Below are 68,882 nucleotides of genomic sequence, written 5' to 3'. Positions count from 1 at the left end.
AGCTAAGATGACAGCCCTTGTTAGCTTACCTAAAGTGATCAAAGTTTCAAATGAACTAAATGAATATGGAAAGAGGAGATGTCTTCAGGGTAGAGGTGTGTATTAGTCATCTTGGGCTTCTATAACAAAATACTAAAGACTGAGTGGCTTAAACAACACAGATTTATTTTCTCACAGTTCTGGAGGCTGAAAGTTCAAGATCAAGGTGCCAACAGAGTTGGTATCTGGTGAGGGAGATAAAGACTTGCCCCTTAGACTTGTGGTGACAGTGGCAGCCCTGATGACCTCTAAATGGATCATTCTTTCCTTTTCTTGAAGGATAACAGATGTTCACAGCTGAATAGCTCTATTTTCTTGGCCTGGAGAATACTGGAAGTCTAACAGCCTTCCTTCATTCTGTCGCATTTTCTATGTCTCTATCTCAGCCGGCAGTGTTTCTGCTGGTATAATCTTATCTTTATTCCTAGCTTCAAGTGAGATGGCTGACACAATCTGTGGGCAGTCTCTATAAGGAGCGATTGTCCAGCCACATGCTTGGTGTCCTCCTCAGATCATGCTTTCTCATTTTTTGCAGTACAAATAGGCTGAGAATTTTCCAAATCTTCAAGTTTTGATTCCTTTTCGCTCAGCAGTTCCTTCAATTTGTCTCTCTCCTCTTATATTTTACTATGAACAATAGGCAGAAACCAGGCTGCACCTTTGCTTTCAACGTTTTGCTTAGAAATCCCCTTGGCTAAATACTCAAGGTCATCCCTCACAAATTCTACTTTCCACAAAACACTGGAACACAATTCAGCCAAGTTCCCTGTCATTTTATAACAAGGAGCATCTTCCAGTTTCCAATAACATGTTCCTCATTTCCGTCTGAGATCTCACCGGAAGCACCTTTAATGTTCATTTTTCTGCCAGCGTTCTGTTCATGGCAATGTGTATATTCTTGAAGATAATACAACCTTTCTCCATAGCTCTCCTTTTTCCTTTCTGAGCTCTCACCAGAATTACCTTTACCATCTATATTCCTACCAACTGTCCTTTCAAGGCAATCTAGGCTTTTTCTGGCATACACCTCAGAACTCTTCTTGCTTTGATCCATCACCAAGTTCCAAAGCCGCTTCCACATTTTTAGGTCTGTGTTGCATCGGCACCCCACTTCATAGTAAAGAACTATGTTAATCTGCTCAGGCTGCCGTAACAAAATATCATAGTTTAAGCAGGGAGCTTAAACAACAGAAATTTATTTTCCCACAGTTCTGGAGACTGGAAGTCCAAGATCAAGGTCCCAATAGGGTTGGATTCTGGTGAGGCCTCTCCCCTGGGCTTGCAGATGGCACTTCCTCGGTGTGTCCTCGAACAGCCTTTCCTCCAGGTGCAGGCAAGGAAGGAGAGAGATCTCTGGTGCCTCTTCTCTTCTTATAAGGACACATCACATTGGGGGTTAGGATTTCGACATATGAATTTGGGGGGGGGTCACAAACATTCAGTCCATAATAATTGTAATATATATATATGTCAGTATATGTAGTTATAACTATATATAAAACTATACATATTTAAAACTGTGTAATCATTCACACACACACACATATATATTTGTTTAATGGTGGGTGAATGGATGAAAGCAAAATAAATGCAAATGAGTAATCTCCTTGGGAAGCCCCAAATATTTTGAAAATGATTTGGAAATCACAGGTTGTATGCGCATGTTTGCCAAATTACTCAACACCGGACTGCTCTAATGTGAGAGGTAAACAACAGCAGTTTTACCTCCATGAACGTCCTGGGAAAGGCAATTGCTAGATAGTCTTGGTATGGAAATCCTTGGTATGGAAATGCAAAGCCACGGCAGCATCTCAGGGAGTGCCCCGTCTTGTGTCCCATGGAATAGGCAGGAGTTGAGATACTTGAGTCAATGCAGAGCCATCACACAGTGTGAAGAGTGAGCTTTGTGGTAGGTCATTGAGTAGTGCCAATTGACATTTTCTTGGGACCAGCTCTAAAGAATTTAAGTTTCTTGAGAATTTGGGGAGAGTGCTGTTGGAAAACGGAAATGAAAAATCTCAGCACGTTACTTAATTTCTCAGATCACGACAGTCTCCTGCTTATAACTTCATAGCCTTCCTAGAAACTTCGATGGGAAGCCATGCTCCTTGCCAAAGTCTCTAGGGCCTTGCATAATTTGGCCCTTTTTAATTCTCTAAGCCTGTCTCGTCACACTCCTTCTCATCTCTCACTAAGCTCTAGCTCACTGGCCTCCTTTCAGTTCATTGAACACAGTGAAATCTTTCCTGCCTCTTATTGTTGCTTCCGCCTGAAACACTCATCTGCAGAGCTTCAGTAGTTGGCTCCTTCCCACATTGTAGGCCCCTGTTCAAATATCAGCTCTTCAATGAGGCCTTCTGTTCTTCATCACATCACCATGCTTATTCCCTTCACAGTACTCACTGTCGTTATCCTGTTCATGATTTAGCCATGTGTTTATTATCTATCTTCTTCTACTAAGTAAGCACTTTGAGGCTAAGTTCCTTCCTTGCTTACTTGTTCATCATTATGCCAAAAACACTGAATGGCACCTAGCATATTGTAGGTAGTTAATAAAAATCAATGAATAAATGAATGAATTTGTTTGTCTTGCTTACCAGGCTATGAGGTCTATAAGGACTAGATAAAAATATGCTTTGCTCACTACTATGTCCCCACACACAGAGGATGTACCTAATGAATATGTGCTGAATAAAAGCGAAAGAAAGATAATAAGTCAGGGGCACTGTTAAAAATCTAAAAGGCTAAACCATTTTGACCGGAAAGTAGTTAACGATAGCAGTATCCTTAATTTGTGCTTTGTGAGCCTGCATCTAGCTGTGAATGGACAAAGAAAACGCTAGTGCAATGCAAGTTTCCCCAAGATCTCACCAGCCCATAGGAGCATTCAGAGTCACCTGAAGACTCCTGAGATTTCAGGATTTAGTCAGTCCCCTGATCTGCATACTGCTTGTCCTCAGCCCCTGATGCTCCCTTTGGCATTTCTGAGAGTCACAGGGATGTCGTACTTATCATCAGAAACAAATCTAGTCTCCCTGGATATCACATTTCTCCTCCAAGGGTCACCACTGCTCTCCTAGATCCTGTTCGAGGAGCATCTCATTCTTCTGCAAACCTAGTTGCTACTCCACTGAGCAAAAAGGACTTTGGTGATTCGTGACAAGTTGGAGTTCTCTCTCTCCCCTTTGTGACTTTCAATCTGAGAGGTCAAAAACAACGTGGTGCGTGTGTGTACCTTACTGTTTTATGGAGTATTCACTGAACGCTCCTTCAGTTTTTACTTGTAGCCCTCACTCGGCCTAGGACCTAGACATGCATGTATCCGACTGGGCTAGGAACAAAGAAAGGTACACCCAGAATCTCTTTTCTTCTTTGATGACTACAGGTTTGTTACTAGGGATCTGCTTGCTCCTCTCTGCTTCACCCCTCAGGCTGCTTTCTCTCCCAGGAGACTCTATGACCCCCCTTCAATTTGACTTCTCTCAGAGTATCTCACAAATTCACCTCAAATGCCTTGTAGCCCAAGCAGGAGACCAAGTCTGAGCTCTTTCCCAGAGGTTCTTCAGGCCCCAGGAAAATAGACTGGCTTCACAAATTCCCCAGACATGCTCAGAGAGGCAACTGCAGCCCAGGTTCAAGCTGAAACTCTGCTATCCTGATGCACAAGAAAACCTTCAAATGAACTCAGCAGTGACAAACCTTCAAATCGTATAAAGCCATGCCACACCCCTGGTAATAGAGCAACAGAGGCCAGGGGGTGGCAGCAACAGCAATTTAAAGGTCAACAAAAGGAATACAGAAGCCAATCGTCCCACAGGATATTCTGCCAAGGGCAAGAAGGAATTTGGGCTTTCAACAATTCTGCTGACATCCCTCCATGATACTCTTCAAACTAGGGATAAGGTTACTTGTTAATATATAAGTGTATTTACTTGAATAGACTGGAAGGATATAAACAACATTAAAATAGTTGCTATATTTGGATGATGGAATTGTGCTTTTTCTAAATAAAGTTTGTTTTTTATAGTTGCTTACTCTGTTTTCGCAATTAAAGGACAAGAAAAAAAAGTGAAGATTGCTGTTATATATCTGTGAGCCTAACTATTCTAAGATCGTCAGCACAGCAATGACTTCTTGTTCAAATCAGGAATTAACAGTTAATTCCCTCTAATACCCTATTCAGTTTGTGAATATGTATGTTAAAAACATCACATAGAAACAGCAGGATCTTAGTTCACAAATTCAAAAGTGCCAGAACCATCATGTTGGCTCATAATCTATAAGTCACTTGGAATCCAACTCCGTGACCCATTTTTATAGGCTAGTGGGAAATTCAGTGTCACTGGGGCTCCACCTGTCCAAGGCTGTGCCTTGTGTTTTGTATCACCAAGACTTTGGAGGGCCCCAGTCATTCATCATTTGCTCACACTGGTTACTGCTGAACTTCCCGGACATTTCCAGGGGGTCTGCTGCTTTGGTCCACATTCGGGGCCCTGGAATCATCAGGAAGGCTGACAGTATCTGTGCTGAAGGTGGAGCCCTCTGAGTGCCCCCGGGAAAAAGCCAGCTCCTGCAGGGTTCTTGCCATTTCTTGCCTCTGAGGCAAGGAAACGAAGGGATTGGCCACCTGTTTGGAATGAATAATCCCCAAAAAAGCCATCAACGTTAGTTCCTAGAGAACATTTATAACCACTAAAACATAGTTAACTGTGTAACACAGAGCCGTGATAATAAACATCATAAGCAATATTCTGAAATTCGAAAATAATTTCCCCAGATTAACTATAGGGCATGAAATCATCTATCTAGCTATCCTATTTAAAATTATATTCTATTGTGTCTCCCATCAGAGGGCCTGAATTAACTTGTTCTCCGAATACATAAAGTAGCTTGAGACCTTTCTTCAGTTGCTTAAGAAAAAAATTTAATACTTGATTTTATTCTAATATTTTTGGGCCTGAAACTTCCTTTTTACTTAATTAAATGTGCATCTTTTAGTGATGGGAACAATGTCCCAATGTTTTCATATTGTTCTCTTTTATTTCAAAGCTCCTTAAGGATTTCATTCGTCCTGAATACGCAAACGCAGCAAGATGTTCATCTGGGGATAAAGTCACCCACCCACAGCCTCTTGCACAAGCGTGTGTGGACACAGATCTGATTCGAGTTCCACTTGCATCATGGCCATCCAGGATAGCGACTGCAGCACCTGTCAGAGGCTCCCTCTTTGCTTATCTTATAGGTCACGGTTGTACAGGGAGTGTCCTGCAGCCTGACTAGTTCTGTCAGAGTGGAACTCATGGACGCCTCAGGGGAAAGAAGGGAGCAACAGGTCCCCTTCCTCTAAAAACAGTCTATGTGAGAAAAACTAAGAGGCTCCTTGCCCGTCAACTCTGTAGACGAGTGCAGGGAGGAGAAAAGACAGAAGAAAAGCAGACATTGGTAAAATGGTAATGTTTATTTTGATACTATAGGTATCTTATAGAAAATAAATAATCAGATTTTTAAAAATGGAAAGATAAATAGGAATTCAAGGGGGAAAATATAGCACTCTTACATTAGTGAGTGAAACTGATGAGGTTAAAAAGAGTAAGTTTCTCTGGAATAGTACTTTAATAAGTTTCACTATTTAACAGTTGGTAATTTAGAATTCTGAATTGTAGTCATTTGGGAAAGAAATATATCTTACTATACAATCACATCAAATAAAACCATATCACTAGGTATTGATAATGGTAATCATAGTAACCAATCCTAAGTTCCTGGAGGAAATATCAAGAGTGAAACCAAAAATGATGTTTTATACTTGTAAATAACTTCATAATTTTCAAAGTGTTTTCACTTACATGGTCTTATTTGACCTCACATCAGTTTATGAGATAGGCAAAACAATTTTTTTCATCTTTTTGCAGGTAGAAGATTGAAGCCTAGACCAGTTTAGTGACTTGCGCTGGGTTGTATGGCTGGGGAAACAGCAAAACTAGGACTAGAACTCTGGACTTTTGCTTCCCAGCCCATCCGTATTTCCAATGGAATGATCATTCATAGCTCTACAGTTTCTGTCACCAAAAATAGTCATTAATTTTCAGAGCTGAGTAAAGCTTGTCCATGGAGAGGTATAATTCACAGTACTTATCCATACTGGATTGATGCATTTCGTGTTTGCCCCTTTTCAAATGTTGTTAAAATAATATGTGAATCAACTTAATAAACAGCTCAGCTCAGAACTTGCTTTTGGGTTCTCCAAGAGCCTTACTCCTCAATCATAGCTTAGTTTGCAGATGGCTGAGTGTACCATGTGAAGAGCATCACTTCCACCTACTCCACCCTTTGACCCAGTTTCTACCAAAAGTTGGCACCACAGCTATTATATTGCATATATTGCACAAGTTTTGAGATTAGTTTAAATGTGTCTCAGCAATTTTCAATCAGGCTATTTAATTCACTTTGAAAAGGGCAGAAGTAGGAAGAGACATATGCAAGGACATTGTCAGGTTTATTCTCTTCCTCACCTATTTCCTAGATCCATCCCTTTTCATCTAGGCCCAGGAGTAAATGTGCAGATGGATTAGGCTGGAAACTCTATCTGGGTCACACAGACCTTGAGAGGGCATATAAATGTCAGCTCTGAAGGATCCCCAGAAGCCATGGAAATTCCACATCTGACACTGTTCCATGGAGAACATTCTGCTTCACTTGGAAGTTTCTGGGTATCCTGGGTCCCCTTTACTATCAGAAAAGGTCCACTTCTAGCACTTGTGAGCTCCAGGGCAGGAGTACAAATAGAGGCCTACGTACCATATGTCTAAGTATATAAATGTTACACGTCAGGCTAACAGACTATAAAATTAAATATGTTCTCTTCTCCTACTGCAACAATAGTATGTCCATTAATAATAAAGTGAGTTACAGATCTTCCTCAACTTAAAATGGGGCTATGTCCCAATAAACTCATCACAAAATGGAAATACCATAAGTGGAAAATACATTTAATACACTAACCTACTGAACATCCAGCTCAGCCTAGCCTCCCTTAAACGTGCTCAGAACACTGACATTAGCCTACAGTTGGGCAGAATCATCTAACACTAAGGCTGTTTTATAGTAAAGTGTTGAATACCTCATGTAACTTGTTGAATAATGAACTAAAAGTGAAAACCAGAATGGTTGGATGGGTACAGATGGTTTTAAGTGTGTCAGTTGTTTACCCTTGTGCTCACTTGGCTGAGTGGGAGCTGCAGATTGCTGACTGCCCAGCGTCATGAGAGTATCCTACTGCATACTGCTAACCCAGGAAAAAACTCAAAATCAAAAATTTGAAGTATGGTTTCTACCAAATGCCTATCACTTTCTCACCATCATAAAATTGAAAAATCATAAGTTGAACCATTGTAAGTCAGGAACCTTCTGTACATGTTTAAAGCTATGGCTGTTTGTTACTGGTAGTTGGCAAAATATAAAAGACATGAATTTAATTATTATTCTACATTTTAGAGATTTTTGTTGATGGGCCAGTAATGTTTAGATGAACAATAACATAAAAGTGTATAATTTAGAAATTATTTATTTATTTATTTTAAAGATTGGCACCTGAGCCAACAACTGTTGCCAATCTTCCTTTTTTTTTTTCCTGCTTTATCTCCCCAAATCCCCACCATACATAGTTGTATATCTTAGTTGCAGGTCCTTCTAGTTGTGGCATGTGGGACGCCGCCTCAACGTGGCCTGACGAGCCGTGCCATGCCTGCTCCGCGGATCTGAACCAGTGAAACTCTGGGCCGCCACAGTGAAGCATGTGAACTTAACCACTCGGCCACGGGGCCTACCCCTATAAATTATTTATAAATTGATTCATACCATGAATTTATTTTCCTTACTTTCATTAGAAAAATATCACTTACATTGCTTTAATCAAAATTTCTACATAAGTTGTGCTCTATTGAAAGTAAAGAGCTAAAGGACTAAAAATTAACTGTAACTATATTCAAAGCATTTAAAATTTGAATATGATTTCTTCAAAAATTAAATATAAAAAATAAAATTATTTTACATATATTATTTCAAAAAGTTTTCCTCTAAAATATTCAAAATGATATATTAAAATTAAAAGTCAAACTACAAATTCTAATTAATGCACATGAAAAATTTCAATCCAAATGATTTAGAGGCCAGCCCCGTGGCAGAGCGGTTAAGTTTGTGCACTACTCTTTGGCAGCCTAGGGTTTTGTGAGTTTGGATCCTGGGCGCACACCTAGCAATGCTCATTAAGCCATGCTGAGGTGGCATCCCACATAGCAGGACTAGAAGGACCTACAACTGGAACATCCAACTATGTGCTGGGGGGCTTTGGGGAGAAGAAGAAGAAGAATAAAAGAAGATTGGCAAAAGATGTCAGCTCAGGTGCCAATCTTTGAAAAAAAAAAGAGCATCAGTATCATACTTGATCATATTATATCTACATCAGCACTGTCCAACAGAAATATAGTGCAAGCCACATACATAACTTTTAATTTTTTACATTAAAAGTTTTTCTACATTAGAAAAAGTTTAAAGTAAACATAAAAATTATTAAAATTAATTTTTGTAATATTTTATTTAATCCAACATATTAAAATATTATTCCAACGTGTAATCAATATAACAACAATTGATGAAGGCTTTTGCGTTCTTTTGTTTCACACTAAGTCTTCTTCCGTGTATACTTTATGCTTACAGCACTTCTCAGATGGACTAGCTACATTTCATGTGCCCAACAGCCATGTGTGGCTAAGGCTAGCATATTGGACAGCGAGTATTCCTCAGTTGCTGTGTAAACTGTTGCAAATACCACATTGATTGGTGAGGGCCTTTGGACCCACAGATTGAAACACAAAGAGAAGCAAGAAAGTGGATGCTACACACCACCAGGAATGATGTTGAGAGGAAGAACTTGACGCACTAATTAATTTGTCTCTTCCATAAGGACTTCTACTACGCATATCCATTGAAGCAGTATCCATCTCCAGTGTCAGCAGTGGCACAACTCACAAACCTTCCTGGGTGCAAGTGCCTTTTGTTTCAAAGGACACAGAATAGGAGGTTTGGAGAACTGAGATTCTCCTCAGGGCCTGAATGGGGTTAGGAACAAGAGTGGATTTTTGGGGTTATGGATCACACTGTGCAGCACTGAGCACCGGACAATGGGTAACAGAGATCCAACGTGCTTGTTAATAAATTTTTCTGTTGAGATGTTTGTTGGGGCCCAGGGGAGGAGCTGCTCTTGCCCTGGTATGATGGAGGTACTGGACAGGGCAGCTGTAGACACGGCCAGGCTTCCCAGGAGCACATCAGAATAGGAAGCAACTGGGCTAGACTGGGAGTGCAGGATCACACTAGTTTCTCCGAGTGTTGAGAGTTACTGAAGTGTTTGGCGTGAGGAAACTCACTGGTTCTATTTTCCCCTACGTTTTGCTTCTTGAAGCATTATCTTCAATATCAATATTAAACTTGAAAAAAGCAGGAATGGAAGAGAGGGAGATACCTTTTAACAGATGCGTGACAAATAATAACTGATCCAACCTCCCTCACCAGCCCCTCAGCTCCCTGCATACACGTCCCTTACCACACACACACATATAAACAGCTCCAGGCGGAAAAGTATTATTGTATTGCTTTTATGTCTTTCTTTTAAAAAGTATGTATGATAAAACATGAACTGCAAGTAGCCATTTGTTACGGTGGCTAAAACAGAATGCTCAGATTATAGGAAGTGTGTAACCTCTCAATGTGGAGCTGCCCACCCCGGTCTTGTGTTAGTCACCACTGGAACAGAAAGATGTGATTCTAGGTTGAGGAGAAAGAGCTAATCAAGGCCTTTGCGTTCATGACTCTCACATTTCCTGCAACTCTTTCTTCAAAGGTCACTTTCTTGGTAAGGCCTTTTCTGAGCATCATGTCTTAAACTGCACCACCAAGTACCGCACCCCCACCCCACCCCCTGCATCCCCTGATGCATCTTCCTCCACAGCACTCACTAACCCCTGGAGTACTGGAGACTTTACCTCTGCAATTCTTCATATCCCTCACTAAAATCCTCCACAACAATGAGAACTATTGTCCAATTTGGTCACTGCTATAGCCCCAGAACCTAGAACAGAACCTAACATAACAGAAGCCACTGAGTAAATAGTTATTGAATGAAGGAATCAATTAATCAGTGGGGTTTATCGTTCTGACACTAGGGAGCAACTATCCTTCACTTTTCCCAACTAAAACTGAAGCCACACACCGCCTGTGAAAATAGCATAAACCTCTAAAATATTCAGGAACATGATAAAAGAAGGTAGTGGACTGGTAAATGGAAAGAATATTAGACTAGTAGTTAGAAATCACTTTTCACCTTACCTAAGCCACCTCCCAGCACTGTGATTTTGGGCAAGTCAATTAACTTCTCTAACATTTAAGCTCAGCCAGTTCTAGATTTTAAGAGACTATGCTTTTTAAAAAACAAAAAACAAAGCATATTCCATTTTGCAAGGTTGGTATGTTCCAATTGGCAGAAAGATGTTGTCTGTAGTTAATAATGGTGGAATCTCTTGCCTACAAAATTTATCTGTCTTATTTACTCACAATGTTGACTGTAAATCCTGTTTGTTTGTTTACTTTTTGTAGACTTTTGATCAAAACTCTAAATCTAGCAAAATCTGAAATAATTATTCTTATGTTAGAAAAAAATATGTATAACCATCTTTATATATCTGTTTTCAGGTTCCAGCTTTCACTATCCTGAGTTTTTAAATATTAAAATACTCAGCAATTTAAAAATTGCTTTTATCATGAGTGACCAGTTTTTTAGCTTTTTTTTTTTAAATCTTGGATGTGATAGACTACGTTTGGCTTTAACATTATTCATTTATTCATTCTCACTCTCCACATACTCTGGGAATTCAAAAGATTGCAATGCATATTATGTTCATATTTTAGATTATGGAATACAGTAATGTTTTCTAGTTTATTATGAATATTTTAATTTCCAGATTTGTTCCATATAAGTTTATTAAGAATACTTTAATTTATAGGTTTTTCCCATATAAGTAACTCAGTTAACCTACAAATGAGAAAGAGAACAAGAAAGTGAAAGTAATCTTTTGGTCTCTGTGTTTGCTCAGGTAGCTGCATTCCATGAGTCCACGGGCTTGGGGCTGCTCTCAGCTGGGAGGCTGAGATGGCTGGCTTCTCCTCCCATGTGGTCTTTCATCTTCAAGGAAGCTAACTGGGCTTCTTCACACGACCATAGCAGTGTTCCAAGAATTCAGTGAGCGGCAAGGCCAGGTCTAAGAGCACAAGTGCATGGATATGGTTAGCAGACCGTGGTCAGACTCAGAACGCACATGCTCCATTGAGTGCTGCTAACCTGATTTTTCCTGGGTGGTCAAATACCTAGCTACAAAGACGCAGATTCTTTTCATGATTATTATTATTATTATGAATGGGCAGTTAGAGATATTTGTGGCATTTCAGTAAATTGGGCTATTTGGTGCTCTAAAGCCCTAATGTACAAACACTTATCAAGCATCTGTTTGTATTATGTTTGCTGGTGTCCCATTGGCCAAAGCTGACACGTGTGCAAATCCAGAATTAATTTGGAAAGGAACCCACAACTGCATGGATACTGGGAGGAACAATTCATGGGGCATTAATGTGACAATCTACCACAAGATCATTGAAAATTGCAATATATAATTATCTTAAATAACTATTAAAATGGGAGCATATTTTGTCAATTAAAGATATCAACCTCAATGCATGGATCTTATTTTATATATTTAGTATTTGCATTTAATATATTAATTCCATTTATTATCAACATTACTTTATGTTTCATTGAATTCATAGATTTTTTAAAAAAGCATTGCTTTTTCTTTTCTTACATTACTCTGCTTCTGGATTTCATTGAATGTAATCAATTAATTTAACAATATTATCATAACAATTATATAGTGAGCCAAATGTTTTATTAGTTCTTTTAAATTTTTTCTTTAGTCACAAAAGTTAACCATGTCAAAGGAGCAAGAGAGAGTTAATATTTTAAACTATTTTTATGGACGATTTCCTAATTTTAAGATGCTATTAAAAATTAAAAAAAACAAGTTGCATAGGTCACACAAAACATATCTACAGACTGAATTGGGCCCAGAGCTATCAGTTTGGAAACTGTGGCTCAAAATAAAAGTAAATGCTAAAATTAATATTTTAGCATAACAAGCCAAATTTTGGCTCCATGCTAAGTGGTCCAGAGAGGTCTTAAAAGAGTTTAGAATGTTGTTTTCCACCATCTGCTATTTTCAAAATGAAATCCTCGATCTAATTTGGAAAAAAGATCAGCCATACAGCAGACTGTTACAAAATCATATACATATTCATTAGTGATAGGCATAAAATCAGTTTAATGTAGTTATAAGTTAAAATGTTATGCAAGAAAACTTGAATGCAAGTCTTTTAGCCAGAATAATTTTAATTCAGTGCCAATTGATAAAGTTGGCTAAATCAGGCCTATTTTATGATTCCTAGTAATCACTTTGTGGAGGCAGAAATGGGATGGATAGGACCGTGCTACTCAAAAGTGTGGTCTGCAGACCAACATCAGCCTTACCTGGGAACTTGTTAGAAATGCAAAATCTTAGGCTCCGTGCCAGACACGCTGAATTGAAGTCTGCAGTTTAACAAGATTCCCAGGGGCTTGTGTGCACATGAAAGTGTGTGAAGCGCTGGCCTAGGAAATCTTTCTTGGCTAAAAGTTGTCTTGTTCAGAGGTGCTGGGAAGGACATCATCAGCAAGCTCCTGGTGGTAGAGATGCAGGACGAGTACTTGGAGCAGGGCGCTGACCCTGGCCTTCACGAGAGCAGAGAGGTTTGAATTGGCCATGGAGACCCTTGCAGATTTGTTATGCTGCTGCTCCTCAAGCAGCTGAGAACTATTTCCATATGAACGCCAGTTTCCTGAGAGGACACACAATCTCCGCAAAATTCTTGCTGTCAATAAGTTTTGCTGAAACTTACTCCCAAAACTCTCACCAGCCTTCCATATTTTGACTCAACCTAATGGTTTCCCTGAAAGCCTCATGAAGCAGCTCTGTGTAGCAGCTTTCTGCTGCCCTTTCGGAGCCGTGGTGCCACGCAGGATTGCAGGCCTGGTATCCTTTCAGTGCCTCGCTGCAGGAGGCATGTGGTATCAGTCTGTCCCATTACTGGTCATGTTAACTTGATCATTTGGTTAAGGTACTGTCTGCCAATTTTCCATTCTCAAACTTCCTCTTCCCTTTGTAAGTAATATGATCCCTGGAATGATGTTTCAGATTGTGTGAATATCTTGTTCCTTAACAATCCTTCAACCAATCATTTTAGCATTCATTGATAATTCTAGCCAGAATCAATTACTATGGTGGTTGGAAAATCTTGGCTTTTTACTCTTATCCCTTCTTCTACATTTATTGGTGAGCATTTGTGTCAAAAGATACACAGATGTCACTCATTTACACTACTTTTATAGGAGTTGTAGGATGCCAGCTACTTCTACTCATATCTTCTCATTGTATAATTATTTAAAGCCTGTGGAATAGGAAGCACTAAGTTGGAAATACCCAAATATCGGGTAAGGTGGTGTTAGCTTCTGCTTTCCTTACTAGTCACATGCAGTTTTACAGGATTTGTGCTCCATGATATCAAGGAGGACAGATGCTGTGTCACTCACAGCCAGTCAGGGCATATTCACACATTTCAAGCAATCATCGCTTGGTTCTAGTTGTTTTCTAGTCACAATGTTTTATTTTTTGCCTTCTTATTCTTTCTGACTCTGTTATTATTCAGCTTTACTCTTTAGCCCCCACTTTTCTACTCAGAGGAAATGTCTGCTCATTTACTTCTGTACTGCTACACAATTTTGAGTAAAATCCTTAAGTATCAGTTATAGTGAATAGAGATTTTTATAAATATTCACCAGAAACTATAACCTACTTTTTCCTAGCTAGTAAATTAGTAAAGCTCAATCTTCATAGTGCTATGGGCTTATTTATTTTTGGCAAATGGTTGCCAGGAGAGTGGAAGGGGGCACTGGTGATTAGATGAGCTAAGATGCCTGGCGTGCGTGTGTGTAGAGCCGGTCGCTATTCCAGTCACCACCGGCAATCTTGTCAAGTTAACAGGCCTGAAAGAGATTGTGATACATTGCTTTAGTCTCTATTTTCTAGATATATCTATCATATCTACTTATCGATCCATCCACTCACTCAACATTTGCCATCTATATTGACTATCTAGTCATCCAGGCACTGCTCTTAGTACCACAGATACAAAGATGAATATGATAACTAACTCTTATTACTGTGTAGGGATAACTCCTCCTCTAAGGCCTTCTCTCTTCTCCTTCCCAGTTATTTCCCCCAAAATGTAAGCATAGGTTCATGTTGTCCTCCTCAGCGCTGGTGCAGATCAAGGCTCCTTTTGAGGACTCTTATGCACGTCTGCTGCTTCTGGGAAGCCGAAAATTGCTGTGCAGCATCTCTTGGGCTCTCCTTTTAAGACCATTTATTGGAAGAATTGCATGTTTCTCTCACCTGCTGTGAAATGACTGAATGGGAAACACGATATAGGGAGAAGAGAGAGAAGTATTTTTTGTGAGGGAATAGACAAAATTTCTAAAGAAAATTTATATTTTCCTTTCCCAGTATATCTCTATGACAGAGAAAATAATGTTAATGGAATATCTAATCAGAGATGAGAGACTAGAGTTCATGTTATTCTTTTAAAGAACAATGAAAACAATGAACAATTCTAAGTTATCTAAATTACATTTGCGGTGGCTTAATCTGTACAATCCTGTTAAGTTGTCTTGGTGTTGGGGGAGGTTTTTCTACATGGGAATATACTACAGAAACTAGAATAATAGAATTTTTCCCCAAGGAAAGAAATAGTTATCAATGGTTACTCCCTTTTTGTACATACAAACTAAATCTTAGAACATTATATATGGTCACTTAATTCAATTATGACTGAAGAGAGAGAGATCACAATATCTCTTAAAACATCTTTTCAATTTCCAATAAAAATAACTTACTCTCTTTTAAGCAAGTTTATTGGCAGTTAACGATATCAGAGGTAAAAATGCCTTGCTTGAAATATACTTTAATATTCATTATCTCATTTGACCCACATAACCATTATAAAAAGCAGATAGAGAATGCATTCTCTCCATTTATCAGATGAGGAGATTGAGGCATAAAGAGACTAGTGACTTGCCCATGTCTACATACCTGAGGATCAGCGCTGGACTGAGGCCTCTTGATTCCTGGTCCAGGATGCTTTGCCTTGTAACCCACTATCTTCCTAGCTGCTCTTCTTAAAATCTATGATCTGTTGCAGACAAAATGCCAAAGGAAAATCTTAGCAGTAAAACAAGCAAGCTACTAGTTAGGATCTAATAAAATATGCTGAAAATATGTTGCTTTCCTTTAGTCTTACACTTATTTATCAAGATCAAAAAAGAATAAATGCATACCACCAGAAATTTACCATGAGACCAGTTATTTCACAGTTTTGTGCTCAACAGTGATTCACGTATCATCTTTTATTTGGAAATCTTTTGTACTATTCTGGACCAAAACCTTACTAATAATACAAGAAATGTTGCTGAATCTAATTTGTCTTTGGCAATTAAAATTTGTGAGTTTGTTCATTAGTTAAATTAGCTCTACCAGATAGACCCTATTATACACAAACTTGATTTAGTTTCTCCGTAAAATGATTTTCTTAGCTGGGCATGAGGACATAACATTTTTTTCACTTTCTATTTCGATTTTATATCTTGGGAGAATTTTATCATCCTTTATATCCTATTCACTGCCAAATGCCTGCAATTTAATTCTATATACTATGCTCTGGCCAGGACAGCATTTTCCAATTTGTGAAGAAACTTTTCTCCAAAGAATACCTGTTGGCCCCCGATATGAAATTAACTGATGTCAATTATTCAAAAAAAAAAAAAAAAAGGTTACGGAAGGCAGCAATGGGGTGGGGAAATCATTCTTGATTTGATTTTCAAAAAATAATGGGGTAGCACCCTGATCCTCCTCAGTGAGATTGTTCCATACATTTTATAATAGAATTAGAGTCTTTTGTCACAGTCTGTGTTCCACCCTGGGATTACCCAACTTTCTAAATGATTAAAAAAATTTCATATGTTAAGGTTCACTCTTTGCTGTAAAGTTCTACGGGTTGTGAGAAACGCATAGTGTTATTTATCTACCATTATGGTATCACACAGAATAATTTCACCACCGTACTAGGTATATTCAACCTCCTCCCATCTCCCTGAGTCCCTGGAAACCACAGATCTTTTTACTGTCTCTATAGTTTTGCTTTTTCAGAAATATCAAATAATTGGAATCATATAGAATGCAGCCTTTCTGGACAGGGTTCTTTCACTTAGCAATGTACATTTAAGTTTCATCCATGTCTTTCATGGCTTCACAGCTTCTTTCCTTTTGTTGCTGAATAATATTCCATTGTATGGATGTACTACAATTTGTTTATCCTTTGACCTATTGAAGAGTAGCTTGGTTGCTTTCAGTTTTTGGTGATTATGAATAAAGGCGCTATAAACATGTGCAGGTTTTATGTGGGCATCAGTTTTCAAATCAGTTGGGTAAGTACCCAGGAACACAATTTCTGCATTGTATGGTAAGGCTATGTTTAGCATTCTAAGAAGCTGCTAAACGTTCTTCCAAAGTGGCTGTATAATCTTGCATTCCTGCTGTCAATGAATAAGATGTCCTGTTGCTCTATAACCTCACTAGCAATTGGCATTGTCAGTTTTCTTGGAATTTAGCCATTCTAATAGGCAGGTAGTGGTATCCCAATGTAGTTTTAATTTGCAGTTCTTTAATGACAAATGACATTGAGCATCTCACATATTTATTTGCCATCTATATACTTTCTTTGATGAGTGTCCAGATCTTCCATTTATTTTTAAATGGAGCTGTTTCTCTCATTATTGTTGAGTTTTAAGAGCTCCTTATATAGTTTGGATACAAGTCCTTATCAGATAAGACTTTTGCAAATATTTTCTCCAAGTCTGTGGCTTGTTTTTTCATCCTCTAAACAGTTTTTCATAGAAGATTTTTATTTTAATGACTTAATTTTTTTCTTTCATGGATTGTGCCTTTTGTGTTGTATCTAAAAACTCATCTCCAAAACTAAGGTCACCCAGATTTTCCCCTATGTTTTTATCTAGAAATTTTATTATTTTGCATTTTACCTTAGGTCTATGATCCAATTTATGCTAATTTTGGTGAAAGATATGTGGTCTCTGTCTCAGATTTTTAATTTGGCTTTGTGTTGTATAGGGACATACAATTTTTCCAACACCATTTGTTAAAAGACTATCTTGGGACTGGCCCAGTGGCATAGTGGTTAAGTTCGGCACACTCTGCTTCAGCAGCCTGGGTTCATGGGTTTGAATCCCAAGTGCAGATATACACCACTCATCAAGCCATGCAGTGGTGGTGACCGACATACAAAATAGAAGAAGATGGGCACAGATGTTAGCTCAGGGCCAATCTTCCTCACCCCAGAAAAGAAAGACAATCTTTTTCCCATTGAATTGCCTTCATTCCTTTGTCAGAGATCAATTGACTATATACGTGTAGGTCTATTTCTGGGCTCTATATTATTTCCATTGTTCTATGCGTCCATTCTTTCCTCAGTACCCCACTGTCTTGATTACTGTAGCTTTAGAGTAAGTCTTGAAATCAGGTAGTTTTAAGTTCTCCAATTTTGTTCTTCTTAAGTATTGTGTTAGTCATTCTAGGTCTTTTCAATTTCATAAAAAACTTTAGCATCAGTTTTACCAATATTTACAAAACAGCTTTCTGGGATTTTGGTTGATGTTTCATTGAATATGTAGATCAGGTTGGAAAGAACTGACATCTTAACAATGTTTAGTCTTCCAATCAATGAACATAGAATATTATCTCTCTCCATTTATTTACATCTTTTTAAATTTACTTCATTAGGGCTTTGTAGTTTCCATAAATAGATCTTGTATATAATTTAGATATATACCTAAGATTAATACCTAAGTATTCTATTTTCTTAGATGCCATTGTAAATGATATTGTTCTTTAAATTTTAAATTCCAATTGTTTATTACTAGTAAAGCAACTAACTTTTGTACATTATCCTTGTATCCTATGAACTTCCTATCTTTGTTTATTGGTTTAAAGAGTTTTTGTTGTTATTGTTCCTTGGGATTTCCCACATAGATAATCATGCCATCTGTGAATAAAGACAGTTTTATTTCTTCTTTTCCAATCTGCCTACATTTATTTCCTTTTCTTGTCTTATTGCACTGGCTAGGACTTCTAGTATGATATTGAATAGGAGTAGCGAGAAAAGATATTCTTGCTTGTTCACCATTTTAGGGAGAAAATCTCTAGTTTCTCACCCTTAAGTATGATGTTGGATGTAAGTTGTTTGGAGAAATTCTTCATCAGGTTGAGAAAATTCCCTTTATTCCTTGTTTGCTGAGAGTTTTTATAATGAATGAATGACGGGTTCTGTCAAATGTCTTTTTTTGTATCACAATAAAATCAATACGACTTTTCTTCTGTAGCCTGTTGATATGATGGATTACACTGATTTTTGGAACCAGCCTTGCATAACTGGAATAAATCCCAATTGATCTTGGTGTCTAATTATTTTTATAAACTATTGGACTCAATTCGGCAATATTTTGTTGAGGATTTTTACATCTATGTTTGTGAGAGATTTTGGTCTGTAGTTTTCTTTTATTGTAATATCTTTGTCTGGTTTTGGTATTGGGGTCATGGTGGCCTCATAGAATGAGTTAGAAAGTTCCCTCTGGTTCCATTTTCTGGAAGAGATTGTAGAGAATTGATATCACTTCCTCCTTACGGGTTTGGTAGAATTTACCAGGGAAATCATCTGAGACTGGGTGCTTTCTTTTTTGGAAGGTTATGAATTATTGATTCAATTTCTTTAGTAGATACAGTTCTATTCAGATTTTCTATTTCTCCTTGTATGAATTTTGGTAGCTTATGTCTTTCAAGAAATTGGTCCATTTCACCTAAGCTACCAAATTTGTGGGCACAGATTTGTTCAGAGTATTCATTCATCATCCTTTTAATGTCCCTGAGACTAGTAGTGATGACCGATCTTTCACTTCTGATGTTAAAAATTTGTGTCTTCTTTTTTTCTTAGTTAGCCTGACTAGAGGTTTGTCAACTTTATTGATATTTTCAAAGATGTGGCTTTTGGTTTTGTTGATTTTATCTGTTGTTCTCATTTGTAATTTCACTGATTTCACTCTAAGTTTTATTTCTTTTTTTCTGCTTGCTTTAGACTTACATCACTCTTCTTTCTCTAGTTTCCTAAGGTGGAAGCTTAATGATTTTAGATCTTTTTTCCTAATGCAGTCATTCAATGCTATTAAAAAAACCTCTCTAAGCACTGCTTTAGCTTCATCCTACAAATTTTAATGTTATACTTTCATCTTCATTTAGTTAAAAATATTTTTAAGGGGCCAGCCCGGTGGCGTAGTGGTTAAGTTTGTGCACTCCACTTGGACAGCCCAGGGTTTGCAGGTTGGGATCCCAGGCACGGACCTACACACCACCCATCAAGCTACACTGACGCAGCCTCCCACATTCAGAATGGAGGAAGCCTGGCACATGTTGAGGCAGCATCCCACAGACAAATTGGAGGAAGATTGGTAGGGATGTTAGGTTGGGGACAATCTTCCTCAAGCAAAAAGAGGAAGATTGGCAACAGATGTTGGCTCAGGGCCAATCTTCCTCACCCAAAAATATATATGTATATATTTTTAAATTTCTCTTGAGATTTCTTCTTTGGCCCACCTGTTATTTAGAAACATGTTGTTTAATCTCCAAATATTTGAGGTTTGTCCAGTTATCTTTCTGCTATTATTTCTAGTTTAATTGTACTTTGGTCAGAGGACATACTTTGTGTGAGTATAGTCTATCTTGGTGAATGTTCCATACATGCTTGAGAAAAAGGTGTATTTTGTTGTTGTTGGGTGGAGTATTTTATGTCACTTAGATCAGGCTGCCTGATAGTGTTGTTTAGGTCAACTATATCCCTACTGATTTTCTGCCTGCTTGACTTATCAACTACCGAAAAATAGATGCTGAAGTCACCAGCTATAATAATGGAGTTTTCAATTTCTCCTTGCAGCTATATTAGTTTTTGCCTCATGTATTTTGACATTCTCTTATTAGATGCATACACGTTAAAGATGTATTATTTTCTTTATATTTTGCTGAACTTGATAAATTTTAAATGGATTTTTGCATCAATGTTCATGAGGAATGTTAGACTATAATTTACATTTCTTGACAAGTCCTTGTTAGATTTTGCTATCAAAGTTATGCTGACATTATAAAATGAGTTAAGAGGAGTTACTGTCTCTTCTATATTCTGAAGAAATCTGTGTAAGATCAGTATTAGTTCTTCCTTAAATGTTTCATAGAGGGCAATGATAGTATCTAGGCTTGGAGCTTTTTGTTGGGACATTTTAAAATTATAAACATAATTTCTTTCATAGTTCCAGGGCTATTCAGATTTTACATTTCTTCTTGTTTCAGTTTTGATAAATTCCACTTTACAAGGAACTAGTCCTTTTATCCAATTTATCAAATCTTATAGCATAAAGTTTATAATATTACCTTATTATCCTTTTAGTGCCTGTAGGTTCTATAATAATAACTTTCATCTCTATTTTTTTTGTTTAGCCTGGCATACAGTTTATCAATTTTCTTAATCTTTTCAAAGAATCTACTGTTGGCTGTGCTGATTGCTAATTTCCTCAATTGGCTATTTTCTGTTTCCTTTTATTTCTGCTCTTTATTATTTCTTCTACTTACTTATATTCCAATTTACTTATTTCCCCCATCTCTCTAAGGTAGAAGCTTAGAATACTGATTGTAAATCTTTCTTCTTGTCTAATAAAAGTAATTAAAATTATTTATTTCTCTAAAGGCTACTTTAGCTGAATCCCACACATTTTAGTATGTTGTGTTTTAATTATTACTCAGTTTGGGATATTTTCTCATTTCTAACTTGAATTCTTTTTTAACCTATGAGTTATGTAACATCATGTTGCTTAATATACAAGTAGTTAGCAATTTAATAGGTATTTTATTGTTATTGATTTCTCATTTAATTCCCTTGTGGTCAGAAAATATAGAGTATATTATTTCAACTCTTTGAAATTTATTGAGAATTATTTGATGGCCCAGAAAATCATAGATCTTTGTGGATGTTCCGTGTGCACTAAAAAGAATGTTTATTCTGCAGTCATTGGATATAGTATCCCTTAAACCTCAACCAGGTCGAGTGGTTTACACTGTGATACAAATCTATATTTTTGCTTATTTTTTGTTCATTTATTCTACCAATTATAAGAGAAGGGTATTAAATTCTCTAACAATGCTTTTGAATTTGTCAAGTTTTTTCCTTAGTCTTTAAAAAAATGGCTTCATGTATTTTGAAGCTGTTATAAGGTGCTTACCTTTTACTGACCCTTTTCTCTCTTCTAGCTTTGGTCTGCCTACCTTTTCACCTCTTTAAGTCAGAAAAAGAAAAACCCTTCTATCATGCTTCAGGTACTCCTATTTGGAGTTTTTCTGTAATATATATCCAGATATAATGCTAAAGGATACAAATAGAATGCTTGAAAAGTACAAGATACCATGGAGGTGCATAAAATAGGGATCTAACCTAGTTATGGGATCAGGAAGAGCTTCTCCATGGAAGTGATATATTAATGGTAAGGCGGGAGTTAGTGCTAATAGGAGGTTGTGGAGGAGCATTCGAAAAAAAGGGGAAAGTCATGTGCAAAAGCCCTGAGGCAGGGAAGAGCTTGGCTCGTTGGAGAAAATGAAAGAAGTCCAGAACAGCTTCACTCGAGAGGGAAGGCAGAAGTGGCAGAGGCATGTTGGACAGGGGCATATGTGGAGGCTTTGCAGCATCCTGAGAGCAGTGGAAGCATCAAGAGGTTTTAAGTTAAGAAGTGTTATTATCTGATGGGCAATTTTAAAAGAACACTCAAACTGCTATGTGAGAATAAACAGTGGAAGGCAAGAAATGAACATCTGGAGACCAGTTCAGAGGTGACTTAGCTGACTACGGTGAAGAGGAGATGATGGGGGTTTAGGTTCCAGTGTATGCTATAGAGCTGAGGCAAGTGGAAGGAGTCAAGATATATTTTGCATGTGGAATTGATAGAAGTTGATCATGGATTGCCTGTGAGTGGTAAGGGAGAACAAAGTGTCAGTGATAACTTTTATGTGTGGAAATAGAGACTATGAAGGAAGAACAGATTAGGCGGAGGGAAACAGGTTTTCACACGCTGAGATTCAGATGCCTGAGGTACATCAAAGAAAAATATCACATAAGCTGTGAAATATATGAGCTTGAAAGAAGGACTTAAGCCAGAGATACACAATTGGGAGTTATAAACAGATGGCAATCAATGCCATGAGAACAGATCAAATAATTTAGATAGGAAGCATAATATAAGAAAAAAAGAAGACTATAATGCAATCAGAAATAATTCTAACATTCAAAGGTCAGAAAGAAGAGGAGCTGGTGAAAAAGAATGAGAAAGAGGGACGAGATATATAAGTGATGTTAGAAGAGCTGCTATTTTCCCTCAGTTGTTATTTGTCTTTTAGTTTTGTATACAGATTCTTCAGGGTCAAGGCTGTTTCTCCACGGTCTGAGGGAGGTCTTTCACTTTTGCGTGGTCATTCATTTTGCGTGAGTCCCACTGCAGAGCTGCTGGGCCCAAAACAATACAGTCATTACTAGCAAATTTCTTTAAATTCATTCACTTATAGCCATTTTCCTTAAGGCAGTCTCAAAGTATCAGGATGGCTGCTGAAGAATGGCTTCTGGAATCAGTTAATGCTCAGAATGCTGGCCTGGAACCCAAGAGTTGGGTTTTTATACTAAGTCCTAGAAATACAGCCAGTTTACTTCCTTTATCACAGTGAATTAATTTCCTCGCAGAGGCCCCTTTTGTATTCTCCTCCAGTGAAACCAGACTGATCTTTAGTCATGACAAAAGCAGGGTGAAGAGGCATTCTCCTTAACACTTTCCATTTATTATCAGATTTCTTGGTCAAGGTTGACATCACTGGTCAAGATGGAGATGTTATAGGATATAGTAAATTAAGTAACTGGAAACCCAGACAATATTCAGTTGAGAGTGACAGAACCTTCTTCGGTGTAACCAAGCCAGGAAGAACTTGCAGAGATGCCACAGTTTGGGACTGTTATCACTATGACCTTGAATGAAAGACCTGAAATGTGGTTACACGGCCTTGAAGTATGGCTATGTGAAGAGAGATTGGAGCAACGGTGTTGACCTATAAAAGAAAAAGAATAGAGACTGGGTGTACAGATGTACCTACTGGGTGACCCCCGAATAATGAATATACAATGCAAGATATTTGTGGGTGAGATTCTTGGGAAGGGAAGAGCATCTGTTCCTGGAAGTGTGGATCAGAACTGCTCAGGGTTATACAATTTGAAAGACCATGAGGCATTCTGATGCATAATTCTGGTGGAACTAACTTATCCTGAGCTTCCAATATGCCCTGTTAAAAATTACTGTAATAAATCCAGTATAAGACAAATAAACTGGGAAAATATATTTGCAACATATACAGCAAGCTGTTTATAATCTTATTACATAAGATCTCTTTTAAATCTATAAAAATACAGACAATAGAAAATGTGCACAGAATGCAAATAGTCAATTCTCAAAAGAAAGAAACTAAAACGCCAATAAACATGATGAACTGTTAAGTAACAATGAAATATCAGTATTTGCCTATCAGATTGGTAATGATTGCAAAGCATAATTAAATTCAGTAAGGAGAACAGAGTGTGGGGAAATGAGCACACTTTCATAGATTTTGGTGGAATTGTGAATTGATACAACATTTTTGGAGGATAATCAGGCATCACGTATCAACATTTTTAAAACTCCCTGACCCAGAAATTCCCCTTGTAGAAATTTATGCTAAGAAATAATTAGACAAGTTCACAAAATTGTGTATAGAGGGCTACTAATAGCCAAATTGATATTATAGCTCACACTGGAAACCACCTAAATGCTCATATATATTGTACTGGTTAAATAAATTATGGCATATCCATATGATGAAATATTAAGCACTTCTGATGTATCATTAAGTCTTTAAAAATAAGATTATGGAACAGCATTATAATAAACAACCCTTTGTGTAAAGAAAAAAGAGCTTATATAAGCAAGTAAAAATCTGGACAAATAATCTCTATTAAGAATGAGAGATGAGATTATGGGGGGGATTTTCACTTCATTGCATTGTCACTTTTTCAACTCTCATGCATTATCAGGAGAATATATGTCCATTTAATAAGATAAAAATAATTGTATACAAGGTAACAAAAAAGTAAACATCTTAAAAATTCTAAAACGAAAGATGCCTTACGGCAAACACTGTAATTCCAAACTAGTTAAGAACGTCTATTATGTCATGGGTACTACATGTTTTTCATCCTTGTGGAGTTGGGGAGGAGTGGTGAGCAGAATAGAACAAAAGACTGGAACTAACAGACAGTAATTAGTATCATTGAAATTTTCTCCATTGTCTATATTATCCATTTATCAAAATTTACTTCTGTGAGACTGAGGGTCTTTCTACAGTTCTGCTTTATCAGACTACTTCCTTCCACTCCTGATTCAAGAGGCTCCCAGGTTCACTGTTCTTTGAAAGCACAGGTTGCTGACACTATTGCAACATGGAAAGAGGGAAACGCTAAGAAGAAAAAAATGGATAGCTTGATTCATGTTGTTAACTCTGTATAAACTGTAAGACATTTAAATATATTTTGCTCTTTTATAGAAAATCTTTTTTTATTATAATCATATCCTCTCTGTTAGTTTTTGTAGATAACTGTACCTTATTTGGATTCAGTCTACACCAATGAATTCTCTGTTCTCAAAATTTTGCAGATACTATGGATACTCGTGTTTGATGTTGTCATGATGCCAGCAAGATCTTGGTTAAATGGCTGTCACCGCAAGTGAGTGGCCATGCAAGTCTCCTTCCCGTTGCACAAACACACCAGGTGGCCTTTGGTGTTGGTTAGTCACTGGTTCTTGTAAACCACTTGTGAACTGAGTGTTGGATTGTTAGTCTCCATGTTGGGTAAGAGGACTTCAGAGCAGGTAAGTTCTAGGGCTCTGGTTCCGGGCGTATGTTTGGACAGCTCAAAAGTGCAAATAAACAGATTATTTTCCAGGTGGAGCATGGAGGAAGTGTAAGCGTCACTCCTGACTTAGATTTGTCATCACTTGTCTAGGGTTTTCTTATATGAGACAGGCGCCCCCTAGTGAATAGAGGGACTTAAATTGGCCTCCACTGCAAGAGAGAGACTGGGGAAACAGCTGAAGCAGTTTCAACAATTTCACATTGTGTTAAACAAGATGTTGAGGTTTTGTGTGTGTGAATGGGGGTGAGGGTAGGGGTCTGTTCCCCATAAAAAGCATCTAGGATTTTACAATATAAAAGTAGTAATCAATTTTCTAGGTGAAGTTCAAACTAATCTGAACTTTGCTAATCATCAAAGTACATGAATAGAACATTGATTTTTATCCACTAGCCAAATGTAGAGACTTCACTAGATTTTTTTTCTGTAGCTACTAGAATCTGTCTGATACACAACTTGGGGTTGAGACTTCAGAGACCATAATTTCAATCCAAAAAACTTTAACCTGGAAAATATATTCGATAAATTACATTTTATTTGGTTAATTTCAAGAATGGAGCATTTCCTGGAGACTTTGGTTCCTTAAGTGATACAATAAATCAGTTATTTTTAATTACCTTCTTCTCTCCCTAAAGCTCCTGCCACTTATAATAGTCTTTATTATGCTCTGACAGAAGTATAAATTATAATTTTGTCATCATTATATTTACTAATTATTATTTATAGCACTGGCTTAAGTCCTCAACAAGGAACCAAAAATAATTCTTATCCTCTAGGATACTTCCAATATAAATTATAGTCAAAGAATATATGACCAGGTCTACTGAAAAATAATTAAATAAATATGATGAAGGATAGCATTCACATCATTTTAACAGTGTCAAAGGGCAGAAATAATCACACAGTTGACTCAGAGGCCTTTAAACGTGGCATCCTAAACCAACAATTGGAGAAAAGGTTAAACAGAAAGTAGCTGATACGTTTAAGTAAAAAGTAGGTGAAAAGGTTATTGGATTGTTCTCAAAGGTCTAGTCTGATGCAAAACTATCAAATTATGAATTCTAGGTAGTATATTTTTGCTACTTTTCAAAGGTTCACTTTTCAGGGGCAGATTTTCTTATTGCCTCCCGCCTTCTTGTCTAAACAATTTTTTAAATTAAAAAATTACTTTTTCCTCTCTCACCTAGATTGCCCCTTGTTTCCTGAGCAATTATCTTTTAAGATTCACCTTAACTCCTTCAGGTCCAAGCGGACTTCTTGAACTGTAAGGCCCCTTTCCGTCCTCTCTCTTCTCTGAACTCCTCAAGGCCTCATTTAACACAATTACCTTGCTTTGGTTATCCATGTATATTAAAAGGCTCTACAGAACACATGCACGCACTCATTCAATCATTTGTTAATGAGCATCCTAAACCCCAAAGTCCGTTCTCCATCACTGTAGCATGGAAGACAAACATCCCTTCACTTTTTCAGAGGGATAACTTGTGCATTTCCCTTGTCACGGTGACAAGCATGTGCTGGTGGGGGTGCAGGATCAGAACACAAGGGAAATCGAAGTGAGTGCCAGGTAAGGACCAAAGCACCTCGCCCACCTCATCCTGCTCCTCAAGATGCCCATTCTTCCTTGTCCTGTTTCCTAAGACGTATCCCGGGCGGACGCGAGGTCACCAGTAAGAAGACGACGTACTCCTCCGCAGAGGCCTGATGCTGGGGACGGAGGCGGGGAAGGAGCCTGGGAGACTCGCGGCGGGAGGCGACAAGGAGAGGGCCAGGTGTCGCTCCAGCGCCACCAGGGCAGGGAGTAGGAGGGAGGGGTGCGGGCGGCACGCGCCTGCGCGGACCTGGCTCCGGCCGCCCCCCACCCCCCACCCCCCGACCGCAGCATCCCTGCGCAAGAGTCCCCGTGCGCGGGCGGGAGGAGGGGCGCGCCGGCCCCTCCGCCCAGCGCGCACCCACGTGACGCGGGCCGAGGAGATTGGAGCTGCGGCGCCGGCAGGCAGGCTGGTGCAGTGCCCGGCGCTCACGGCAGGATCTCCTCCTCCTTCTCCTCCTGGGAGTCTTGACGGTACTTTTGCCACCGCCGCCGCCGCCGCCGCCGCGTCCCCGCTGCCGCGGCGCTCCGAGGAGGAGGAGAAGACGCCGCTGGGCGCCGCCTTTAGAGGGGTCGCCTGCTGCCGCTCACTACCTCGGCCGCTGCCTCCGAGGTCAACCCTCCCGCGGGGTCTCCGCTCTCTCCTCCCGCCGCCGCCAGCGCCCGCTTAGCGCCGCGATGGGGCTCCTGGACGCGGAGCCAGGCAGTGTCCTGAACGTGGTGTCCACGGCGCTCAACGACACCGTGGAGTTGTACCGCTGGACCTGTTCTTTCGCAGGTAAAGCCGCTGGCTTCCCCATCTTCGCCCGGCCCTGCGGGAGACACCAATCCCCGGCCTCGGAGCGCCCCGGCCCTTCAGCCCCCCACTCCCTGCGGCTGTTGGGGTGCTGCGGATCAGAGGAGGTGCCGGGGCCGCCGTGGGGCACTGGTTAATCTGATCCGAACGTTAAGGCCTCCTTCTCCCCCCGACGCTCGCAGGGTTTTCCTCTGAGCTTCCACCATCTCTCATCAGCTTCTCAGATGCAGGAGCTGATATATCAGATGGAGCCTGTGCAGCTAAGAGCTCGTCGCAGGAACCGCCCCACCCTGTACTCCTACATCTGCCCATCTCGTCTGACAGTTCTAACTTACGCGCAGGACTGGCTTTAACATTTAATAATATTCCGTGTGGAGAGATGCCTGGAGGAGGGGGAGGCCCCACTGGTACCTGTCTTTTTGCTTCTTCGCCCCCCTGGTTGCTTTGACACCACCTACTAATGTCTTTTAGTCTAGCTCATCCATCTACAGTATAATTTAGAATGAAAAGTAAAAATCCATTGTTTGGGTGCTTGCACCTTGGAGAATGCGGGTTTCTGAGGCACCTTTTCAACGGCACATACGTTTGAAGTGGTTGTCTGTGAACGGTTTGCGCAGTGCAGTGCAGTCAGCGGAAGGGGGAGGCTGAAACGCCGGGAAAGAAGTCAGTCTTTAGGCAGGAGCCTCTGCAGCAGCACCTGGAGCTTACCCCGACGCCTGCAGATGTGCAGTTTTCTTAAAGCAGCAAACTTTTCCCTTTAGCTGTTGCAGTTTACTTGACAGGACTGTCAGTTGGTTGATTTATGCAGCTCTTCTGGGGAAAGCAATTGTGATATGCCATTTTTATGTTTTACCTTTTGTTTTCTTCGTTTGCTTCAGTTGCTTTTAAAGAATTTAAAAGTTTTTGAAATAAGAAATTAGGGTAACAGGATTTTAGAAATGATCCGATGATTTAAAAGTTTCTAGTCCTTTTGCACTGTTGCACTGCATCCCAGCAGTGGAGGAAATGAACGCTCCTCCTGATGACTCTGCCTTCCATCCCTGGAACTGAAAACGTGTCCCTGTTGTTTTTGTGTTTGTGTTAGAGTAAGTGGGGTAGTGGTTACAGCATGAGTGCAGTACAACACATGGGATGTATGTTGTGGAGACAGTGTGTTGCTGGACTTAGTTCTGTGTGAGACAAAATGGTTCTTTGACATTGACGTGGCTTTAACTGCTTGAGAAAAGTGTTTTTTTTTCTAGATCTCCTTTGACATCAAGAAATAAGCTGTTTAATTAGCCATTGCAATTGAAAATGGTTAAAAGGCAGTTTTTAATGGATTGTTTTCCTTTTTAAGTCTTTTTTCTGTGTGCCGTTACACTGAGGATATGCTGTACCTACAAAAGCTGGGAAGGGTGTACCCTTCCCCTCCTCTGTGATTTAGGTTATTTGAACATTGCGTCGGGGCTTCCCACTGCACAGTTGTTCAGAGCCGAACCTCAGACCAGCTCTTTGGCAGGTAATTGCGCCTTGCATACTTTGGAGTTCAGACATTGTTGAGGTCCTCCAGTCTTCCCAGAGAGCCACACGCGGGAGTTCTCATCCCTGTCTGTCATTCCCTTCCTATCGCAGAGCTGTCCCATCTCCTGAGTGTCAGAAAGAACAACTGAGAGCAAAGGTAGACTACACCTTCTGCGATGGTTCCTAACAATGTTTGCGTAAAAGATATCCAATGGGAAATTTTGCGCGGTTGCCTCATGTGAAAGCTTGCTACGCCTGTGAGGGCATGTAGAATAATATAACACTGCGGGCCAAGCCTGAGAGGTGAGAGTAGCCGTGGCACACCAGCAACCTCTCACTCGGCAGGGGCAGGCGGAGGGAAGGTGTGCGCCCATGCTCTGGGGATCCACTTACGAAACCTGAGACTGCGCCCTTGCTCTCTGCAACGCGCTACCTATGTGTGTAGAAGGTGTTTCTTAACCGACAGAGAGGCTTAGTGGGATGCAGTCTGCTCTGCCTTGCTGCTGTGTGAGGAGGAATCTTTTTCAGATTTAGGCAGAATAGACCTGAAGCCTGTGGTGTCCCATTTCCTCTCACCGCCTCCCGCCTCCTTTCCATGCTCTCCACGTTCCTTTTCTTTGACTGATTCACACTGCTCCAACTCCAAGAGGATCCATCTCCTCTCACTATAGTTTCATGAAAATCTGGGTGAAGGAGTTTTAGAGTAGAAAAGTAGCTGATTAGATGAGGCTGAAGGAAAAGTTGGTGAGTCAGATGTTTGGAAAGATGGAGAAATAAAAATGGGTGGAGAGAAAGATGGTCTTGAGAACCAGTGGGGTGAGTATGGTGAAAGGATGCAGATTACTCAGGGAGAGCAAGGATAGAGCAAGGCGCCCTGCTGGGAGGGCCCACATTCCCAGAACTGGTGACACGCCTCCACCTTCCTGTTTCATCTTATTAAATATTCTCTCCACCAGGGTTTCTACCTCAGTGTGAATAACCTGTATCTACTTTGTTCTGTCATGAGAGGAACAGTTACAGATCGGTAGAGTGTATTTGACCATACAAGAGATTTTTGCCTTAGAGCAAACAGTTTCTGGAGAAAGATCATTTTGAGCTATTATATCAAACGGTACTATTTAATGAAATACATCCAAAGCAATGTTTAAAAAATGGGCTTTTCATGGGTACATATCTAGCAATTACAGAATATGAGCCATAGTGTATTAACACAGAAAATGTTTCTTTTACTCTATTATTAACACTTTATATATTGGAATTTGAATTTTGAAAGAGGTGTACTTTTAGAAAAGCATCAAAAATAATTTTCTACTTGCCTATATTATATTTTTAGATGCTTTGAACAAGTAAGTTAATCTTGGTTTATATTATATAGAGAGAGACTCATGTGGGGCTATACCAGTTAGTGGTATGGGAGTAGGTACCCCGAAGTTATGATGTTTGTTTTTTTCTTCTATTCTTTCACTTTGTGAGTACATTAAAATTAGTAGCACTGGCATTCTAGGCTCAAAGTGTATAGCTAATCAAGAAAAGTTGTCTGTAAGTTTTTAAGTTGACGAATCTTAATATTCCCCAATCTGTAAATACCCAAATTATCTATATTATCCATTGCACTCACTTATTATGTTAATAAGTGCTTATCAGTAGCCTTTTGTGTAACTGACATTTAGCATAGAAACATCCTGGAGAGCCAGCATGCCCACAGTAAGGCCAGATGTCTCCTGAGCCACCATAGTTCTTTTTGATCACATATTTTTTAACAGCCATTGTTGGTGGAGTATGTGTACACGTGCACACATGTGTGTGTGTCTCGGGGTGGTTGGCATTGCTCTCTGTTCACAGATATAGTACCCCACATTTTGGTGACAAATTTGTGTCTCCTTGGGAGTTGAAGTTAGAACATAAAAGGCCAGCCTAGATGGCTCCTTAAATTCGGTTTCGAGGGACCAGAAGGGAGAACGAGATGAATGGTGCAGGAGGAGGAAAGACTCCTATAGGAGATGATAAAATTTGAAAGCTAGGCTTATAAAATCATTCATTCTTTCCACATGACTCGCCATGTACAGTCTCAGACATGGGCTATGGGGAGAGACTGAGGACACTTGGTCATTGTCCCTATGCAGCTTACAAAGTCTAGGGCATCACGGCCCTGGTCCGAAGGTGGTGTGATCTGTCAGTCAGGCCTCGCTGGGGCCCAGGGAAGGTCAGAAAAGTCCATCTCTACTCTTCTCATCTCTACTTCTACTTTTACTGCAGTCTTGAGTTGTGACAAGAATATATGAGCTCTGTTTTTAGAATATTTCAGCTGTTTCACCATGTGAAGTTGATGTGGGTGCTGTCAGAGAGTACTTAAATAGGTAGATTAAGGAAAAGGGCATCAAAAACTAAAAATCCCTGGAAATGGGAATGTGTCTAACTGCCGCTGAGTCATCTGGTTTGCCAAAATTGTGAGCTTGTGGGAGGGGATGTTTAACTCAGCTGGAGCAAGCCCGGGTAAGAGCAGGTCTGTCCCAGAGATTGCTAGGCCCCAAAAAGCATGTGGCTTAAGTTGTATAGTTACATTAGTTTAATTATTTGTCATAGTTGATGTTTGGTTTTTCATCCATGTTATTGTCTAAAATAGGGGCTTTTTTATTTGGCCTAACCTGGGACGAAGTCACCATTTTTGATGTTTCTTTGAGAGAAGACATTCTGAGTTCTAGGCGACTAACCCAAGTCAAGGGGAATATTACCGGCTGTTAATGTGGAATCTCCCTTGGTCAGGGCTTTCGATGATGTTCTGCAGTTATCCTTTTCTCATAACCTCCCTGAGGCCTCTGGGAAGTCCATGCCACGTTAGGGTTTTGTTTGGTTGGTTCTTGTTGTTTTTCCCTCATCACAGTCTGGGTTCTGGTGGCAGACTCCTGGACTTGAGTGGCTGGTGCTCTTGTCCATTCCCCAGCCACACAGAACAGAACATCCTGTCACAGATGGAATTCCAGGAGAGTAAAGCAATGCAGATTCTAAAACTGGGGTCAGGGCACAATTGTATACAGATTCTTTGGCTTCGGGAGACATTGTTTTAAGAATTACACAGATAATTATATCAGACGATGCTTTTCTGATCTTGAGAGCCACAAAGAAGTTGTCATCCTTTTCAAATTCAATTTGTTTTATTTTTTCTCAAGTCATATGTTAATGTCATTAATAAATGATTTAATATTATTAATATATGTGTTATTTTCGATTTATTGAGTCACTTATTATTTTGAATTAGATGTATATTAGCATATAGAGAAGAGTGGTGTAATAGAATTTGTCTGTTCTCACTTTAGATGGCTCTTTTTTCTTTTTCATTGTCGACATTCTCCTGTTAACAAATCGAGGTGCTATTTTTACTTTTCCCTTGGAATGAGAATGTACTAGAATATATTTTTAAAAATCATATGGGTTTGGACTTTTAGAAAATAAAAGGGAAGAAATACATGGCCTTTCCAAAACCAGTTTCCAAATTTCCATTCTGATGTGGTCATTCCAAATTTCCCTGCCCACAGACCTGCCGCTCTAGGCAACTTGGGTAACTTGGCTGTTGAGTAAAATGTGTATATGCCCAACTTTGTCTCCCATCACACTGTTACTTTTGCTTTTACTGCGCTTTCCCCTATTTGCCTCTCCAGATGCCCTTTCATCAGAGCCCAGCATAGGGTCCCTCCTTCGTAAAGCCTTTCTTAGTCATGGTACCCTGGAGTAGTTCATTCCTTTATCTGGTCCCATTGCCTTTGGCAATTACTTATGTATATCTTTGTGCCATTCTTTCTGTGACTCTCTTGTTTTGAACTGTTTAAACCTTCATTGTTATTTACTTTTTCACTTCTTGGTACTTTTCTCCTTAATGCTAGGGTATGCCACATATATTTGTTGATTTGATATGTATGAAGAGATGACCGCCTTAATCTAGCTTAAATTCAAATAGCAATCTGGTTGCTAAAAACTAATAAGGTTTTGAACCACACCAAATTACAGAAAGTTTTTTTTAATGATCTTCATCATAAGTTAGTCATAAATTCACTTGATATTGACTAAATTTAATGAAGGAATCCAACCACTAAACATTTATTAGCATAAAACAGTTACTTTCGAGAGATATAAAATCAGATACAATTCTTCTTCTCTCTTGGTTGTCTGTGCAGAGGCACTGTCATGTGTGTGGACGTGGGGAGGGCAGCGTGGAGTAGAATGGAAAGAGCTCCAGCCTGGGGTTCACATGCCCTGGGCTTCAGTCCCGGACCTCTGCTAATTAGCCGGGAGAGTTTGGGCAAGTCCGTTTGCTTTTCCAACCTCAACTTTTTTCATCTGTAAATTCAGAGAGTTGAATTAGGTCATCTGTAAGGTTGCACCTGGCTCTAAAATTCTGGATGTAGATGCAACCTTTAAAAATTCTTTAGATAGGTAAAGCAATTTCAGGTAAACATACATTAATCAGTAATTGAAAAACCTCATTCAGTGCAATAATTCCAATCATTTCCAACAAAACTTTTATCAGTGCTGCCCAAATAGTAAAAAGAACAGATTCATATTTAGTCTTTTTTACTTTCTGTTATCTGCTCCATAAGAAATAGCTAAAGGAGTGGAAAAACAAAGGGATACAGATACTTAAGCACTGCTTTCACATGGCACTGTGTTTGTTGCCATAATACTATACCTATTTAATTATCTAGATATTCCTTGAATAACCAGGACTTAACTGTTTTGTCAAAAGTAGTAGCAATACATTAAAGAATAAGTTTATTATACCTAATGTATGTAATGTATGCAATTATACATTACATTTATTATGTGATATGCAACTTCGGAGGATGGCTTCTTGGGCAGTCTTGGGCAAGTTATTCGTGATTTTTGGCTCTCAGGTTTCTACATGTACCATGAGAAGGTTGAAACTCGTGATTTCCTAAAGCCACTTTATTGACTCTTCATAATATCTCCTAAAGCGTTTTCTATAAAAAATGTAAAACTTTAGCATATATCATTATGAAAGATTTTCAATTATGGGCACTTTATCTTTGAGCATTTCTAACTTAACTTTGGAAGTATGGCTTAAAATTTTAGTAAAATTGCTGAAAATATATTAGGTCTTAAAATATGGGAAAACAAAAGAAAGTAAGTGGTTTTGGTGTATGTTCCTTAACTAAAATGTTGTTTTAAAAAATCATACTTTTGTATATTTTTCTTCATGGAATATTGTCATTCTTCAATAAATACCTCAATTATGGTTTTTTTTAAAACAAATTTATAACTCTATTTTTTTAAGATTGGCCCTGAGCCAACATCTATTGCCAATCTATCTTTCTTTCTTCTTCTTCTCCCCAAAGTCCCCCAGTACACAGTTGTATATTCCAGCTGTAGGTCCTTCTAGTTCTGCTATGTGGGATGCCGCCTCAGCATGGCTTGAAGAATGGTGCTAGGTCCACACCCAGGATCCAAACTGGTGAAACCCTGGGCAGCTGAAGCAGAATGCAGGAACTTAACCACTCAGCCATGGGGCCAGCCCCCTCAATATGGTATTTTATTTATGATTACATTTTAATTAGGATATAAGTCTTAGAATTTGAAAGCAGATGCATGAATCCACCACAGGAATCACTCACTGTTAGGTGCGATCACATAAAGGCATCTATGAGTTTGAACTGGAGTATTCAAAGGAATGAGCTTCTCTGTTTCATTTTTATTTGTTTGTCAAATGAAAACTTAAGCACAGATATGTATTGTGAAAGAGTTTCATATATTTTTGCATACTCAGGTGCATAGTGCCATTATTCATGGTAGCCAAGAGGTGCAAGCAACCCAAATGTCCAGTAATGGATGAATGGATAAACAAGATGTGGTACAGACATGCAATGGAATATTATTCAGCCTTAAAAGGAAGGAAATTCTGACATATGCTACAACATAGATGAGCTTTGAGGACATTTTGCTAAGTGAAATAAGCCAGTCACAAAAAGACAGACAGTTATGATTCCACTTACGTGAGATCTCTAAAGTAGTCAGATTCATAGGAACAGAAAGTAGAGTGGTGGTGGCCAGGGGCTAGGGGGATGGGGAGTTGTTGCTTAAAGGGTCTAGAGTTTCAGTTTTGCAAAATGAAAAAGTTGTGGGATTGGTTGCACAACAGTGTAAATGTACTTAACATTGGACACTTAAAAATGGTTAAGATGGTAGATTTTATGTTATGTGTTTTTTACCACAATTAAAAAAAAGAATTTCATACATTATGGAATTAATATGATAGCACCTCTAGAAATGATCTTTCTTCAGTGTTCAATGGGAAAACAGTTGATTCTTTTATTCTTTTGTTTTTTCACTTTATAATAAAATGGCTTTATAAAGACAATGCATAGCTGTTGCCTTAAAAAAAGTACCCAAGGGGCTGGGAAGTAGCAAATAACTAGGAAGACAACCTTGCCTTTGTATTTTGCTGTACAGTTTTACCAAGAACCTCGAATAACCCTGGAGATAGGCCTGGTAGGCACTGTTCTTTCCGTATATTGGCGTCCCTGAGTCCTAGAAGCTGAGTAACTTGTGGATGAGTACTGTGGTGGGAATGGGTCTAATTGGGTTGTTTTGTCTCCCTGTCACACTAGCTAAGCAGGAAAACAATAATCAGTCCTCTGAACTGTGTGTCTTCTCTAATTTTACCTTGTCTTATACTGCTAGCTTATCTATACAGTGTTGCTATTGAGAATAATAATTTGAACAAAGTCATAACACTACCAGAGATAATCTGAAGAAAGACGTAAGAAGTACTGAAAGGTGCTGTAAGGGCTGTTGTTTGAGATTAAACACTGACATTTATTTATATAAATTTACATATTTCTACCATATATATGCATATATATAATTTATATATAAAGTATAAAAAGTGGTATTTAGCTTGAGAAGATGAAGTTGACTTCCATATGATGGAGTAGCTAGGACCATAAAAAAATATATTCAAAGTGAATTATGGAAGTGTTTGGCACATTTCATAATACAACAACTAGAAACTGTTGTTAATTACCGAAAAGGAGTAAATTCAGGATCAACAGTATTTTACCCAGAAGGTATTCAGCTTATAGAACTGTTAGCCAGAGAACATTTTGGCCAGAGTCTCCCTTGAAACGCATGTACACACTCTGATTGGATCTTCAGTCTTTTTGTGCTAAAGGGAAACACCATTTCAATTTTCTTAAAGCCTTAAGATCATTGGCAGCACTAAGGGGAATGTTTGGACTTTAAACTCCCAGATTGGCACAGGGAGGCGGTTTTATGAATGCTTTTGCTGAGAATCTCAGCAAAATGTGAGAACAGGGTGAGAAGGAAGACTCGGTATCTGCCTTCCATCTTGGCTTCCAGGATGTGAGGCGTCATTCTCCTGCATCAGATATATTTGTAAATAAAATATATGTTTTTCCCCCAGCAGTTTCCTCCACCTCCCCAGCATTGTTTCCCTTTTCCCTATGAACTGGTTTTTATGTATGTGTCCTTTTTTCAACCGTGAATTTAGATATCATGTGCACGTGGTGAAACTCACTGCATTTATTGAGCTAGCATAGGACCATTGTGGGCTGTAAACTGTTGTAGTATGCATGTCATACACCTCATCTCATTTACTGTTCATAGCATCCCTATAAGGCAGGTATTGTTTAACCATCCTGTCATGGAGGGTAGACTTGAAGCTACACAGCTGGAAAGTAACAGAGCTGGGATTGACTCAAGACCTTTCTCCTTCCCACATTGGTGACCTTTTCATAAAGCAGCACGGTCTCTGCTATGCCACAAATACTGTTTTATTGCCCAGTAATAGTAGTGAACATGTATGACATGCTTGCCGAGTGCCAGGCACCGTGTCAGGTGCTTTGTGTGGATTATCACATTTAATCCTGCTGTTCCTGTGGGCTGGGCACTCTTGTTACCCCCATTTTCTAAGTGAGTACACTGACTTTCCTTGGATCTTATCTATCTGGTGCTAACCCTCCCACATTGACCCTCAGAGTGATCAGTCTTCAGCTTGACTCGAGTTGATTCCCTCAGCTCATCTATGTTACTGCCTTTTCTCCTTTGCAGTCTCCGAATCCCTGTTTGTCTGCTTTCAGTGGGAAACTTTATAATTTCTCTAACTTTCTACCTTTATCCTGATGTCTGTTCAGGCAGACTTGGAACCGCAGTTCTTTTTTCTTCTGTTTTATAACTGCTCTCTCATTCTTCTAGGCTCTTGGGTGACTGTTACACAGCTGAGTCACATAGAACGTCGTTGGTCTCTTGTTCTGACCCCCTCTGGACTGTTCTCAGGCTGTCTGTTCGCTGCACCTTCAGACCCCGCAACAAACCCCGCCCCTCGCCGTGAAGACCCCTCTGCCCTCCTGTGCCCATCACACCCTGACCTCTTGGTCATTTTTTAGCCCAGCCTCTGCCTGGTCCACCTCTGCGTTCTGCAAAAGCTGCCCTTCCGTCTGTTCATCTGGGTGCTCTTCCAAACCCTGACCTTCATCCTCCTTCCTGAGTGCACGGGGTTAAAACAGAAGTTTCCCCTCCTCATCCTCCTGACTCCGTAGGAAACTGATCTGGCTCTCATTCGTCCGCCACGTTCAGAATCTCTCTTTATTTCTAGAGCGTTTTATTTGTCGAGCGTCTCAGATCATTCTCTGCCCCCCTGTATCCAGTGGTATGCAGACCCTTTCTCCTTGACCTCTCCCTTCACACCTCACTGAGACCCAGGCTTGTACTTGGCTTGGAGAATATGTTAAGAACCGGAACCTCGAAGAGGCCTTGTGGTTTTATTGAGTTTATCCCTGTCAGATGAGATCTTTCTCAAACTCTTCTTAACAGTAGTCACATACGTTTTTCATTAACAGTCCCTTTTAACAAATGTTTGAGGGCGCTTGCATGCTAGGCATTGTTATACAGGGACATGAAGGGATCAGGGAGGTGGCCCAGGCCTCAGCATCTCTGACACACAGAGGAAGACATCAACCCTCCTTAAGAAAAGGACTGCAGATTCCCTTTGGGGCCTTTAGTGTACAACGTGACATTGAGTAACCGTTATTTTTGTGCAACTGGTAAAGGCAAATGGAGTTTTAACAATATCACTTGCATATTAGTAATTAGTAGCTAGATATAAAAAAAATGGAGTTGATTTGCAGCTGTTGGTTTTAACTTATTAAAGAAGGATGAATAGTTTTAGAGAATAACGTGTAGTACGTACTTCTTGACGTCTTGAATGTGCTCTGAAGCTACTCAGTATCTCTGGTTGGTTGTACACTTGTGTTTTTCTTTTGCTTATGGTACGTTAAACAGATGTCGATGCCGTCAGAAGAGAAGGAAGTGGCTGGCCTATTCAGTAGACTCTGGGAACAAGTCACACTTTTATGACTTGGTGACATATTATGTGAAGTAGGCCCAGGTTTCTGAGTAGACTTAGAGCAGTGCTTCGTAGACTCCGTGTGTAAACCACCAGGAAACCTTATGAAAATACACATTCTGGCTCAGTAGGTCTGGAGTGCGGCCTGAGACTCTGCATTTCTAGTGAGCCACTAGGCAGTGCTTTTCTGTTGGAGCATGGACCACACTTTGAATAGCACGGGAATGGAGTGCTCCTAATTTCTCTGGTAATCTGCTACTGTGTAGTACTAGGGAAAAGGAAGAATTTTAAAATGTTCTTAAGCTCTTAATTTTAAAATATATTTAAGAAAACCAAATAACAGCATGGATTTTTAATAGAATGTTTAGTTGTTTTTCACCCCAACAGGGACTTTGTATATCTTTTAGAACCATATTGACCAATAACTGTTGCTCATTTTACCTGAATCGAAGGGAGATTTAGAAATGTCTTGAGTGTTTATTCTCATAGTAGCAGTGGCTCTAGTAATAATATTTATTTTCTAGACGTTTGGTGGCCTTCGTTCAGTCTGCTAGTCCTCAGGTGTTTGCTGGGTGCGTGTGCTGTGTGAGCCTTCGTGGCTGTAGAGAGAACAGCCCAGCCCCCACCAGCTCTGGTGTGGGCCACGATTGAGCAGACAGAGACTGGACTGAGCAGACAGAGACTGGACGGTTGCATGGTATGATAGAGGTAATCACAGTCTGCTTTACAAACTTCAAAAGAAATACGTAGTTACTACTTTTAAGTGCAAAAAGAGTTCATGTTGGGGGCCGGCCCGGTGGCATAGTGGTTAAGTTTGTGCATTCCACTTCGGCAGCCTGGGGTTCGTCAGTTGAGATCCTGGGCGTGGACCTACACACCGCTTATCCAACCATGCTGTGGCAGCGTCCCACATATAAGATAGAAGATAGAGGAAGATGGGCTCGGATGGTAGCTCAGGGCCAGTCTTCCTCAGCGAAAAGAGGAGGATTGGTGGCAGATGTTAGCTCAGGGCTAATCTTCCTTAAAAAAAAAAAAGTTCATGGTGGAGGGTCTTCCTATGGAGGGTTTTCAATTTGAGCCTCAAAGCAGCTCTGGGATTTGGGGCATCTGGTCGCCCTCGTTTTACATGGGAGGAAGTGTGGCTCAGGCAGTTTCAGGTTCACGGTCATGGGGCTGGACAGTGACTGCTAGGGCCAGAATCCAGTTCTTCCTGCGGGTCCTGTCCCTGACTCCTGTGCCACACTCCCTCTGCTCCATGTGACTTCCCAAGTCATCACCTGACTGGGATTATTTCTTCCTATAACCTTGTGCTCTTTCTGGTTAATTCTAGGAATTTGGATGTTCTAAAAATAAAAAAATTTTACTGATTTTTCTTTTAGGATGATGATCAGCTTAGACTACTTGGGGGAAGAAAGTTCATTCCGACGAGTGGAAATCCTAAATTATGAAAAGCTTTTAAAGAAATCAGCCCTTAAAAAAGGAGGAGGTCTAAGAGGGATTTTTAAGGAAGTTGCTTTAGTATATACACAGTGATAATTTGTTGTAAGAATTAATTACAGTTGTTTGTATAGAAGTAGAGATTTCTAAAGGACTTGGGTTACTTCAAAACAGTTGGATTATAAATATTTTATTATTAAAATCTGGTTTACATTATCTAAAAAAGAGGGCTTTTTTTAAGAAAAAGTCTTTCTAAGTAATTCAAAATTCAGAGTTAGACTTGTTATGTATTTGATCTGAATAAATTGTAAAATCTGCTATCTTCTCAGTACGTAAGTTATCAAATGTCCTGTTTTTTCAGTTTAAACTCTCCTCCTAAGATTAGTTAATGATGGTAATTTTCCTTTAATTTGGTTTAACTCTTCTCTTGGAAGAGAGGAGGATTTTAGTGGTTTGATTGTTGTCAATAATAATGACAGCACAACATTGGCTGGGCTCTTCCTCTGTGTTGGATGTTGTCCGTAAAGTGTCTTCCTCCTCCCAGCAGCCCTGCTGTCATCCACAAGGCCAGAGAGACTGGGTAACTTGCTCAGGTTTATTCAGCTGGTGAGTGAGGGAGCTGGGATTCTGATGCTGGTAGCCTGACTTGAGAGTCCCTGTTTGCAACCTAGAGAACTCCTCCAGATCAGGACGAAAAGGCCTAGAAGACTTGGAAGGGCTTGACTTTTAATGGGAAGGGCTCAGATTATTTCTGACATAAGACACACTTGTGAGAAGATGTGGCGTGGAGAGGCAATCAGGTGCCAGAAGCAGTGGCTTTGTGGTGTCCGTGTGTGCTAGGGACATGCTCACTTAATCATCACACACCAGCCCTGTGAGGGACCTGCTATGCCCTCGTTAGAAAGCATAGGAAAGAACAGGTGATTCTCGTCTATAGCGTCTGCGCCTACTCCATCGCTTTGAAACGTCTTATTCCCTTGGTCTCCATGGTGTCATTTTCTCTTTTCCTCACTGGCTGCTTCGCTGCCATTTCTCCCACTCTTTCTTTGAGTGTTCCTCGGGGTGCAATCCTCCATTTTATTCTCTCGTTCTTTGTGCTGTTTTCCTTGCGACGTCAACCTCCGAGGTAATTTTCATCGCCAGGGCCCCCTCTGTGTATCTGCAGCCCTGGCAGCTCCTCTGCAGCTCCAGAGCCTGCCAGATGCCTCTACTTGGGTGTCCCACAAGTACTTCAGGTACAGCGTGTGTGAAAACTCACCTGATGGTCTCCTTCCAGATCTGCTCCTCTTCCTTCACGCTCCACCCAGATCATGACTTCACCATTGATGCCGCCGGCCAAGCCAGAAATCTGGGAGTAACCCTGAACTTTTCTCTCTCTCACCTCTCACAGCCATGTTGGTCACCGAGGGTAGATTTTACTCTTCTGGCTTCCACGTCTGCAGCCCCCTGAGTCCAGGTTTCCATCATCTCTTGCGTTATATGGTCTCCAAGTCTGACTGCCCATCAGTCATGGGGGAACTTTGAGATCATAGTAGAGAGGCTACTTCACTGGATCTGGGACGGGGCCCAGGAATCTGTATTTTTAACGAGCAAGTGATTCTTGTGTGGGCAGCCTAGCAACAGACAGAAATTCGAGAACCACTGATCCCACTGGTTTCCTTGCCTCTTGACGTATCCTCTTCCCCTTGAGTCTGTCTCCCGCTGCCTCCACATGGTCTTTTGAAAGCCAAATGTTATCCCCTAGTTTTAACCAATCAAGTATCTCCCCATTATCTACAGGATAAATTGCAGCCTCTTCAGCAGAGTTTGAAAGACTATTCCTGGTTTGATCTGACCTATAAATCAATCATTTCCTGCTGTCTTTCCTTGGATATATCCTTTACCTCAGGCCTGCTTAGTTTCTGACATAAGTGTTTTATTTCCTGCTTCTGGGCTATTTATACATATGGTTCTCTCTGCGAGAAGGCCTTCTTCCCTCCCTGTCTGCTTGGCAGATTCCTGAGAAACAGTTCCCAGGTCTGCTCTTGAAGTGCACCTTGCCCCGTCTCTCCTGCCCACCACTGCCCTTGAGACTGCTCTCTGACACTGCACTCATCACGCTGCAGAGCAGTGGATTTTTCGTGTCTGTCTCCTCCACTAACAGATGACGAGTTTGGAGAGGCCAGGGACCAAATAACCTGCCCCAAATGAGTCACTCAGCTCAGAAGGGGCAGACGGTCTGACTTCAAAGTCTGTCCTGTCTATCCTGCCCTGCTGTGTCATTTTAAGATACAAATCAAGTTAAGAATAAAAACCTTTTGGTGGAGGATGTTCAAGGGACACCCCACTTTAGATGGACCATTTTTTCCTCCCATTTTTTATAAAGGAATAATTTACATATAATAAAATTAACTCTTTAGTGGAAAGTTTGTGAGTTTTGACAAACACGTGTAGTTGTATAACCATTACTTGGCCTTTTAATACAGATAAAATTGTGTGATTGCTGACCAAACTAATGTTTGTAAATAAATCAATCCCACTCAACATGAGCTTTATGAAACAGTCAAAATGTTCTAAGTGGACACTATTTCACCAGAAAGAGTTAACCCTTAAGGGTCTGGAAGGGTTTAGATAATATGTCTAAGTAGTTATTATTATTAAAATAAAATTTCTTGCTCCTGAACTTGATTTGCTGTAATACTTAGCCTTAGGTTTGCTTAAATTGTTGTTTTTTCTTTTTGGTGAGGAAGATTGGCCCTGAGCAAACATCTGTTGCCAATCTTCCTCTTTTTGCTTGAGGAAGATTGTCCTGAGCTAACATCTGTGGCAGTCTTCCTCTATTTTGGGTGTGGCACATCTCCACAGCATGGCTGACGAGTGGTGTGCGTGTCCACACCCAGGATCCGAACCAGTGAACCCCAGGTCACCGAAGCAGATTGTGTGAAATTAACCATTATGCCACTGGGCCAGCCCCTAGGTTTGCTTAAATTTAATTTAAAATCAAAGGAGACAGGTCTTTCTACTCATAGAAAGAAAGACCCAGTGGTTAGAAATTTTCTGAGTTTAGGTGACATTTACCTCCCTAAAACAACTTCTCATTCTGCCCCCTGGAAATAGAGAATAACTCTAATCTCTCTTTAGGTCTTTTAGTATTCGAGGAGGCCTCTTTCTTTTTCCAGGCTCGACTCCTTAGTCCTTTCCCACCACTCTGTGTGTCATGGCCTCGGACCGTGAGTGCTTTGGAGGCCATGGTTGAGTATCTCTTGTCCTCCTTTCTGTGAAAGGAACTTTGGTAGGTCTCTCTTATTTTCTTTCCCGTGAAGGAACATGGTTGGAGTCACAATTCTGTCTTAAAACATCGTTTGTACCAATAACTTAGGAAGCAGTCGATGGGAAATTGTCTCCCTTAACGTGAGGTGCCTGGTGACTGAGTGGCACTGGAACAGCAGCTAGGATACATGAGGCTCTTGCTGTGCCTTCTCGGGCAAGTCTCTTGACCTCTCTGAATCTCATTTTTAAGATAAAGGGATTATTTCTAAATCTACAGTTCTACAATTCTAGTTCAAATAAAGGTTTACATGACAACATGAAAGGCTTAAAAATTGTTAACAAATAGGCGCAAAATAAGAGCAAAATCACTAAGACATGAAGCTATGAACCTCATGTTACTAAACATATTAATATATAAAATGCACAGATAAGACAGTTTGTCAAACAAATTGACTAGAGTCGATTTATATTTGTGCCATATTGATTCCCCCTCAAAAAAGCTTTTAAATAGAGAATTTCCAAGAAGGTGACATAAAACACATTTGAGCCTTGGTTCCTCGATGACAGAATTTGCTTTAATGGTGGCAGGAGGGATAGGGTTTCAGTAGAATTGTTTTCTCAGGTTTTTTCCCCTAATAAATTCATGGTGTGGAACCCCACCCATAACTGGTGGGATTAGGATGTTGACGACGTTTAGAAATAGATCTCTTACTCTAATACGCGTAATCTAAATTTGGATTCAGTGTAACTCACATGAATAATGGAGGATTTAATTTAGCTTTAAAATATGTTATTTAAACATCTGAGTTAATGAAAACCTGGAGAGTTCATTATTTTAATGTATTTAGAGATTATATAAAATACACAGAGCTTCCGTACTCGTGGTTTTCCTTTGCTCTTATAATCCACCGTCATTCTTTGCGTTCAAGGGACCTGTTAGTGGTGGTGAATTTTCATATCCTTGTATGACACTATTGTGACACACTCAATCCTTATTTTTAGTGGAAAAAGGAATAGATAAAAGAAGTGTAGGATATTTGAATCTTGTCAGAAGTACTAAAGGAAATATTAATGCAAATAAATGCAGAAAGACATAACTGCCAAGAGCTGCAGAAATTTCATGCAAATATTATCACAGGATGGGAGCTGTTACAGTGCAGTTCAGGTGCTGACCATTCCTACAACTTCCGTAATAATCATTGGAGGGGGATTTTGTGAGACTCTCTGACCCTTGTCACCTGGAAGGGCTAATTTGAGAAGGATGTGGTGTGAAATGTGGCCATTTGTAGGCTGAAAACTCGGCTTTGTTATGTGGTTGCTGAATGAATGCGTGACCTGCATTGTTGGGCAGAGAAGTGAGGGCACTGCCTTCTTTCCCTGGAAAAAACAAGGAGGTCAAGAGGTTGAGCCTTATAGGGCACACACGTACTAAGTACTGGGTTGAAGTGTTGTGGACTTGAGGTTAAAATTGGTGCCAACGTAGAGGAGGATCCAGGCAGAGCTGAGGACAGGCGTGCTGGACACTGAAGAAGCTTTGGTACTAATCAATGTGCTGCTGGATTTCACTGCAGGGACAGAGAATAAAGCACTAATATGAAAAAAAATTATCCACCCCTCATTTATTCGTCAAATAAATGTTTAGGCACCTTGATAGGCCTTGCAATACAAGAATGAAAGACCCAGCCCTGCCTTCAGGGAGATTACTTTTTAAAAGAAGGTCACAGGACAGTGTGAGGGTGCTGTAATGGAATAGAAACATGCGCCGGTACCCTGGCAGTGCACAGTGGGTCCCCTGACTAGTTAAAATTGCCTATTTTCTTGATCCAGTTTTTCTCACCTTCAATTCCATTCTTCCTCCTAATTATTGTTGTTAAAAGTAACAATTTTCAGAAATAAAAAAAAAAAACCTAAGGGATCAACTTTCTTGCTATTCAAAGGGTGGCCCATGGAATATTGGCATGGCATCAGTTGGAGCTTTCTAGAAAGTGCAGAATCTTCCTAAAAGTGGGCTGCACTGTAGACCCACTGAGTCAGAACCTGCGTTTTAACGATGCTCCCTAGGTGGCTGTTTTTCTCCTTGAAGTTGCAGAAGCACTAATGCAGTTCACCTGCTCTCCGTCAGGTTTTCTAGAAGAAGTGGATGAGGAGGAGTGTGCCCTGGGGGCCTTTGACTGATAGGGTTGTGCATGCCTTCTCCCGGGCCTTGGTTACTTCTTACCCGCGCTCCGCCCACCCCTTTGCTCTTCTCATAGCCTCTGTGTTTCATGTTGTCAGACCTGCAGCTTCTTACTCCTGTCTCCTCGCTCTGCCTTTGGTAGTTGTCTCTCTAAGTTTCTCTGTCGAATGAGAGAATGGTACAGGTTACCCACCCTATACATCAACAAGAAGGAGCACTTTTATTTCTTCGTGATTTCTGGGAAATTTTTGGACCTGTTTCTCTGATATTTTTCTACTTGCTGCTCAGCGCTTAAAGGAAGTCAGTAGGAATTCTGTGAGAATGAGAAATAGTCCATGATGTTAGAAATTTGAGTCTCCTTACAGATCAGTTCATCTTCCTTTCTTTCCTACATAGATTATCCCATAACAGGGTCCTTTGGCTCTTTGCATCAGTCTCATGGTAAAAACAGTGTCTGCCCTCTGGTTCTGGGTGGGAGCAGCACACCACAGGGCTCCTCCTGCTGTGACCTGGTGTGGAACAGGGCTCTAGGGTTTAGGGGCTTTGTATTAAATCTTTTTTCTATAATATAGAAAAGGATTCTAAGTAGATAAATATCCCATGTTTTAAGGGGGCCTTAGGCATGGAAAGATATGGCCATAGAAGGATACTATGACAACTTTAAAGAAAAGTGAACAGTCCCTGATAAGATCGTAGTGACGGGGCTGGCCCGGTGGCAGAGTGCGCATGTTCCGCTTCGGTGGCCCAGGGTTTGCCTGTTCGGATCCCAGCTGCGGACATGGCACCCCTTGTCAAGCCATGCTGTGGTAGGCGTCCCACATATACAGTAGAGGAAGATGGGCACGGATGTTAGCTCAGGGCCAGTCTTCCTCAGCAAAAAGAGAAGGATTGGTAGCAGATGTTAGCTCAGGGCTAATCTTCCTCAAAAAAAAAAAAAGAGATCATAGTGGCACAATGTTTCCAACAGAAGTCAGCCACTCCCTCCTTTTAAGAGGTTTACCTTCTCTCCTGTCTTTTAAGTGTTTTAGTTTAACTCTGGAATATGTTTTGATTCGAGTGATAGAACCATAATTTCCATGGATAGATAGATGGTAGGCCTCCTCTGTAAACTATGAAGTAAAAGGAGTTTTTCTAGTTTACTTGTTCTCCTGTGTGTTTTCTTTCAAGTCACTATCCCACCTTTCTAACAACTGTTTCATAGAAACCATAGTTATGATGTCACTTCCTGACTTTGGAGGCTATGTGATTAAATGTTGTTCTGCTTGTGTTTCATGTCTTGTATCTTATTTTCTATTGACAATTATAGAAACAGATTAATTTATTTTTAAGTAAAGAGTTTTGAAACATAATTATCTAATCCAGAGCTTTTTATCATATATAATTTTAGTAAAACTGTCAGTATAATAGGGGGACATTGTAATGAGCAATTAAATTTATTTAGGCTAGGTTTAGGAACTGGCTGAAAGGTAGAAATTTTGTGTTTTTTTACTATTTTAAAAATTTATAATATTCCTCAGAATAGAACATAGAAATGTTTTGCATTACCAAGAATAGATTAGACATTAGATGCACAACCTTTAAAGTGCTTTTTAGCTTTTAGAAATATAAAAATTAATTTCAATATCTTTTTATAATGTATTACAATATTACTTTTTGTTAACCGCAGATTTCATTTTCATGCTTCTGTTAGAAATGTTTTACTTGTGGCAAAACTGTATTGTAAAATTGATTCATTCATTATGTTTATACATATGTAAAGTAAATGATTTATAGCTTTAGAGAAAAGCACATAAATTGGTTATCTTCATGGGTTAAGAAAATAGACTCATATCCTTAAGGAAAAAGTTAGAAAAATGTCTTGAATATTTAATCATTTAAATAGATTACGGAACTGTGATGATCTCTAACTTAATCCCCGAACATAACTGGGCTCCTGTGTCGGGCGTCCGCTGGCCCCCAGCTGCTCACGCCCTGCTCTCTCCTGCGTTAGGCACAGGCGCGGCTGCCTAGCTGCCCTGGTCGGTTTCACCTCGTTAATGTGGAGGATGAGTTTTCCTCTTCTGTCTGTGAAATCTTTCATAAACTTTTCATCCCCAGCTTGTTCTGTATTTTTGGTGAGCTTATTTCTTCTGGGCTCTCTATAAAACATAATGTGCACCATATGTAACGAAACTTCATTTTCAAAAGCTACTCACAGGATCAGTCTTGTTACTTTGTTTTTTTTTTTTTTTTAAGATTTTATTTTTCCTTTTTCTCCCCAAAGCCCCCCAGTACATAGTTGTATATTTTTAGTTGTGGGTCCTTCTGGTTGTGGCATGTGGGACGCCACCTCAGCATGGCTTGATGAGTGGTGCCATATCCGCACCTAGGATCCGAACCTGTGAAAACCTGGGCCGCCAAAGCAGAGCACATGAACTTAACCACTCGACCACAGGGCTGGCCCTGTTTCTTTGTTTTTTATGCCTTGTATTTTGTTGAGACTCAATGGACAGTGATCTGTATTTGGTCAAATTAGGAAAACCAAGTTGAGACATTATAATTCCTAGTAAATTCATTTTTAAAACATTTACTGTGTAATGAATTTTATGGTATTTTGTTCCCTCTGTAGATAAGCGTGTGGAAAACTGGCCTCTGATGCAGTCCCCATGGACTACGCTTGGTATCAGCACTCTTTATCTCCTGTTCGTGTGGCTGGGTCCAAAATGGATGAAGGACCGAGAGCCTTTTCAGATGCGCTTAGTGCTCATTATCTATAATTTTGGCATGGTTTTCCTTAACCTTTTTATCTTCAGAGAGGTAGGTTTATTCAAATCAGTCTATAATAATTCCCCAGGGTTATTGAAATTGCAAAATGAAAATGTTTAAAACCATCATTATAACATTGTACCCCAAGATAACTGTTAGCTACTCTAAAAATAAATTTTCTATCATTGACGTTTTTCATTTTTGGATAACAAAAATATGAAACATACATAAAGTGTGAGACAGTTATTTAAGATGGAATTTGGAAGCAGAGAGACTGGATTCTAAAACAACCCTTACTAGCTTTTCTGACCTTGGAAGTTATTTAACTTTTCTGAGACTCATTTTCCCCATCTGTAAAATGGGAATAATACCTACCTTTTGGGTATCAGAGATAAGTGAGACAGTTTTGCAGTGTTTGGCACATATTAAGCGCTCAGTGAATAGTTGCAGCTATTTATTTATGATTCTCATTCAGCAGTGTCGGATTTGGTAAGAGATCCAAATACGCAGGTGTAAAATACAGTTTCCAGTTAACTCCCGTTACAGAATGTCGGTGTGTTTTGAGTTGACACTAAAGTGAGTCAACTGTTAACACAACATTGCTGCTAATCGGCATGTTCTTTTCTGGGCACCAGCAAATGCTTCATGACATTTTGAAGGGAAATCCTAAAGCCTGGATTGACACAGCCATTTTTCAAGTTGTGAGAGTGTAAGAAATTTGTTTTCCAAGAGACTCCTCATTAAAATTCTTTATAAACCGAACTGGATGTGATACTGGGAAAATAGAATATGCTCCTTTAAAAAAATCTTTCTTTAATTGACAACTTAGCCTACAGAATCCAAAGTTTGTAAAAAACTTTAATTTATTTGGACACTTTTACCTAATTTTTTAGATGCACACCACTCTGGATCAAGACTAGAAGTCACTGCAATTCTTAGCTCTGAGCCACAGTTTATCAGAGTTTCTCTTAATATTCTGAAGTAGGTAGAGTTGATGTCTCAGTCCAAAAGTTACATGTGATTTTTAAGTTAGACTTCAATTTTAGAATAAATTGACACACAGTAAATGTTAGAAATTCTAACACATTTAATGTGTTTGTTTAATATGTTAATGTTTAATGCATTTGGAATTCTTTTAGACAATACTGCTTTTTAAAATAATTTGAAAAGTTGCATATTGTATTTAGTATTTTTAATGCTGTATCTACTAAAAATAGTGTTCCTTTTTTTTCCAGTTATTCATGGGATCATATAATGCAGGATATAGCTATATTTGCCAGACTGTGGATTATTCTGATAATGTTCACGAAGTCAGGGTAAGTACATTAAAAATACTATTACTCAGTAGAAGTGGGTTTAATGTTATAGTCCCCAGTCTGTACAAACGTCCTTTAATACAGTGGTATAGTATATTGGATTGTTTGAGTCAGTAAAGCTATGGTTTTCTTTAAAAGTGCATGATGGAAAATCTGTTTTTGTACCTCCAGTATCTCTCCTTCCATTTGGTGGTGTGAGAGTAAATATGTGTTGATTACTAGAATGTAGTACTTAAAAAAAAGTTTCATATTTAGCGTAAAGATGATAATTTAGATTTTTGTTGGTTTTGGTCAAGGATAGAAACTCCTAGAGTCTAATTTATTTGTTAAGAAAGTCTGAAGAAAAACAAACATTTTATAAATGGTGTGGTGTTTAGCAAATTAAGCATAGCACAATTTGTATAGGTATAAACTCAGTTTGTATTGTAACCGCAGAAAAATAAACCACTGGTAATATAATGTTATAATATTTTACTTTCCAATCACCCACATCAGTAAAATTACCATTTTACTCAGTGGAAGAAGCAACCAATTATTTTATGATTTATTGAACTCCTCTAGTGTACTTTGGTTCATGTGAAAAATTATATATACATGAGACATGTATATAAAACATGTTCCGTATTTTATGTTACATGTAATATATGTAGTAATGATATATATAGTAGCTTCCATTGAAAAAAATAACTTTTTGTCATCAGAGTTGGACAAATAAATGTCAATATTTATCAAGACCCAAGACCAGATTGCTTTAGTGTCCTTGCCGTTTTCTGTCTGTGTCTTCATTTCCCTGTTAGAAGACTTAAGCACGGACGAAAAATCACCCCCACTGGTTGTCATGTTGGTTTTATTCCTCCAGCAGATGTGTGTTGAACATCTGCTGCGTGCAGCTAGAGCGGGGGCCCTGGGCACACGGGGGAGAGAGAGATGAGCCTGCCTTTATGAGCTGTCATTCTAGGGACGGAGGGAGAGGCAGACAGCCGTCACGGCGACAGTGGTTAGCAGCAAAGTAAAACCCGGGTGAGACTGAGAGAGAAGGAGGGGAGATGCTTTATTTAGATTTATGGGCTAGGAAAACCTTTTCCTCTGATAGCTGCGTTGCCAGAGACGCTCCTCAGTGGAGAGCCGCCCCTGTGGTCTTGCCTGGTTTAGGGGAGGGGAAAAGGAGAAGTGTTCAGCTTGCTTTCTTCTAGAAGTACGCTTGGAAAAAGCCCTGGATAAAACAACACACTAACATTTTTAGGATACAGGTTTAAAAATACGACTCTGGTAATTGTGAAGCTACCCTCCTGGCATGCATAAAAGGCCAGTTCTTTTAAAAACTAGCTATTGTGAGAACTGTCACCTAGGGGGAGAAAGAACCAGAGATTCGCAACAAACTGCATTTGAACTTTTCCTCCCTCTCTCTTCTCTTCTCTAATGTTAAATGTAGTAGAATAAACATTTCACTCAGAGACTCATGTTTGCATTCATTGTTAGGTGGCAAAGAAGTATCACTTTGCACTTTGATGTAGCCTATTCAAAGACAGTGCAGTTTACAGACTAAAGAGGATTGCTTGTAACTGTTGGTGAATTGTGGCTAATTCCGAGGCCCGGATGGGGGAAAAATAAGACATTCTCTCTTACCTTCTCGATAAAGTTTATTTTGCCAAAATGGGAGTAGTTACTTTGTTTGAAAGTACTAACATAATAGTGAATATTAAATATAGTCCTGCTGTGAGTAGTTAACTATTTCAAGCCTATTTTCAACCAGTTTTATCATTTTCAACAATACTTTTGCTTAAGCAAATTCAGTAAATAATTCTCAACCTGTAAATACAAGACTTTATTTATTTATTTATTGGGCCTTTCCTATAACATGAGGAAGGGAGCTTTCAACTCTGAAACCCCTCTGCCTGCCTGTGAATGCATCCCTCAAACCCTGACACACAAAGGTTTATGTTATCATCAGATTTCACTTATGACCTGCCTTTTTGGTTACTTGTACATAGGACATTTATCATAGGAAATATTTGACATAAAAAAGTTGAGTTTAGATTACTATTATAGTAGGATTCTCGTGAAATATTTTAAAACATATATACAGAGGTCACTTCTTACTGGGTCTTTGGATCCTTAATCTCAGCATGTAATGTAATCTTTCTGCACCATCTGGTGTCTTAATTAGAGCCAGGGAAAGAAAAGACTTATTCATGTAAGCAGGATTATAGTTATGACCTAGGAAATATTTGCTGTTTTTGCTTATTTGTTTCAATTTATCATTTTAAAGATTTTACTGCCTAATACAAATTATTGTGATTGGGAACTGACTTTGTTGCACATGTTAAAGTGATAGAGGGTCAGGCACTAGCAGAAACCAGTTGCTACACAAAAATACTTGCAAGAATATCTGAGGTACAATACGGCTAAGCGTGAACAACTGAAACACCTTACCAAGTGAATCTCGCAGCCTCTCCACCAGCTTGCAAGGCTTCTCAGTGTGCAGCTCCGTGTTCACCGGTTTGGTAGTACATGAAATCCAGCTACGTACAGACGGAAAAGTTTCTCTAAATTGCTGGCACTGTGTACAGAGAGCTCTGGCTCTTTCTTTCCCATTTTTTCCCCATGGATAGATGCCTAGGTTTCACACCTACTTAGGCAAAAATGAGTCCATGCCTCATACATTTTGTGCAATGAAGATTATTTAGGACTTATTTACAATGAGCAGAAAACCATACGATAGTGGCATTCTGGCGTTTAGAACTTGCTTTTCCTTTATTTTTACAGATAGCTGCTGCTCTGTGGTGGTACTTTGTGTCTAAAGGAGTGGAGTATTTAGACACGGTGTTTTTTATCTTGAGGAAGAAAAACAATCAAGTCTCTTTCCTTCATGTATATCATCACTGTACAATGTTTACGTTGTGGTGGATTGGAATTAAGTGGGTCGCAGGGGGACAAGGTGAGCATTTTCAGGAAAATATCTGTACGTGTTGCATTAGATAAATGTGTCAGGTGGGAAGTAATGAGAACCTGGGAATTTGACTTGGTCTGTCATTTAACTTGCTAATTATTTCTGTGTTAATTTCATTTTAAGGAAATTTGAAGAAAGTAAAGCTTTAGCTTTTTATCTGTGACAACTTTAACACCTAAAGATTTGCCCCAGAGATGAGCATAAACTAAGCCTACTTGTAGCAAATAATATTTTGATGAGGAGCAGTTCTAGTGGTTCGCATCCAAAGGATGCCGAGACATGACCCCTCAGGCTGACGGCTCACCTCCAGGCCAAGCCCAGAGCCCGCACCTGCTCCGAAATAGGCCTCACGTGAGCCTGTCAGTTCTTACTCAGAGGAAATTGTATTTATAGCCTTGCTGATGTTAAGGAGGATCTGAAGTCACAGTTTGGCCAAGATCTGCCTTCAGCTTTGCAGATGCCTGTAGATTGAAGATGATTCACGTTATTGAGCTGGAAACAGATGGTTCCTCTGACGGGGACCCAGGGTGCGGTCGTTATGGTACAGTTCACCTTGCTACTTTCAATTTAAAACTATTTAGGGGCTGGCCCCGTGGCCGAGTGGTTAAGTTCGCACGTTCCGCTGCAGGCGGCCCAGTGTTTCGTTGGTTCGAATCCTGGACGCGGACATGGCACTGCTCATCAGACCACGCTGAGGCAGCGTCCCACATGCCACAACTAGAAGGACCCACAACGAAGAATATACAACTATGTACCGGGGGGCTTTGGGGAGAAAAAGGAAAAAAAAATAAAATCTTTTAAAAAAAAAAAAAAAAAAAAAAAACTATTTAGAAACCTAGGCAATAAGTACTGTTGTAGATATGTATATTGGCACATCTAAAGGCAATAATGACACATTTACAAATCTGCTTAAATAATGGTATGTACCGTGACTTTTTCCCCAAGAATCATAGAATGAAGAGTAATACAGGCACTAGTTCTGTATTAGGGTCTGCTTAAGCCACTGGAGTACCCCATTTGACACCTCGCCGCTTTCAAAATCCTTTCCATTTGAAGACCACCTATGTTTATTTCTATGGTAAAAGCTTGAGTCTGAACTTTAGCAACACCTAACATGATCTGAAGAGAAGGCTTTTCCATTAGTACTGCTTTACAACTTTTATTCCTAATCTGTACTCATGATTAAATTTTAGAAAATAATGTGCAGTCATTTATTTTATGTCCAAATGGTTTATTGCCTAGTAAGGTTTTCTGTATGTTGTAATTACCTCTTGTTTTTCTCAAGCTTTTTTCGGAGCCCAGATGAATTCCCTCATCCATGTGATTATGTACTCCTACTACGGCTTAAGTGCGTTTGGCCCATGGATTCAGAAGTATCTTTGGTGGAAACGATACCTGACTATGTTGCAGCTGGTGAGTTAAATGCTTCTAAAGTTTCTTCTGGTGAAATACTGAAAATGTTTCAGTTGTTAACTGTAAAGTGCCGAGTCATTTTTGACAATTTTCTGTTACAAGTTGACTTTCTCTGTGCTCCAGCTCTGGGAGCTGAGGCTGCTTGGCTCTGAGCTCCCTGCTCATAGACTCAGTGGGGACAGCCACTAGCTTTTTAAATGCCCTTAGAAGACTAGACACAGCTCTCGTCTCTCTAAGAGAAATACTCCTTAGAGACATCTGTGAAATGGGTGAGTCAAGATCTAAACACACCACAAAGGACGTAGACTCACGTATGACTAGAAAAATAATAGACCTTTTCTCTGAGGTGATTTTTTTTTGTTTTTACTTAAAATGTTATTATTACCTCTCTTCATCCTGTCCTTGCTTAAATTTTCAGTTTTCTAGTCCCTTTTTCAGTCCTTATTAACAGATCTCATACATTTAGAAAGTAAAGGTTGAAGAGAAGGCACAGAGACAAGGAAGGCTGGGGTAGAGGGAGGAACAAGGACAGAGACTCTTACTTCTCCAGCACATAGTCCTTGGAGGGCAGAGCTAGGTGTCGTCACAGCCGGTCTTTAGACCAGACCATTTCCAGCACATAGCCCGAGTAGAACTTCTTGCAGCTTCTGGGTGCATCAGTGTAACATTCAGAGTTAGGCACTAGCCCAGAGCCAGACTGGAAATCCAAAGCCACCCTGATAGCTATTCTTCAAGCCTTGGAATTTATTATAATTTGCTTTAATCATAGCGTGTGCACAATTTTATCCGTGGAATCATGTTTGGAAATATTATCCGCCTCTACTTTAAATTGCTAAACAGCTGGCTAACCAAACAGGAAACACAACTTTTGGGGAATGCTGTAGGTGAGGGATTCATTTGTAACCAAAAAGGTGCAGGAAGCTTCTTCCAGTTTTTGTGGAAGCTGTTTAGACAGTTTGTGTAATTCATTTCTCTCAGTAATTAGTAAAGGGCCCTAAGAAAATGAAGAGAGAACACAAACGTGAACGTTTATGTCTGTTTTGCTGATGCTGCAAGTGGCTGTCCTTGAGTGACGCCAACTCTGTCACGCCCATGCACACACCCTTTTTCCGTGATGCAGGTTCTAAGAATCATTGTGAAATGAAAAGTACTTAAAATCTGGATTTTTGCCACAGAAAATTTTAAAATTTGTTTAGTCTGATGGGGCTTACGTGGAATAAATTGTTTGAATAATGTTTAATATAATAAGCAGTATTGATAGTGATGTCCTTAAAAGAGAACGCACGATTGCCCATTCCAAATGGCAGGTTAATTTTGTGAAGGGGAGTGTATTTCCAAGCCACAAGTTCTCACGACAGTTAATCAAGTAAGTTAATCTTATAAAAAGTTAACCTCTGTTAACACCATGGAATTCATATTTCTTATATCAAGAACCATTCATTTGTTGATATATCAGAATATAAACTGACTTGCCTCATCTTAATTAAAGGCATCTTAATTTTGGCTTTTCTTCTTTTAAAAACTCCTAACATTGAAAGTGATTTTCTCTTCTGCAGTTATTCTCAAGTATCTACTAAATTTTACCTAAAATCTTATTTTTTAAAGGATAGTGTGAATTCTAATGCATATTTACCTGTCTGCTATTCTGTAAGAAACAAATAATGAACCATTTTGATAAGTTCATTTTTAAAAGTATGTGTACCAGCTTGCCGACAGTTTTGTGGAAAGAAATCGGTCTAAAATGTGGGAGGAAAACAAAGATGGAAGAGCCTACAGTACTGTTGCTTTACTCTCTTAGGCCCCTGATATCCCCTCTCCTTAGAGAGCATTCCTCAACATGATCCAGAAAATAGTCATTGAGTCCAGACACTGTGCCAAGGATACAGGGATTATCAGGGAGCAACACAGGGCCCTGCCCTCAAGTTGCACACAGTGGAAAAGTGGACGGTCGAGAAGCCAACAAACACAACATACAATTTCAAATCATTATACTTCTTGTAAAGAATGAAAACCCACACAAAACCAGACCCCTGTGGTTAGTGGGGTTGAGGGCCCCCTAGGGGGAGGACACTTAGCTCTGGTCGTCAGGAATCCCTGGCCTGGCGAGGGGATGGCATTCAAGCAGTGACCTGAGTGAGAAGGAACCAGGCGTGGGAGCCAGAGAACTATTAAATTTTGGATAGTTTGGCAAAATTCGGGCCTGTTTTAGCTAGGTAGAATATTCTGATCTTGTTAGAAGTGATGTACTCCTTGAAGTAAACATACCCTGCGTTGTTTCTGTTTTCCAGATCCAGTTCCATGTGACCATTGGCCACACAGCACTGTCTCTGTACACGGATTGCCCTTTCCCCAAATGGATGCACTGGGCTCTCATTGTCTATTCAATCAGCTTCATACTTCTCTTTCTTAACTTCTATGTTCGGACATACAACATGCCTAAGAAATCCCAAACTGGAAAACCAGCTGTGAATGGTATTTCAGCAAATGGTGTGAGCAAATCAGAAAAACAGCTAGTGATGGAAAATGGAAAAAAGCAGAAAACTGGAAAAGCAAAAGGAGAGTAAATTGAACTGGGCCTTAACTGTTGTTGACAGTGAGGAAGCTCCCATTTCGTATAAAATTTCAGGGAAACAAGCAAATGAGGGTTTGAGGGTGGGGAGAAAAAGGCAAATGTGCTCTCTGTATTAGTAACCTTTAGCCTGAGTAAAGTGTTAAATACGATACCCAGATGTTTTATTTATGAAGTTTTTATTTTAAACATTTTTTTATTAGCCTTGATGTTGTCCAGACCAAAGCAATCATTATGTGACTTTGGAGATGCTCTGCCATTCACATCCATTTGTCCAACGCATGAGATTTTTCATGTATCTTAAATACAGTCATTCTCCAGTCTGATCGTCAAAGAAACAGTCTTTATGAATTTTTCGGCTAAATCACTAATTACCTACTGAGTAAAATCAGTGACCATACATTTTCTAGTCTAAAGCTGGAAATGCGGATACTTTAAAATTTTGCACATTTGAATTTGTTTGCTGACTGGAATGGTCGAATCTCTCCACCTCTAGTCTGAATATACCCCTTCGGTTGTAATTAAATTTTAAAAATCTGGTGATCTTTGTAGACTCTTAGAGACTTGATGATGATGGTGTTGGTGAAAATAGGAAAGAATTACAGTAAAATCCTGTCAGGTGACCCAAAGGTCACCATGACTTGCGTCACAAATCACTGTGGGAAACAATTTTTGTGATGAAAAGGTAGCCTTTCAATACTCCTGTTACTATCAGAAGTAGATTATGAAAATTAAGATTATTGTCTGATTGGAACACGAAGCAATTCCTGTCTTTATTAATAACATCATAAAATAGTGACATTTCTGTGCTGTTAGAAGAGAGTATGTTGATTTTTATCTGGCTTTCCTTGTTTTGATTTGTGGCTATAACCGATTTTTCATATGTGGAAATATACCTACCTCTTCTGTTGGAAAGAACATTTAAAATTAAATAAATTTTAATTAAAAATCAAGGAGTCCTCTAGTGTAAATTTTAATATTAACTTTCGAATCCTCTAGTGTTTTTTTTTTTTTTTTTTTTTTTGCTTTTTTACAAATAGCTTACACCAAACTTTTCTGTGAAATGATCCTTCTCTTTCGTTGTGTTTAATTTTGGAGTGATATTTTCCTTGTGGAAAAGTAGCAAGGTCTTGTTTATTAACTAGATGTGAAGAGTAGCCCCTTGTGGTACATTGTTCTTGACTCCTTGGTGCTAAGGATCATTAAATTCAGTGCTCGATTGTTACAAGGTGTTAATTGTTAAGACACAACATGAATAAAAGTGAAAGTAGACAAAACTATAAAATTCAATTTACTATTTACAGATGAAGTATCTCATGTAATATAAATGGACAGCCAGAGACTCGCTGGGAAAGAGAACTTGCACAGCATCTTATTACGCAGGTTAATTTGTTAGGGTGTGTTGCACAGGAATCATTATAGAAAGAGAAAATGTGACCAAAAAAGCATGAATATTTCTGAATATCTCAACATGTCCAAACTGCATGTGTGGGATGCCTGCTGTTTGTGCAGGCAAACTATCTCAGCAGATGTTGTAAACTATAAAATGTTGTGCAGTAGAATTACACACTTTTCCCCTTGAAGGCATGCAGTCATGAGAATTACAGAAAATTTGCAACACAGATAATAGTTTGATCTAAGAGGATTCAACGCCTTTGTTTTGCCGCTCAGTGTGTAATGACCAGAGGTTTGTAAATCTTTGTGAGCGTCCGCCCTGGTTCCCCAGCGCAGTTTGTTCCCTGCTACCTGATTTCAGCACAAGAAATAAACTACTGCTGTGGGAAAAAGATTTTTTTTGTTAATCATTTTATTGTAATGCAGATTATCTGCTACATCTTTATTTGATTCAACTGTTAATATTCTAAATTCCTGCTGCCAATTTCTAATGGAGAAAAGAAATGAAATTAGAACTTGGGTGTCTACACCTTCTGGTAAAAGGCTTATTTTTTTACACTAGCATCTTTTTACTTTAAAAATTAGTTGCCTTTGGAGGGGCTTTTGGATCCAGACATAAAGCATATTATTTTCTTCTGAATTAGTCTTAGATTTGTCATTTCAAATGTAAGCTTTAACACTTTTAATGCTGGGCTCTTTTTTGTTCCAAAAATAAAGTTGGGGAACTCTTGTGTTCTTATATTTAAATCATTCAATCCTTACTGTACTTTAAGGTTCTTTATCAAAGATGGTTTTAAGATGTGATGAATACAGCCTGTTCTGGTAGCTCTTGTAATTTCTCTATCAGCATCACGCTCAGTTGCGTGCCTCCTACCTAAAGATCAGTGGCGGGGGATCAGGTCCTCTTTTTGGTAAAACTTTGTCACTTACTGAAGAAAAGTTTTCTTATATAGAAAACGGAATTTATTAACTATTTACAATGACTAGAAATAGTTGAGGTGTGTAACTGCGTGTTTTCCAGTAGAATCAGTGACTGCAGCTCGTCTGTTTTCTCTTTTCTGTGTTACTCTTGACTCTGTTTTGCTGCTGGACTCTGACTGTTGACTAGTTTTAGTTGTAGCCTTATTAATTTAGTCATTCTCTTTTTCTCTTTTCACACACACTCTAGGCATTCAAAAATATTTTCATATGGATTATTTCACAATTTAAAACATGGAATCTAGCAATGTTTTATAGTTTCTTAGGAATATTTTAATTTACAGGTTGGTCCATATATGCAACTCAGTTACCCTATAACTAAGAAGGAGACCCTCGAGGTGGAAATAATCTCTGCTGTCTTATCCATTCGATAATACAATTCACGCATTACAACGTATTGACTATCAGGCATCTCACCTTCATTAGAATGTGGCATCACACTGAGCTGTTCACACTCTCTCAGCTCTTTCCTTGTTACAGCCTTACTCTCAGCTAGCCATATTCATAACGCTGTTCTTATCGAGAGAAAGACTGCACATGTACGGTGTACAGAGTGGCATGCTCAGCACAGACCTGGGTGACTTAGGCTTAGGATCCTGCTGGATGGCAAATGGGCTGCAGTGCTGAGAGGCAGTGTGATGCTGAGCTTACATACACAGTATCTGAGCAGTAACCATAAAACCCACTTAATGAGATTGGTCACCTGTCACTCAGCATGCAAGCAGTTTTGATAAATAACCTTGGAAAGCAAGTCCTTAATAGTGTACTTTAGAAGCCATGCTTAATCTTAGGTATTTTAGGCAGATGGCATCTGAACCAGAAGAATAGTTGTGAAAAGGAAGAGAAGTAGAAACAGCTTCCTTGTTTCAAAACATCATAAATCATACAAGTATTACAAGGTGGTTTTCCTGATATAAATTATGGAGGCAAGGAACGGCTGTGAATTCAAAGGCACAGCTTTTTTTTTTTAAGTTTTTAAAATAGGAGGGATGTAACATAACTCTGTGTTCCTGAAGGAGATTCAGAGATCTAAATTAAAAATTATGATTGACATATAGAACAACTACCAGATGAAGACAGATTCTAGAATGTAGCACTGAAAGAGCATTGTGACTAATGGAGAAGGTGCTCAATAGCTGTATTTAGATGATGGTTGATAAACAAAGATTTTAGATGGGCAAGAGAAGATCTGAGTTACCCCTTGATGTTCTTTTAGACTTACAGGTCTAGGTTTTGCTGTATCCTTTGAGAAATTAAACTTTTTCTACCTGGTAAAAAAAGCCCAGATCTTAGGTCTCCTTTCTCTTTGCCTTTTTCATTTTACCATATAAAGGGATGTTTACATGTCCACATGTGAACAGATTTTCCTTCTTGTCTTTATTCCTTGGAGATCCATCTGGTCTCAAATAGAAATTCATCTAGAAGTTTTTTCCCCAATCTCATAGTTGGGGTTTTCCCAGGGAACGTGTTCTTCAAGTAGTTTCTCCTTGGAAAATAAATGCATGCTGAAATGCATCACTTGATATCTGTCTACCTAATTGAAAAAAAAAAATTCAACTGAGTAATTTTGAAGATCTAATTGGCTTTGTTCAATGATTCATGAGTTGGGCAGCATCCCGTGTAGCCGAGAGAAGAGCTCTGAGGAGCTGGACCAAATGGGATGCTGCTACAGGCAGAAGGGGCGGGGACGGCATGGTTTCAGGCAAGGTCGGCTTCCTTTAGGAGGTGAAAGGGGCCTACCGGGCAAGTTACCTCGCTAGTGCTGACCAGGAACTTCCAGCGTGACCGGTTAGGATTAATTCCTGGGGGAGGTTGACACTGCAGTTAGGCCAGGCATTAAGTCTCAGTTTGGTGACGTGGGCTTAACACAAGTGACTCCATTTTGGGCCTGTTGTCTTTTTTAACAATTTTCCCCTTTTGATCAGTCTCTCAGCTTAACTGAGAGATGTTAACATATTTAAGGCGTTACTGCCATTCCTAGCTATCACTCTGAGTTTCTTGCAGTTTTGGTTGATCTTTTGTGTGATATTCACAGGTCAAGATGTTTTTTTTGCTTAATCTCTGTCATATTCACAGGCCATGATTTTAGGCTTGCAGTTTTTAAGTCAGTCATGCTCTTCATTCCTTTCTGATGTTCCCGTCTCGGGAGGTTATTTGGTAGTTAGCACTTCAAGCTTTTCAGAGAGTACAGGGCCCAGGGAGACTGCAATGACTCTTGTAAACAGGATAGTGCCCGATGTCTGGGGTGCACTTTGGAGCCGTGGTCCCAAAGACCCAAATCAATCAAAATTGAATAAGCCAAAGAAAGACCCCATTAAAGGAATCAGCTTTTTAAGCCAAGTCAGTGATCTTATGTAACTGAGCGTCAACTTCCCCCGCAGTGTTAGTCCAGGTACAGCAGGTGGTGGTGGCCACAGCACAGAAACCTCCTTGCTCAGCTAAAAGGTAATTAAGGACTATCCTATTGTCAACAACAACCTTGGCCAAAGAGCCTAAGAATTTTGGGGGAGCAGCTATTGCTTTATCATTGGGTTCCGCAGTACTTTTAAGAGTTGAGAGGCTCCTGATCATAGCCTCATTCACACTTACTCCTAACCAGGCACATTGGGCCCTGCCACAGGAAGCACATCCTGAATCATGCATGCCACCTCTAACTCCCATTTGAATCTGTGGCTCAGCACTGGAAAGGTGATAGCTACGGAGGCCAGTAAGATTTTAAGTGTCTGTAGGGCCAGCCCGGTGGTGCAGTGGTTAAGTTTGCACATTCCACTTCTTGGTGGCCCAGGGTTCATTGATTCGGATCCTGGGTGTGGACGTGGCACCACTTGGCAAAAGCCATGCTGTGGTAGGCATCCCAGATACAAAGTAGAGGAAGATGGGCACGGATGTTAGCGCAGGGCCAGTCTTCCTCAGCAAAAAGAGGAGGATTGGCAGTAGTTAGCTTGGGGCTAATCTTCTCAAAAAAAAAAAAAAAAAAAGATTTTAAGTGGCTGTAGAGCACACAGGCAGTTTTATTCTGGTTACCCTTGCCTTGTCTCCCTTTCTTTACATAGACCCCGGACCCAAAGTTCCCCAAGTTTGGGGTTGTTGATCAAAGATGGGAAATGGACCAGGGGTTTTCTAGAATCATAGAGAAGTTTTATGATAAGTTCAGCAGCCTGAAAGGTTATCCCCTGAACAATGGCCTGAGAGACGCAGATGATGGCATTGTCTTTCCAGGCCAATGCCAGACTAAAGGAAAGAGAGATAAGAAGAGAGGTTTCATGTTTAAAGTATGAAGTCTTGATCCTTGGAAGGAAGCAGTCTCCCTCAGTGTTGGCTGCTTCTTTTCCTAGTCAATTTGATTTGAGCTCTCCACTGTTTGCACAGGACCAGATGTTAGGTGGAGCCTTCTTCAGCTGTGAGATGTGCACCCAAGGCTCAAGTCCCTAGAATTTGGCTGCCATCTGGGTAGTGAGGAGGACCTGGTATAATCCCTTCTAAGAAGATTCAAGGGACGTCTTAGTTCTTGCTGATTCCAAATCAGAAGGGTAGGAGAAAATGGGAAATGTTAGTTTGCTGAGTTGTAACCAGATATTTGAGGAAAGTAGAATTCAGGATCCAGTCCAGTTTATAGGTGTATAACAAAACCTCAAAGACAGTTAACAGGATTAGAATCTAATACAGACAAAGGTGCAAAGAATTTTTTCTCTACAATTATCCCCATTTCTTTTTTCCAATGATAATCACAATAAAACTAAATAGTTGCATTAGATGTGGCCTGATTATTTACCTAAGTGGAGCCAGAATAGCACTTGACCGCATAAGCTTATTTTGAGACTGCTTTACTTGAACTTTGTAACCAAGGCACCAGGTCAATTTTTCCAAGGGGCTTTATTGGCTCTGTAAAGTCAACCTTTAGTTACTTAAAACTGTCTGGCCGTATCTGAGTGTATGGACATCTCTCAAATATGACATTCCAGTCAAAGCTTTGGTAATATAAACAATGTTTCCAGTTGTGTCATATTACAAGAAGAACAGATTCTTAATGAACTTACACAAGTAATCATTCTGCCGTGAAAAGAATACTCAAGAGGTTCTGAATTCTGGAGGGATCAAGTAGGGAGAAAAAGTAAATGTTTCATCTTTGTTTAAAAAAGGTACATTTGACCAAATTGTTATAGATCATAGACAGCTTGAGAGAAAAAGTTTCCTCAAATCTGGAAAAACAAAACATGAAAGAAACAGCAGTTTCAAACAAGAAGTCATAAAAATTATAATCATGCTTCTCAGTTCATTTAGTCCCATGTTATTAATTCTTGTTCTTCTTGAATCCAGATTTTTTCCATTAGTTCTGGAAATTCGGTTTTATGATCTTAAAGTTATCAGAAACCTGTGTTTCGTGGAGTCCTTTCTATAAATCTCCTTGAAGATGAAGCACTTTTGCAGGAACACTTTTGCAAAGCATCAGAAAAAAAAAGACTCTCTATAAATGACAAAAGACTTTAAAATGCCCATTATTAAAGATCTGATGGGAGTTAATTACAATGGAATTGCCAGGAGAATTTGGTTATTTCTCTGATACACAGCATTTTAAGATAACTAGAATTAATGACTAATAGCATCATACCAGGGCATATGAGATTGCCAGGAATTTCACACAATTTCTGACACTTATAACATATGCCTATGTAAATACGACATAAAAAAGGATTAGTGGGCTAGCCCTGTGGTATAGTGGTTCGGTGCACTCTGCTTCGGTGGCCCAAGTTCACAAGTTTGGATCCCAGGTGCAGACCTATGCCACTTGTCAGCCATGCTGTGGTGGTGACCCTCATATAAAATGGAGGAAGATTGGCACAGATGTCAGTTCAGGGCTAATCTTCCTCAGCAAGAAAAACCAAAAACAAATAAAAACAAACCCAATTAATATTACTTCTTATTTGATAATGCTTCCCATGTAATTTAACATATCAAATGAGCCTAATTAATGTAACATGTCTATTTTTATAAGGAGAGAGAACAAATCTTTTAAGATGTTCTGGGACCCTTTGGAAAACCCCAAAGTTACTTTGAGGTAAAAAACACTTCATTTAGTATTTGATTTGGGGAAGTTTGTCAAAAATACCCATTTACCCGAGTGACAATAAAAGATGTTAAAGAAAGACTAGGTTTACATAAGTAATAAAAGACCTAGTGGTAAAGATAACATGAAGCACAGTAAATTATTTTGATAAGACACAAAGTCTTTGCAGTGCAGCAGATTACTTAAAAGGTAAAGAGAAAACTTTTATAATCTCTTATCAAGAGAAGACCAACAGTCTCAGAAAACTTTTTCCTTTTAACACAGAGAAAACTAAATTTTAATTTTGCACAAGCTTACTTTTGATATTAAAACCTCACTCACATAAGTAAATTCATTCCAATCCTAACCAGTCCTGACCATACATAAAATTCCTTTCCAGGGAGGCAGGTCAAGATGGTGGCATAAGAAGATCCAGAACTCATCTCCTCCCATGGACACAACACATCTACAGCTACATACGGAGCAATTCCCTCTGAAAGGAACCAGAGAACCACCTGAACAGCTACTCCACAACAAAGGATAAAAGGGCCACATTGAGACAAGTAGGAGAGGCAGAGACCCAGTCTCACCAAAAACCCCACCCCCAGTACAGTAACCCACAACCGGGAGGGATGCCACAAATATGGAAATTCTCTCTGAGGAGTGAGGGATTTGTGCCCCACATCAGGCACCTCACCTTTAGGACCTGCACCAGAGAGACAAGCCCCGAAAACATTTGGCTTTGAAAACCAACAGGGCATATGTGCAGGGGAACCATAGGGCTGTAGGTAATGGAGACTCTGCTCTTAAAGCATTCACACACAGGCTCACTAGCCCCAGGACTCAGTGCAAAAGCAGCAGTTTGAGAAGAGCCTAGACTATATGTGAAGGAGAGTCACTTGCTAATCTTAAAGCATCTGCCAGAGGGGCAAAAGCCTGTTGGGGCTCTCTGCAGGAATGGAGGCACTGGTGGGTGCCATTTTTACATTCTCCCCTATCTTCCTAGCACCAGTGCTGGTAGGCACCATTTTTGCACTCTCACTCTAACCTGCTAGTGCCCACCCCCCTGCACCACTGCTGCAGCCCTACCAGAGGCAGCAGGTTGAACACCCACACACAAACACTGCTACCATGGCCCCAAACACCCTCCACATTTTACTGCTACAACCCCACAAAAGGCAGGTGAGCACCCTGCCCCCCATGCCTCTCCTGCAGCTCTGCCAGAGGTGGCAGGTGAGTGCCCTGCCTCCTTGAAGCCCCCCAAAGTCATTGGATATGTGCAGCCCATACAGGAGATGCCCCTTGAGCACCAAGCTCTGGTAACCAGGGAGGATTGCACTTCTGGGCCCCATGGGTCTGAAACAATTGGAGAGGCAGTTCAAGAGACAACCAAGAACTAGGGCAAGGTTAAATAATAAGGTTCATCTCCTGCACAGGGCCACCCCTTAAATACTGGAGAGATAGCTGTTTCACCTAGCACATAGAAAGAAACATGGATAGTCAAGCAAAATGAGGAAACAAAGGAATATGTTCCAAATGAAAAAACAAGATAAAAATCCAGAAAAAAACTTAATGAAATAAAGATAAGTAATTTACCTGGTAAAGAATTCAAAGTAATGGTCATAAAGTTGCTTGCCAAAATTGGGAGAAGAATAGATGAACACAGAACTTCAATAAAGAGATAAAAATATAAGAAAGTACAAAACAGAAGTCACAGATTGAAGAATATAACTGAACTGAAAAATACACAAGAGAAGTTCAACCACAAACTAGATGCAGCAGAAGAAAGAATCAGTGATCCAGAAGACAGGGCAGTGGGACTCACTCAAACAGAACACCAAAAAAATAAAAGAATGAAAAAAGTGATGATAGCTTAGGGGACCTATGAGACAACATCCAGCTGAATAATATTTGCATCATAGGGGTCAGAGAGGGAAAAGAGAGAAGGGAGCAGAAAACTTATTTGAAGAAATAATGACTGAAAACTTCCCTAACCTGGGGAAGGAAACAGACATCCAGATCCAGGAAGCCCAGAGAGTTTCAAACAAGATGAACCCAAAGAGACCTACACCAAAACACATTATAATTAAATGTCAAAAGTTAAAGATAAAGAGAGAAACTTAAAAGCAGCAGGAGAAAAACAACTTGTTACATACAAAGGAACTATCACAAGACTATCAGTAGATTTCTCACTAGAAACTTTGCAGGCCAGAAGGGAGTGGCACGATATATTCAAAGTGCTGAGAGGAAAAAACCTCTGACCAAGAATACTCTACCTGGCAAGGTTATCATTCAAATTAGGAGAGATAAAGAGTTCCCCAGACAAGCAAAAGCTAAAGGAGTTCATCACCACTAAACTGGCCCTACAAGAAATGTTAAAGGGACTTCTTTAAGCCAAAACAAAAGGGCACTAATAGTAACAAGAAAGTATATGAAAGTAAAAATCTCACCAGTAAAGGTAAATATATAGTAAAGGAAATGGATTAATCATGCATGAAGCTAGTATGAAGACCAAAAGGCAAAAGTAGTAAAAAGAACTATAATAATAAAAATTAGTTAAGGGATAAACAAAATAAAAAGACATAAAAAGTGACATCAAAAACATAAAATGTGGTTGGGGGCAGTATGTAATGATAAAGGGGTCAATCCAACAAGAAGATATAACATTTATGAGTATTTACGCACCCAACACAGGATCACGTGAATATATAAATCAGACCTAACAGACCTAAAGGGAGAAATTGACACCAATATGATAATAGTAGCAGACTTTAATACCCCACTAACCCAGGCAGACGATCAATAAGGAAATATTGGCCTTAAGTGATACATTAGACCAGTTGGATTTTATAGATATATACAAAACATTCCATCCCAAAGCAGCAGAATACATTCTTCTCAAGTGCCCGTGGAACATTCTCCAGGATAGATCATATGCTAGGCAATCATATCCAGCATCTTCTCTGACATTGATTGTATGAAACTAAAAATCAATTACAAGAAGAAAACTGGGAAAATCAAAATATGTGGAGATTAAACAACATGCTTCTGAACAGCTAATGGATCAACAAATAAATCAAAAGAGAAATAAAAAAATACCTTAAGACAAATGAAAATGGAAATAAAACATACCAAAATCTATGAAATGCAGTGAAAGCAGTCCTAAGAGGGAAGTTTATAGTGATACAGGCCTACTTCAAAAAACAAGAAAAATCTTAAACAAACAATCTAACTCTGCACTTAAAGGAACTAGAGAAAGAAGAAAAAATGAAGCCCAAAGTTAGTGGAAGGAAGAAAATAATAAAGATCCAAGTGGAAATAAATGAAATAGAGAATAAAAAGACAATAGAAAACATCAATGAAACTAAGAGCTTGTTCTCTGAAAAGATAAACAAAATTGACAAATCTTTAGCTAGACTTCCTAGGAAAAAAAGAGCAGGGGCCCAAATAAAATCAGAAATGAAAGAGGAGGAATTACAACTGATACCAAAGAAATACAAAGGATCATAAGAGACTACTACGAACAATTATACTTCAACAAATTGGACAATCTAGAAGAAGGGAAGAAATTCCTAGAAACACGCAATCTTGCAAGACTGAATCATGAAAAAATAGCAAATATGAATAGACTTATTACTAGTAAGGAGATTGAACTAGGAATCAAAAAACTCCCAACAAACAAAAGTCTAGGGCCAGATGGCTTCACTGGTGAATGCTACCAAACATTTAAAGAAGATTTAATATCTATCCTTCTCAAACTTTTCCAAAAAATTGAAGAGGAGGGAATGCTCCCAAACTCATTTTACAAGGCCAGCATTACCCTGATACCACAACTAGACAAGGACACACAAAAAAAGAAAACTACAGGCAAATATTCTTGATGAACATAGATGCAAAAATCCCCAACAAAATATTAACAAACCAAGTTCAACAATTCATTAAAAGGACCATACACCATGATCAAGTGGGATTTATTCCAAGGAAGCAAGGCTGGTTCAACATCCACAAATCAATCAATGTGATACGTCACATTAACAAAATGAAGGATAAAAATTATATCTCAATAGATCAGACAAAATTCAACATCCATTTATGATAAAAACTCTCAACAAAGGGGTATAGATGGAACATATGTCAACATAATAAAGGCCATATATGACAAGCCCACAGCTAACATCATATTCAATGATGAAGAGTTAAAAGATTTTCCCTTAAGATCAGGAACAAGACAAAGATGCCCAGTCTCACCACTTTTATTCAACATAGTATTGGAAGTCCTAGCCAGACCTATTAAGCAGAAAAAGGAAATAAGAGGCACCACGTTGGAAAGGAAGAAGTAAAACTATCACCATTCCTGGATGACATGATATAATATAGAGAAAACTCTAAAGACTCCACCAAAAAACTGTTAGAACTAACAAATGAATTCAGTAAAGTTGCAGGGTAGAAGATCAATACACAAAAATCTATTGCATTTTTATACACTTACAATGAACTATCAGAAAGAGAAATTAAGCAAACCATCTCATGTACAATTGCAATAAAAAGAATAAAATACCTAGGAATAAATTTAACCAAAGAGGTGAAAGACTTATACACTAAAAACTGTAAGACATTGATGAAAGAAATTAAAGAAGACACAAAGAAATGGAAAGATATTTCTTGCTCATGGTTTGGAAGAATTAATATTATAAAAATGTCCATACTGCCCCAAAGCATTCTACAGATTCAATGCAGTCTCTATCCAAATTCCAATGGCATTTTTCACAGAAGTAGAACAAGCAATGCAATCCTAAAATTTGTATGGAACCACAAAAGATCTTGAATAGCCAAAGCAATCCTGAGAAAGAATGAAACTGGAGGCATCAAGCTCCCTGATTTCAAAATATATTACAAAGTTATAGTAATCAAAACAGTATGGTACTCGCATAAAAACAAACACATAGATCAATTGAACAGAATAGAAATCCCCAAAA

General features: G+C 39.3%; 1 protein-coding gene across 1 annotated transcript; it reads left to right on the top strand.

Moving 5' to 3' along the window:
- Window positions 1-27,067: 27,067 nt before the first annotated feature.
- ELOVL4 (ELOVL fatty acid elongase 4) lies at window positions 27,068-57,442 on the top strand. Its single transcript, XM_001503647.5, has 6 exons — window positions 27,068-27,743; window positions 48,105-48,292; window positions 49,477-49,557; window positions 52,324-52,495; window positions 53,793-53,920; window positions 56,209-57,442. Exons 1-6 carry the CDS (start codon window positions 27,644-27,646, stop codon window positions 56,482-56,484), a joined length of 945 nt encoding a protein of 314 aa, XP_001503697.1. The 5' UTR covers window positions 27,068-27,643; the 3' UTR covers window positions 56,485-57,442.
- Window positions 57,443-68,882: the final 11,440 nt, after the last annotated feature.

The sequence above is a fragment of the Equus caballus genome, chromosome 10 (genome assembly GCF_041296265.1).
Source record: "Equus caballus isolate H_3958 breed thoroughbred chromosome 10, TB-T2T, whole genome shotgun sequence".
Lineage (NCBI taxonomy): Eukaryota > Metazoa > Chordata > Mammalia > Perissodactyla > Equidae > Equus > Equus caballus.
The sequence above is the reverse complement of the archived record's forward strand: the minus strand, read 5'-3'. Positions and strand labels throughout refer to the sequence as shown.

What these genes read in the sequence shown, in the direction of transcription:
- ELOVL4 (XM_001503647.5), top strand. Translation starts at nt 27,644, where the DNA reads ATGGGGCTCCTGGACGCGGAGCCAGGCAGTGTCCTGAACGTGGTGTCC. An exon ending in CTGGACCTGTTCTTTCGCAG is followed by an intron (nt 27,744 to 48,104) that starts GTAAAGCCGCTG and finishes TTCCCTCTGTAG; the next exon opens with ATAAGCGTGTGGAAAACTGG. An exon ending in ATAATGTTCACGAAGTCAGG is followed by an intron (nt 49,558 to 52,323) that starts GTAAGTACATTA and finishes TTATTTTTACAG; the next exon opens with ATAGCTGCTGCTCTGTGGTG.